General features: G+C 37.0%; 2 protein-coding genes, 1 non-coding gene and 1 pseudogene across 4 annotated transcripts in view; 3 read left to right on the top strand and 1 right to left on the bottom strand.

The window, feature by feature from the left end:
• LOC145559853 (heavy metal-associated isoprenylated plant protein 28-like) overlaps positions 1–63 on the top strand; it is a 1,083-nt gene extending 1,020 nt beyond the window's left edge. The window contains exon 3 of the mRNA XM_081621137.1: positions 1–63. This exon is cut by the window's left edge and continues 473 nt beyond it. The gene's annotated coding sequence lies outside the window, so the exon portion shown is untranslated.
• A 39,168-nt stretch (positions 64–39,231) lies between these two features.
• Positions 39,232–60,088, top strand: LOC145559852 (protein COP1 SUPPRESSOR 2-like). The gene is made up of 7 exons (XM_081621136.1): positions 39,232–39,505; positions 39,701–39,854; positions 40,272–40,469; positions 41,168–41,291; positions 59,175–59,248; positions 59,327–59,484; positions 59,762–60,088. The coding sequence occupies exons 2-7, from the start codon at positions 39,778–39,780 to the stop codon at positions 59,923–59,925; spliced, it is 795 nt and encodes a 264-aa protein (XP_081477262.1). The 5' UTR covers positions 39,232–39,505; positions 39,701–39,777; the 3' UTR covers positions 59,926–60,088.
• A 3,757-nt stretch (positions 60,089–63,845) lies between these two features.
• LOC145557708 (14-3-3 protein 9-like) lies at positions 63,846–64,974 on the top strand (annotated as a pseudogene). The gene is made up of 3 exons (XR_014092315.1): positions 63,846–64,201; positions 64,514–64,820; positions 64,941–64,974. The product of XR_014092315.1 is annotated as a 14-3-3 protein 9-like (transcript).
• Positions 64,975–67,359: 2,385 nt separating this feature from the next.
• Positions 67,360–67,466, bottom strand: LOC145561095 (small nucleolar RNA R71). Its single transcript, XR_014093677.1, has one exon. It is a non-coding gene; the product is annotated as a small nucleolar RNA R71 (small nucleolar RNA).
• Between the last annotated feature and the right edge of the window lie 4,623 nt (positions 67,467–72,089).

Genomic DNA, 72,089 nt, shown 5'->3' with positions numbered 1-72,089 from the left:
TCTGTTTAGTAGAAAGTCGTTTTTCTTACACAAATTTCACTTATAACACCGTGTTTTTCTTTTTTTTTTTTGGAAAATTTTGTCAAGAATAAGTAACGTTTTAATTAACTTAAAATAAGTTGACCTTCAAAAGTACAAGATGAAGCCCGTGCAATGCACGGTTTGTTTGAATTTTTTATAACAAAAATTTAAATTAATGTACTAAAATTGGTTATATATTTAGATAAAATTCCTAATTTTAAAAGATAATATTTTATATTTAATTAATTTAAATTTTTCGCTAATTTTGCTTACATGGCATTTGAATCATTTAATTATAATTTATACTTAAAAAACTCATTTGCCAATTTTGATTACGTGGCATTTGAATTATTTAATTCTAAAAGACTCTTATTTAATTGGCTATTACTAAAACTTATAATCCTACGTGGCACACTAAGAAAATTAGATCTTACATGGCTCTCTAAAAACTCGGGAAAAAACTCCTCTTTATACTATCTCCATTTCATTTTATCTGCAACGATTTGACATAAAGTAGAGAGGAAAAATGTATAGTAGTTGCAAATAATATGAAACAGAGGTAGTCTATATATATTAGATTTTCTTTTAATAGGTCCAATAACCTACAACCTATTAAACAAGTCATTTTTTTTAATTAAAATAAGTTAATTAAGGTTAATTATAATTTCATTGAAAAAACAAAAAAAAATAAAAATCCCAGCCATCTCCTCCCATCATTTCCCCTCAACGTCGGAAACCACCTCTCTCTCTTGGCACCGATAGTCCTGTGCCGGCGATCCTACCCCTCCCTTTCCCCCCACCGGCCACCAACGTCGAAACCCCCATCTCTCTCTTTCCCCTTACTTTATCGCTTCCCCTATCACCCTAAGTCGACCCCCATTCACTTCCGAGAAAATACAAGTTGATATCTGATATCAACTTGTATTGTTAAAATCAGGGGTAATTAATTCGGTCTTTTTGTAAGTTTAATGAGGGGCACGGTGGTCCATGTAAATAATTCAACTCATTTCCCATTATGTCATCCCCCTTCTAAGGGTTCAAAGGAATAGTACATCATCTTCAAGCTTAATAGTCGACCACCACCTGCCACGCGCTTCACCAACCGACCACTAACAACCTTTAGCTTCACTAGCCGACCATCGCACGACCTCCCTTTACCTTCACCAGTCGACCACCGCACATTTTCTAGCACTACTATTCGACCCTAGAAACACCACAGGTACGAGCTAATCCCTTCCCTAAAGGGTTTGTATTGGTCCAATTTTCATAATTTTCTACTAGGGTATCTATTGTTTGACCGGCCGGCCGGCCGCTTTTGATCCGTGAAAGTGGTCGATCTTGGGCATAGCCATGGGAATGGAGGAGAGATAAGGAAGTATTAGCCATGTGAGGGGAGGAGAGAGAAGGAAAAATTGGCCATACCTTCTTCAACCCAAGTTTGGAGCAATTTCATCAACAATTGAATCCACGAAGCTTTCTTCAAGCTCAATTTTCGTCAAATTGAACCCCAAAGTTGTTCCATTGTTAAACCCAAATACCATTGCTCGAAGACACCTACCATTTTGGGTTTAGCATTCCCCTAATTTATGTATTATTTCTTAGGATTTTCTTTAAGTTTGGCGGCGAAGCCGCCGTCCGTCCGATATGCATGGAATAAGGGGGTTGTTGGTAGCGTTCATGGAGTGAAAAATAAGAAATTGTGGTGATGGTGGTGTGCTACTTTTTTTGCCTTGGGAGGAATTATAGTACCGTTACAACTGACACAAAACGGTGTCCTTGTCACCATTCCACTACTAAAACATTACTTTTTAGAAATTCATGCCAACTCTTTACAGCTATGACATGTTATTAACAAACTTGGTTTATATATATCGGATATCAATGGGGACAGCCTTTCCCCTCACCGGCCACCAACAGCGAAACCCCCATCTCTCTCTTTCCCCTTACTTTCTCGCTTCCCCAATCACCCTGAGTCGACCCCCATTCACTTCCTAGCCAGATACCACCGCCCCCAACGGCCCAACCCCTTAATCCAAACCCTTAACCAACCTAGTTAACCTCGTTAAAGCGGTCGGAACGGTTGAGAAATGGACCTGAAATTTAATCAGCTAAAGAAATGTTAACAATAAACCTTTTGTGCGTTGAATTTCCGGTGGCTATAGAGCGAAAGAGGAAAGAGATAAGGGTGGGTGTCGGGGTGCTAGAGAAGTGATAAAAGGGGAAAGGGAGAAATATGGGTATTTGTGGTCGTGGGAAAGGGAGAAGGTAGGGTCGCCAACGTCGGGGCAGGGGTGGTCGTCGTCCGACGACCGGTGGCAGGGGAGCTTCTGGGAAGGGGTTTGAAGTTGGTAGGGAGTGGTTGGGATGTTTTTTATTTGATATTTTTGTTAATTGAAATTTAATTTTTGTAATTAATCAAAAATTAATCTTTAATTTTTTTTTACACATGGCATAATTTACTAAAACAACCGGTTATCTCAAAATTCAAGAGGTCATGATTTGTTTTGAGAAGATAATATATAAAGATCGACTTATTTTAAATTAATTAAAAGGTTGCTTATTTTGAGCTAATCGGATAAAGGTTGGCTTATTCTTAACAATTTTTTAAAAATTGGTATTACTAAAACGAGTAAAGCCACATTTTAATTCTATACAAAAAAGAGTATTGTAGCTAAATTAAAGGATCGGTGTAGTATTAGCTCAAAAAAAAAAGGATCGATGTAAAATAAACTACAAACATATTTTCTCATTTTAATTAACTAGCTAGTTGAATCCGTGCTATGTATTGAAACAAGGTTAGATCGCGTGCCATGCACGATGATATATATATATAACTTTAAGTATTATAATCATAAAATAGTTGAGGAATAATAAAAGTATGTGATATGTTGATTTGGAACTTGCATTTTTTTATTGTAGCATCTGTAAGGAATATTTCAAGCATCCCACGCTTGAGCCCCACTGTGATCATACACTTAAGCATGGTGGCGTCCAAAGGGAAGGAAGCTAGAGAAAAAGAGTCTCTAACAAGTTTTAAGAACTTGTAAACCGTTCACTGGGTGAAGGTTAATCCCCTTCACGATCCATGAGATCGCTAACTCCATAGTGGTCTAGAACCATGACTAGATATTCAGGGATGAAGGTACAAATCCAACCTAAAAGAGATTGAACCTGCCCTAAAAATAGGCCTATACTTTATTCTTCTTGTATTTATGTGCGCTTTCTGACTAACATGCAATCAATAGATTAATCCTAAACCTGTTTAATCTATGACGGTTGAATATTAATGCACAAATAAAACTATTATTGGCGATCACTTGAATTATAATCATATTAGCCTAAACAAGATTATTAATAATCTTATTAAGCGTGATTACAAGTACAAATTCCCTTTAATCCTACAAGAGAGGGCGTGATCAAGCAATAAAAATAATAATATATATCAAGCAACATAATAATTATAATCATCATAATATTCTCAATCTCAATAAAGCATAATAATATTATTAGCAAGATCCTAGGCATGATACTAACAAGATTAATGACTAACCCTAGCATGTCACTAAACAATAAAGATTAAAGCTTTGGTCCTAACACGATACTAACATGATAAAAGGAAAGAAATAGGAAACATCATAAACATACATGATATTAGAAACTTTATTTATTACCCTAAACATGATACTAGGAAGCAATAAAACATCCTAACATGATACTAGGAATTAAAAATAATCAAAGCATGATTTCTATATCAAAATAATAATTAAAGCAATTACTTACTTGGATGCCTCGTATCTCTTTCTAATAACAAAATACACACGTTAGTAACTTCAAGGAAAATAATAAATCAAACAATTAAATTAAATAATTGAAATAGGGATTTGGGACCAAACCCTCAGAAATTATAAAACTTTCACGTGTAGGGCGAAGGCAACTTCGAACTTGGCTAGGTGTGTCTAGTACTAATGTATGTGGAATTTTGTGAGAGGGAAGGTTTAGAAAAAGAATAGAGAGAGAGAATACAGAGAGATGATGGTTGTGAATTTTTGAAAACGGAGAGATATGACCCCTATTTATAGAAAAAATAGTTCGGAAACAAATCAAGTTCTATTCGGAATAAAATACCTCATGTCGCCAACGATAGGAGTTAGCGCCAGACGACAAGCTTAACGCCAGGCGACAGCTATTAACGCCAGGCGACAGACTTGTCGTCTTGTGCTAAGTCAGAAATAAAACGCGCTTTGTACGCGGAATCCTCTTCTTAATATGATTAAACAGCTAATTCCGCGTTGATAAGATTTAAATCATGTTTGTGGTGAATCACTTTTTTTTTTTATTCAAAATAAAACTCTTTAAATATAATTATTAATCCTAATCTCATTAGAATTTAAAAGAACCTTCTAGATTATTCTAGAAGATTAAAATCAATCCTAATAAATTTAGGAATAATAATTAATAGGCCCTCCTCTAGATCATTGGACCACATATAAAATTCATTTCGGCCAAATTTAATTTAAGCCATAACTTCCTGATTGTTCATTGGAATTGGGCTTATAATATATCGTTGGAAAGATCTTTTCGAGCCTAATCCAACTACACTATTATTGGAACCCTTATCATGGACCAAACTAAATTGGGCTGGCTATTTTCATAAATAGAGTGTAAGAAGAAATATTTTCAAAAACAGTAAGAGAGATATTTTAATAAAAACAACCACATCATCAGACTTTTCACACTTTCACTTCCTTTGATAATCAAATGACATGAAATTTATTCATCACTAGGTTTGGTTTTGGGGTGACAGATTTGGGTGTCTACAAAAGCCCCCACTTTGATTGAGTTTGGAGAAACGCAAGTTTTGAAAACAAAAGTCAAAGTAGCGATATGGACGGAGAATGATTCAGAACGTTCTACGATCCTAAATCATTCTTGTAACGCCGATACCTACAAACTAGCATTAATTAAACAGATAAAAGAGTTAAAAAAAAACGCGTATCTTGCACTGTTTAGCACACGTCTCTGAAGTAACCGATTTGTTGCTGCATTATTGTTGGTGACGACCTCCACACTACCTCGTGAACGCCATCTGAAGGTAACAGTGCCTCACTATCTTCATTTGCTTGTGACAATCCTCCACAGTGCCTCGGGAACATCGTCGAAGGTGACTGTACCTCGCCATCTTCAGGGGTTGTGACAGTACCCCGCCATGGCCATGCCTTGCCGCTATAGACAATCTCCTCTCTGCTTCGGGACATCGTCCAAGACTGCTGCTTGTAGCTATCTTCAATTTCATAGTGATAATCTTTTGAGGAAAATTATCAAAGACCACCGCTTGTTGATCCTCAATGCTTTGCTTGAATATTTGCTGTGCAGATGCTTCGCTGAAATTGTTCCTGTGCCAGTACCTCGGCGCATTTTGTGAATGAGCCTGTACCTTGGCGCTTGTGCTTCTTTGTGAACCATTACTTCGATGCTTGCGATGAGCTAATACTCAGGCGTTTAAGCTAAGTGAGACGATCATTTGTCAGGTCGATCACTTACTGCGATTGTAATCGAGTCGACTACTTAATCCTGTCAAATTGCTTATAACGGATAATTGGTGTACCAAGGAACCCGAAATTGCTATATAAGGTCCACATAATCGTTTATGGGGGCCATGCATCCTGTCGCCGCACCAGCGCACGCTGCTACGCTCTGTCGCCAGGCGAAAAGCATTAGCACCTGGCGACAAACTTGTCGTCTGGCGCTGGAGTCAAGTTTTCGAAATAAAACCCCTTTCTTCTCCATTTTCGCTACTGCTGCTATTCGATTGCTCGGTTTTGCTCAGAATTTCAGCTTACTCGTTCTCCTCCATTTCTCAACCAAATTTGCTCTAATTTGTTGCAAGTCAAAGCTTATTTCATCTAGTTTCCTGATCTATGTAAGTTTTTTTCAAACTCACGTCGGTTTTGCTGAATTTTGCATGTTTTGTTCACGAATTTTGGGAAATTCAAAACTCATATTACTTCATTTGCTTTGTTTTTGAATTTTATGCCATGAAATTTCTTGAGTATGCTTGTTTGTTGCCTTAAGAGTTAAGAGTATTTTGAGACTTGTTTGACTCAATTTGGTGAAGAAATGAGCGAATTGCCATTATTGAGCCCTTTGAGTTCGTGAGAACAATACAGCTCGTTCTTCGTATTTTTGCTAGCCATTCTTGTCTAATTTATCACAATATTTGTCATAGTATTGCAAGAAATTAATTGATTGCTGAAAAATTCTATTTCTGCATGTATTGAAATTATGCTCTGTTTTAGTACTATGTACTCTGTTTTGACGAACATAGTATCATGCGGCTAGGTGAACCTTATATATTATAGAATCGTTAATTTACTGTTACTTTGCATAATATAGCATGGCTAGACAACGCGGCTTTGGTTCTCATTCTAGGGAGGCACACCCGGAGGATAATCCAGTTGACACTGGCGTGGGGACCTCTTCTTCTTTAGGGGAGTTCCCAGAGTGGGACGAGAGCACTCTGTATTTTGCGCCCAAATTCCACATCTCGGAGTGTGTTCGGCGCGGGATTCATAGCAGGAGAGTTTGTAGCCAAGGTTCAGACAACGACACCATTGGCGTCTCTGTTCCGAGCTCAGCCACTCAGGCTCTTTATTCTTTTGGGCCTAGTGTTACGTGGTTCGAGCTTTGGTGGATTTCTTCTAGGACACCACCAACACCTTTCATTTCCCCTTGGGTGAGATGACTATTACCCCTACTGACTTCAGTCTCATCACGGGGCTGGAGTTTTGCTCGGTCGCGCTTCCGTTTGATAGCGAGATCATCGTATATTCTCTGGTGGCACTGGAGCTATTGGGCCCATTACTTTTCAGGCTCATAGCGAGGCCGAGCCGACGCATCTCAGATCTCGGTGTATCTGCCGGTCCACACTTACGGCGGTTTTCCAAGATGGTGCGACCACCCCAGAGCAGCGAGTGCACATCTTTACTCTTACCTTGTTGTTAGGGACCTTTTCTCCTGACAGAGGTAGTCGAGTCTTGCTCTATTACCTGCCTACTCTTCACGACCTTCACATGGTCGGTTCTTATGATTGGGCCAGCTTTGCCTATGCGGACTTCCTAGTCGGATTGCGAATTTCTAGTCGTCATGATGCCTTCGAGGGAGATATCGCGCTCTCCAGCTTTTGAAGACTTGTAGAGGTATACTTTATTTCCTTTACTAAAGTTAGCTCTAGATTTGCATTAGCATGTATTGATACTTCTTTATCTTTGTAGATCTGGTTCTACGAGCATTTCCCGTCTCTTGCGCCGGCGAGACCTTCGCCTCGCGAGCTCCCCGTTCCTGCCTGTTGGGGAGGCTGCCTCAATGACCAGGCTACTACCTCTTGTGTTTGAGAGTTGATCATCTCGGTATGTTCCTCGAATACTTGTCTTTTTTCACCTTTTAGTATGACTTCATCTCATGAATATGCGTTTTGTAGGAACCTGCTGTAGAGTTTTGGCCGTGGGCCAATTTAGACATTCCGGCGCTTGCTGCGCAGTACACTGCTCAGCGTTAGTATTTTCAGGGGACTTACGATGTTGTGGTGTAATTAGGCGAGAGAGTGGCTATTCAGCATTCCTCGGAGGCTTTTGTCGTTCCTGCTCGCCTCCTCGTCACATGTTTGACCAGACGAGGTTGAGGACCTTGGTGAGTAGGTCACCAGCGGGCACACATTGGCGAACTCATGCTCGTGCGGAGCTATGCTATAAGGAGATGTTTGTGCCGCTTCTGGCTCCACCACCTGTTTTGCTAGAGAGGGCAGAGGTATTCCTTATTTTTTGTGTTTGTCTTTTAGGTAGCCCCCAAGTATATTCTAATTACTTGGATTTGTTTGCCAGGATGCGCATGCAGAGTTTGTTCCTCCACCCGTATCCATTACCTACCAGGGGATGTATAGTCCGAATGAGGAGATGATTCCTCTGGCTCGTCCGGAGCATTGCTTCATCGAGCGATCGATACCTTGGCACCAAACCTAGGTGAGTAATTTAATTTATTTGTTATTTACTTATCTTTGATTTTTATTGATTTTGTCTCTTGACAGTTCTCTCGCGAGATGGTAACGAGGATGGCAAGGGGTATGGACGTCTTTCGTTATCAGCTGGTGAGACCGAGAGACCGACCCTCCTTTCGTTGTGACGACACTGCTACAGAGGTATTTCTATTATCCTTATTACATGTTTTATTTGCCTATTTTTGCATCTGACTTGATTTATTTTTGCAAGGACAGCATATTCCTTCTCCACATACTCGGACGAGACCCGAGGATAGGAGAGAGAGATCCGGGTCTGGCTCGAGACGTTGTCGTACTTCTTCTGGGGGCCAGGGTGGCCGGTCGGAGATGGTTCCTGCCGAGAGATCAGAGGGTTCAGGCTCTTCGTCTGAGGGTGCACATGTTAGGCCGACAGGCCAAGGAGGTGTGACATCGGCTCCTATAAGGGGTGGTGGGACATACGTGGTTGGCTCGTCATCGCAGCAGTCGCATCAGCCTCAACTGTTGGCAATTTAGCATCAGGGTGAGCCTGGATGGGCTAGCTCCACTTTGTCGAACCCGACTTTCGATGATTCTGGAGCCGGTGAGGGGCATACCCCACGGACTACACTGTTCTTTGACACGTTAGGATTTCCTCCCCATCTGCGTCCTCCAGCACCGTAGTTGTACTTGTATTTATTTTTATTTGACTTTGTAGGACTTTGCTAGTTTGTATCATATGACTTCAATGTTTGGACACATTGTATATACAAACTTTTATCTGCATGTGAGTGTGTGGAAAATTATGACTAATTTTGCGCAAAATTAATTAAGCACAAATTAATCGAAAAAAGTGTTTGAGATAATGTTGGATAAGGCTTTGAGACAAGAGGTCAAAACCGTAAAGTCAATGTATAAAATCGAGTCATAGTCGGCAAAACGTGGTTTGTTATCAGAATAGTGTCCTCAAACAAGTGTATTATTCTGATAGTGGGTTCAGAATTATTAGAAAGCTATTCAGTAAGTTCAAGTGATCGGAATGCCTGGGTGGAGGCCGCTTCCGATCAGTAATATTAATGCATAATTAATATTACAACTTAATCTTGACTGAACCCTTCGGGTCACACCCAAGCAACCAACAAGCTGAAGCGACGAATTAATTCGGAAGGAATTAATGAGTCGACCGAGTAATAAATATTTAGACGTCGGAAATTCAAGCTTAGAGCGTCGAAACCGAGCGTCGAAGTTGAGTCAAAAATAGTAAAAGACGAGACGTGCAAATAGTAATAAATCAACGTATTTCCCAAAATACCCCTAGCATCATAGTGCCCTGAGCAAACCGAGTGCTAGGGGCACAATGCGTAGCATGGTGGCTAGCATGCGCACCAAGCCGAGCCTTGGCTGGCTGGTGCGTGCCAGCACACCAATGCTAGCAGCCAAGTGCACGCACAAGGCAGACCTCGGCACCAAGCCTCGGAAGCAGCCCGCACTTGGAGCGCGCGGCTTGCTGGTCGAGAACAGTAGCAGCCCGCAATACGTGGGTGCAAGGATGGCTGGACCGAGACTAGGGGAAGCAACAAATGAGAAGCCCACTTGGGTGCCTTGGTGCTCAAGTAGGAGTTGACATGTGGCGCAAGGTGAGGGAGAGAGTGAAGAGCAAGTTTGGTCCCCCCCCCCTCCAAGTGGTCCTCACTTGCTCTCTCATGTATAGTTGACACTTGTTGATTTATTACTAGCTTGCTTAAATAATTTTATTTTAGCTTTAAAATAAAATGTGAAAATCTCATTATCCCACATTAGTGCTGAGCAAAACTACCCGAAAAACCGATCTGTAATCGTTCCGAAAATTAGGGTACCCGATCCGATAACCATAACGGTTCGGGTACCTGTTCCGATAATTTGTTATCGGGTATGTTTATGGGTATCATTTTAAAATTAACCGTTACCCGATCCGATCCGATAAGCATTTTTTTAACTTTAATTCCCTACTTAAATATATTAATATAAATCTAAACTTTTACTTTACATCATAATCACTTTATAATATCAATGATGATAAGTAATATTATTAATAATTTGGTCAAGATCATATGGTATTTTTGTTAATTAGTTGTAAATTATATCATAATAACTACATAATTAAGTTTAATAATCATTATTGGATATCTTATTGGGTACTCGATAACCGATCCGAAAATCCGGGTACCCGAAGTCCGGGTACCCGAACTTATCGGTTCCGGTTATGGGTATCACTTTTAGTGATTTTGGTTATTGGGTACCCGAACCGTTAGTACTAATGGTACGGGTACCCGTCCCATGCTCACCCCTATACCACATTGATGGGAGAGACAATCATACTCTCATCATTTCCTATAAATACCCAAGTAGGGGCATTGGAAATGATGCTTGAGTAAGAGTTGGAAAAGGGATCAGTAGTAGTGAAAACCTTTGAATTCAAGAGTTGAAAAAGGTATCACATTTGTGAAAGCCTTTGAGCTCAATTACTCGGGTTTTTCGGTCGGGTCTTGCTAACCTCAAGACATTGGACTGACGAGGGGTGGAAATAGGCCGTTATCTAATCTTCCCTCGGTCAAACTAAATTTATAAACACTTAACAAACCTATATACTAGTATAGAGGCAAGTTAAGGGTCGAACCCAAAGGAACGGTAATGTTCAAGCGCTCTCAATTATGTGCTTAAGCTAGGTCGAAGACAAAGATAAAGAGAGAACACTAACAACTAACAAACAAAGAAACCAAACAAATAAAGCACTACGAATGGGGATCAACAAATAATCATGACAATTGTAGCAACTCGGGAACAATATGCAAATCAATGGTTGTGAAGACAAATGGAAAGCTCAATCAAAAGAGTCAATAAGCTATCTCCTAGAGGTCAAACTATCGCCAACTACGAGAGACTCTAACTAGGAGCATCACTAATCTAGCTCAATCGACAATTGCAATTCCTAAATCAATGGTCCGTATCATTAGAAACTACAATGCAATCTAGCATAATTCTCAAGGCCTAATCGAATTACACACATGCAAACTTCCATTAATCACTTTAATCTCAACAATTAATCAACACAATCCCCAAATTAAGCACAATCAATCAATCATACATGTTTCAACCAATTCCTAGCAAACAAGTACTCTAACATCATCATCAAATCAACTAACAACTATAGAAATCAAGAATCAACAATATATGAAGAACAATTACACTAATAAATAATCAAACATCAAAATCAAATTAAACAAACTTGAATATTAAACAAAGCAATAAAATGAGATAGAGTTAAGAATGCTCATTGATAATAGAGAAGATCACCAACACGATTGTACCATTGAATCTTCAATCTCTCAATCACCATTAAAATTCCTCACTTTCTCTCTGTAAAATCTACTCCTAAACTAACCCTAAAACTAGAGAGAGAAGCTCTCAACTAAGCTAAGAAAAATGATCAAAAATGTGAAATGAAGCTTATTCTAAACTTGCCCCAAAAATCGGGTTTACAAAGGTATTTATAGAGGCGCGAAAATAAAAACCGAGCAAACAAATATCCAAGAAGGCGCGCCCGCGCTGCAGGGGAGGCGCGCCCGTGCTGCAGGGGTTGTGCGCCCGCACATGTTGGTGGGGCGCCCGCGCCCGTGCTTTGCGCGCCCGCGCATCTCTGGATTTCTCCAACTTTCTCGTGGCTTCGTGCATTCCCGCTAAGGTCGCACGATTATGATAATGATGAACACTAAGAGAGGCAAACCCAAAAGCACTTGATTGTGGGTTCAACACCCCATCTTTATGAGAGCACGGCTTGAGAGCGCAAGAGTTAGAACTTGGAGAATCCACTTCCTTGCATCTTGAGCTTTCCAATTGCCATGAGCTTGCTCCAAAAGCATCTCCCACCTTAGTGATTCACCAATATCAAGACCTGAACCTCAACAATACCTACAACCACGAAAATAGAGCAAATAAAGGAGAAAAAAATAGAAAAACTAACAAAATGCATAAAAGCTACAAAATAAGAGAGGAAAGGTAAAACCAATACCAAGTGCATAAAAGTAGGCATTTATTGAGCATGAAATCTAAGAAAAGAGGAAGAAAACAACCTAAATGCTCATCAAATGGGTGCCATTTATGACACCCATCAAATACCCCCAAGCTTACCTTTTGCTCGTCCTCGAGCAAAACAAAACCATGGGAGAAATGATGAGTTTATTCAAACAAACAAAAAGAAGAGAAGAGACAAGAATATACACTAACTCACTTTCGTAGGAATCACGGTCAATTTTAGCAACTAAAGACAAGCCATTTAAACCCCTAGATTGCCCTAGAGGACGAGTAATGCTCTCGTAAAGGTTTCCTAAGAGATTAACCTATAATTCTCGTAATAATACAAACAAGGAAAAACACAAAAAAGAAACCAAAATACAAGAAAAGCAAACAAATGTTCATGAAAGGACTTTTCCAAATGTACAAGCACAAATGAATGCAAATCTTTCTAAACAAGTAAGGGAGTGCACGTTCCAAGATACCCAAGGTTGATTGAAACATAAATATGATAAGCATAGGAACTAGAGAAACGCAATCCACTTTCATCCAAAACGGTCTTACCGCGTTCTCCCTACTAGTCTCATATCTTCCCCTAGTGAACATCTCAAAAGTTCCCCGAAGGAACCGGAAAAAGAGATAATTTTGGGCTACTCGACGTCTTGACAATGCATCCCCTCTCTTTAGGCTTTAACTCATAATGCCCTCCCTCGGTATGTGACTCAACCACTAGGTCGAAAGGACTTTCCCAAAGGTTGTAATGTAAGAGCAAAAAGGGTGAGGGTATGCTTAAAATTTTAAAATTTGGCGGTATTCCTAATTAGTGAAGCAAAGGGTGATCAAACCTTCTCCTCATAACCAAGCAATCGCCAAACAAAAACAAACTAACTCCCCCAAGCTTATTCAAAGCTATAACCACAATCATATATACAAAAAGCGTAAACGCTTCTCCCCCAAGCTTAAAGGAAGCATTGTCCTCAAAAGGGGAAAAGAATCCCATCAAAATATTTTTTTTTCTTATTTTCACTTATTTTGTATTTTCATTTCTTTTAAAGCAATTGTTCATTCCTCTTTAACTTAGGACGGCTTTTACAATTTTTCACTACAAGAAACTAACCTTTTCGTAGCAATTATTTTAACATTTAGTATCGATTTTAATTGCAACAAAAAGCTTTCCCAACGAATGGTCATTCCATACAATATCCCCCGTTGCCTTAGCCTTTAGTAGTGGTTTTCAATATCGCTGGCAATGGCCTCAATAATCGATACAAAAAACGACATCCAATCGTGGTGATTATCGTAGCGATTACAATCGCTATAAATGTTTAACTCATTTTCTTTTAAATAAAAAATAAAAAAAAGCATGCGTATGATCTTTACAAGATTCGAACATACAACCTCAAACTCTTATATTAAATGTTTCACCAATAAGCTATGACATATTTTATGTAATCTTTGTCAAACAATATTTATATATCTAGTGTTGAAAAGGCTTTTCGTGTCGATTTTTAAGATTTAGTGGCGATTGTAAATGACACGATTTCTCAAAATTATATAAATGTGTAAAAATAGTGTGGATATGTATTATTATGTTTTCCATATAGATTTTATATGGGAAAACCATGGCGATTGTAAAATGATACGACTTCCTTAATTATTTCACAAACATACTTACATATTGTAGCGAATGTACAATCGCTACAAAATAATCGCTATGAAAAGACATTTTTCTTGTAGTGTTTGCATTTGCATTGTCCTTGTCTTTTTACTTTGGACGGCTTTTTTCATTTATTCATTTGTCATTATTCACACAAATATCACAACATAAACTTGATTTCAAGAGAACCAAAATCCAAACTCCTCCACCACAAACTCCAACAATAATGATCAATTGCTTCACAAAAACCAAGAACGGAAACGAAATGAAACAAAAGGCTCAAGATCTAAGGATGTTGCTTGAAAAGAAGGGAAAAGACTCAAATTGTTAGCAAGAAGGAAAATGTAAACCCAATGAACTAAAAAGAAAGAAAATTAACCTAGAAAAGAAAAATTACCACCCCGAAAAGATGCCTTTGTCCTCCCTAGATGGCTCGGTCTCGAGTTTGAGAATTACGAGTCAAGATTCTAGATTAGGTTCGCAATAGTCAAGGATCCATGCCGCTCATGCAAATATATGTTGAAGGCTTGAAAAATAATGAACCTCACATAGATGTAGCAAAAACTCACTATTGGTGTCAATTCGACTATAGGAAGCAACTACCAACATGCCACAAATTAAACGAGTAGAATCCGGTTTCATGGTCCCACTAGTTCTAACCAATTACCTTAGCATGCTTTATCCTAGAATCAACCAAGCGTACTCTCAAACCGTGCACACTGTTACCATTTAAGAAGAAAATCATTCAATTATACAAGTCCAAAAGTATTATGTCCAAAGCAAGAACAAAACAAAGATAAATTGCAAATTTGCCTTGATAGAAACAAAAATCTTTTTGGGATTTTTTTTTTCCAAAATAAAGAACATGGAAATGCATATACAAATGTGCAAAGCATATATGAATTAATATCCCATCAAACATGATAGAATACCCTCCCCCAAGCTTGAATGAGACAATACACTCAAACATAAATCATAGAAACCATGGAAGGGGAAAACAAGGAGATCAATCCAACAAACCGACATATATCCAACAAGTCATCATCCACTTGAGAAAGAGCAAGGAAAGATATTACCGGATATTAGGTGGGCGTAAATACCCGCAAATGACCCAATTAAACCTTTCAAAGCTAATTTCCTCAAGAATTGAACCTTGCCTTCCATATGCTAGCAAAAATAGGAGTCAAACTTCCTTGGTTCTTGATCCAAATCGAAGCACCAAAGTATATCAAGTCATGTACTTAGCAAAAGGCACACAAACATTTCCATTAGAGAAAATCTATTCTAAAAAGAAAAGAAAATGAAAGTAATAAAACACAGGTTACTTCCCGAGAAAGTCTTGCTTAAGGTCCAAGCTTGACCGCTCTAGTAAATAATAATTCAATGCACGCAAGAGCTTGTCAAGTGCACTACTACACATTTCGTAAGATAACAAGTAGGCAAATGACGGAAAAAGAATGTGCAACAAGATTGTTGCACGCAAGTGAGGAGGGAGGTGCCAAAAGAAAGAAGAAGAAGGATCAAAAGGAAAAACAAGAAAATAAGAAGAAGAAGGGGGAATAAAATAATGGAAAGAAAAAGAAAAAGGCAAATCCTCCTCACTAAAATATTTTTGGGTGGCAACATCACCCTTTTCCTCAATTAGGGACAAATGAGCCACATACAAATCATCATAGACAAGGGGGTCCCCAATAGGATCTTTGAGATAGGAAGGGAGAAAAATAGGGCAAGAAGGGATGTGGTCAAACTTTTGAGAAAAAGGGGTATGAGAAATGGGAAAAGGGGTAGCTACTCCCTCAACACAAGTTCTCACATCACCAATGAGGGCATGAAAATCAATCATAGATTCCTCAAATGAAGAACTCTCACAATCTACACCTCCCTCAAGCTCAAAAACTCCAAGGGAATCAACCTCATCCTCCTTTGCACCACAATAAACAACCTTTCCTTCAACTATCTCAAAACCTAAGTCCTCAAAACCGTGTATGAGTGGAGGTAGAGTTATCGTAAATTCATCTAAATCCCGATAAGCTTTCTCGATGAACTCATCCAAAAATCTATAAATTTTCATATGACTCTCACAAAACAAATGGAATATTACCTCAAAAGAGTCTATGTATTCATAGATTGAAGGCTCACAAACATACACTTGAGGCTCATTAAGATTGGAAAGAGGATTAGGATTTTCAAATTCAACTCTCTCTTCATTCTCAACTCTTTCACCATCACTCATATGCTCATCGAAGGGATCCTCACACCCTCTTGGTTGCTCAAAATTCACATCATCATCCTCAACACACACATTAGATTGGAATTTTTAACATACAAGCATCAAGGATGACAATTCATTTTCTAACGAACTCTTTTTTTTTTCAATTCTTCATTAAAGAGATCCTCACCCTCTCTAATCATCTCCAATTGGCTCCTTAAAGTTTCCATCATTTGTCTCTATAAGGGCCTAAGATTAGGATTCATCTCTAACTCCCTCAAGGATTCATCAATTTGGCTAAAGGGGACTAGAGACTCATCACAAGAGTTTGGAGAATGAAAAGGCAAAGAGGGTTGATCAATAGTAAAAGAAGAGTTACAACCAAGGGTAGGACCATGCACATTAAAATCATGAGCATTTTCATTAAATAGGGGATTGGGGGCACATTCAATCATATGAGATTTGTCAACTTGAGCATGCACCTCATTATCATGACAAAAGAGGAAATAGAATTGGAAGCATTTGTTCTAGGTTCAACTATGGGATCATGTGACACATCATGGGAAATCATGCTAGCATTAGAAGAATTAACACATCATACATCAAAATTAGAAACATGATAACCCCTATTATATATATCCCTAGCAAACCAAACATAAAAACCCCAAGCATCATCAATTGACAATGCTCTAAATCTACCATTATGCATGCATTCAACTTCATTCCTAGTTTGTTTATTCAAAACAAAATAACAAATCTCACAAGCCTCCCAAAGACTACAACAATGATAGTCAAGAAATCCCTCGAGTCTATTGAAATATTCACAAAAAGGCTCATTGTTGTATTGAGGAAATGAGAAACATGCCATTTTTTTACAAAGCAAACAAATATAAAATAAAAGAAAAGTATATACAAAGACCTAAACTCAAGCAATAAAAAATACTCAAACATAGACACCGTTCCCCGGCAACGGTGCCATTTTTGACAAGGGGTGGAACTAGGTCGTTATCTAATTTTCCCTCGGTCAAACTAAATTTATAAACACTTAACAAACCTATATACTAGTATAGAGGCAAGTCAAGGGTCGAACCCAAAGGAACGGTAATGTTCGAGCGCTCTCAATTATGTGCCTAAGCTAGGTCGAAGACAAAAAAGAGAACATTAACAACTAACAAACAAAGAAATCAAACAAATAAAGCACTAGGAACGGGGATCAACAAATTATCATGACAATTGTAGCAACTTGGGAACAATATGCAAATAAATGGTTGTGAAGACAAATGGAAAGCTCAATCAAAAGAGTCAACAAACTATCTCCTAGAGGTCAAACTAGCGCCAACTACGAGAGACTCTAACTAGGAGCATCACTAATCAAGCTCAATCGACAATTGCAAATCCTAAATCAATGGTTTGTTTCATTAGAAACTACAATGCAATCTAGCATAATTCTCAAGGCCTAATTGAATTACACACATCAAAACTTCCATTAATCACTTTAATCTCAACAATTAATCAACACAATTCCCATATTAAGCATAATCAATCAATCATACAAGTTTCACCTAATTCCTAGCAAACAACTACTCTAACATCATCATCATATCAACTAACCACTAAAGAAATCAAGAATCAACAATATATGAAGAACAATTACACGAATCAACAATCAAACATCAAAATCAAATCAAACAAACTTGAATATTAAACAAAGCAATAAAATTAGATAGAGTTAAGAATGCTCATTGATAATAGAGAAGATCTCCAACACAATTGTTACCATTGAATCTTCAATCTCTCAATCACCAATAAAATTCCTCACTTTCTCTCTCTAAAATCTACTCCTAAACTAACCCTAAAACTAGAGATAAAAGCTCTCAACTACGCTAAGAAAAATGATCAAAAATGTGAAATGAAGCTTATTCTAAACTTGCCCCAAAAATCAGGTTTACAAAGGTATTTATAAAGGCGCGAAAACAAAAACCGAGCAAACAAATACCCAGGAAGGCGCGCCCGCGCTGCAGGGGAGGCGCGCCCGTGCTACAGGGGTGGCGCGCCCGCGCCCACGCATCTCTGGGTTTCTCCAACTTTCTCGCAGCTTCGTGCGTTCGCTAAGGTCGCACGATTATGATGATGATGAATACTAAGAGAGGCAGTCCCAAAAGCACTTGATTGTGGGTTCAACACCCCATCTTCATAAGAGCACGGCTTGAGAGCGCAAGAGCTAGAACTTGGAGAATCCACTTCCTTGCATCTTGAGCTTTCCAATTGCCATGAGCTTACTCCAAAAGCATCTCCCACCTTAGTGATTTACCAATATCAAGACCCGAACCTCGTAAAATACCTACAGCCACGAAAATAGAGCAAATAAAGGAGAAAAGAGTAGAAAAACCAACAAAATGCATAAAAGCTACAAAATAAGAGAGGAAAGGTAAAACCAATACCAAATGCATAATACTAGGCATTTATTGAGCATGAAAGATAAGAAAAGAGGAACAAAACAACCTAAATGCTCATCAAATGGGTGCCATTTATGACACCCATCATGGACCTAGTCGGTGATCGTGTTGTGAGTGGATCATCGTTAGAGGCCTTTGTAATTTCGAGGCTAGCTTTCAAGTAAGAGCCCTAGTGGTTGGGCGAAACACGCTCCAAAGGTAATCTTATTATCTTAATCTTGTTATTAAGTTAATTATGTTTATGGTTTTATTTATTGCGATTGCGGTCTTGTTTTTGGGTTTGTTTCCGCGGTGAGTCAGACTCACCAAACCCCAACAGCGGTATCGGAGCCTCGCTCGTTTATTTTTAAAATCATAATATTTTTCAAGGTGTTTTATGGCTTAATTTTTCTGGTTTTAAGTTGCTAATTAGATTAGTAGCTCATTTTATCCATTTTAACCTTGTATTATAGCTGGCTTCAGCTCTCAAACCCAAATTTTGACCCAAAAATAGTGAATTTTGGGTGGAAAAGGCTTTTTAGAAGTGGTTTTACCTATTTAGGACTCGATTTTTAGCCAAAAAACCGTGAAATGCACTTTTCGAGGGGTTTTTGTTTTTACGAAAAATCTTAAGCCTTTCTAACCTTGAAAATTAATTGCATATTTATGGTGGTTATGTAATTGGTTCAATACATATTTTATATACAATTTTAAACCTCTTTAGGCATGATTACTTGGTTGTAATTTGTGTTTGAAAGCTTGGTTTTATTTTTTCACATAATTGCAAATTAGTTGCATTCAGTGTGAAATTGTTGTTCTTTGAGGCTTCTAAGTACTAAGGATTCAATCTTTAATTATGTTAAGTGATTGAAACTTTGAGTTACTAAATTCCATGAATTTTTGTTGAACTTTGTTGATTTAATCATTTTTTAGTTGATTGGAATCATAAAGTTTGAAACTTGTGATAGAAATTTGTTTATCTTCATATTGGAAGATATAACTTTTCAAGGATTCACAAGTATTAATGTTGAAATCTTTATTGAACTTATGTTCATTTTTCCAACTCCCTTTTATTTTGTCAAAATCTCAAGATTAATTTATATTAATTAAATTAATAGTGAGTAATTGCCCTCTTATTTTTGTTGCACCAAGTTAAACCAATTTTATTAAAGAATGGTTCTTGGAATAATTTTGGTTTTATGCACTTGGGTGAATTTATTTAAGTTGGACTTGTTATATTTTCATTTTTTCCTCAAATTAATTGATTCTAAAATTAATTTAGAATTGATTAAACATGTCACACAAAGTCGGGATTTTTCCCGAGGCATGAGCACCAAATCGAGGCTTAAGAGCCCCAAGCATGCTCTAGGCCAACCGGGTTGCTCACGCAACCATATGGAGCTGCTGAGACTGATGGGCGCCTCGAAGTGGTGCGTGTTTGCGGGGTGGCTGCTGTACGTGCAGCCCTTGGTGCACTATGGCAGCCATGTGGATTGCTGTGGGTAAGCCGCTTAGGGTGCTTGCATTGAGCTTACTTGAGGGTTGTTTTTGTGCATAGCTTGGTACATCTTTAAGGGGAATATGCATAGACATTGCTTGCAAAGCAATGTGGTGCAATGAGATCATGCAACATGGCCATAAGGGGCCACGAATTGGTGTGTGAAAGTTCGCTAATGTGGGCGACGTAACGCCTAGCGACATCATGACCCACTCCCACGTTCCTTGAGCATCATTCGGTTGTGCGAATTGTGAGCACTACATAAAATTTTGGACTACATAAAATTTTGCTTTTTTTTTACGATTTAATTATTTTATTAATTTAATTTGGTTTAATTATTTTAATAAATTTTGGAGGCTAGGCCTCGGTTTGATAAGCGGCATTTGCAAAATTTTATTTTGGCAAATAATTGGGATTTATCGGCTTAATTAATTGGATTAATTATGATGGATGTGGAATTTAGTGGGAGATTCAAATATTAATTGCGCTTATTTACATAATCGGTTAAAACAACTTTGACTAGTTTTAATTAGGCATGTTAATTGGATTAACCACCTATATTAGTTACTAGTTATCGCGTGTTTATGCATTGTACTTGTTTATTGTTGTAAAATGCATGGGCCATTCACAAATAGTGAATGGATGAATGGAATGTATATTCTCTCACAGGTTTTATAAGATGGCAACTAGAGGGGCTCGATTAGGATAGAAAATACGGACTGCGATCCGTGATGTATTTTTGTAAATCTAAATACGGACTGCGTACCGTTGAGTATTTTTGTACCTTAATATTTAGATTAGTCCTAATCGTAGATACTAGTAGTTGCATAATTTTGGTCAAGTCTTGAAGACAGAGGTTCTTGGAAGACCAAGCCACGAAGTTGCAAAAGAAGACCTTTTGAAGACTTGAAGTATTCAAGGGGTCATGCTAGTTGCCAATATGCATCAAAATGCTTATGCTTTACATATTTATGATCATTTATATATGAATTATATCTTAGATGCATGTTTAGGATTTCAAATGTTGCGATGATTAATTAAGTTCACTTAAATCAAGCAACATAGAAACCCTAGGTCCCTAAATATTGAGTGAAATTGTCATTCCAAAACAACACTTATCGACCTATTGAGAGTTGTGATGGGTACGCCAAAGCGAGGCATCACTACTACTCCCTAGACTCATAAGGCATACCGGGTATGCAAGTTGGTTTTAGTTGTACTCAACGATATGAGTGATGGAGTCCTAACATGTCGTGGCAAATTGGATAAATTGTTGAGAGAGCATTAGATGCGACGATTTGTTCAACCAAAAGTGGCTTAGAGCCATTAGCAAAGCGTTGCTTACCGTGGGAGATTGAGTGCTAAGACAAGCCAAAGCATGCTTAGCCACTCTTTGTTTCCTTGGATCTTGGAATTGACTTATTCTTGCCAAATGGGGACAAGTTTAATGCGTGGATAAGACGTTTAATATGATTGAAAATTTTCATGAACACCTTTTAATTTTCAAACATATTATGTTATTTACTTGATAAATGGCTATACTTTGCATTTATATTTGTAGAATTCCAAATCAAACTATATTGTTTTCCATAATTGGTAAAGGAAATCTTTGAGAATGGTTCTCAAAGAAAAGTAAAGCATTTCTAAAATACAATTCTCATAAATGACTTTTATAACAAAGTCTGAAAGGATGGTTGGACATCATGTATTCAAAATACTAGGTAGTTTTGATAAAACATGAAGTATTGAGTTGCAAAATCAAATTGTCAATATTGACAACCAACATATCTTTTCGTTTAATACATATATGAGTATGACTCATTGATGTAGTAATTCAAGCGTGAATTAAAGGAAAATATGGAACTTTGTTTTACGGCGCATTAGATGCTTAATTATGCCTAACAAAGTATAAAAGTCAAATACTCTTAATAAAGAAATGGTTCTTAAAGATTATGAGATAAAGTATGATAAGAAATATAGGAAACGGGGAACAAAGAAAAGGAATGAGATTCCATTTTAACAAAGAATTCGTGTTATTGAAGTTAACTTAGGAACTCATTATCTTCACAAAGTATCGGATACTACTTGAGTGTTCCACTTTGAAAGTGACCTCAAACTATTAAAGATAAGTTAAGTTATCGACTTACACTTACAAGCTTAGAATGAAGCAAGTGGTGCTACATTAGTTGTAAGGTCGTATGCTTTGTTTAAAGACCTTTAAGCTAAGGCTGGAACAAATAAATGGTTATTGTGTTCCATAATCAGCAATTGATCCGTTTACACACGGAAAGACTGACATTCAAAGCAATGAGCAATAGTTTCAAATTTATTTGAATGGCATGGTTGTCTAAACCATGAGTCAAGAATGCTTTATTATAAACAAACATTTTATTAACATGATAAACTGGCAAAGCTCAAAGTCATGGGCATGATTTGCGTTTGGAACATCTTTAGCAATGTCACATCGACAAGAACGTACTTCAAAGCTCTATTATATAGGCTCTTGATAGTTTATCGATTTGGAATCGTTCTAAGACAAGCAAGTATTACTTGTTAAATCCGAAAGCTAAAGAGGATTCATTTACTTCAACGTTTCACAAAGAATTTGAAAGAATATGGCTATATTCATCAAATGTGGACAAACTTGACCTTGAATAGTTCAAGAGTTCAGTGAAGTACAGAATCGACTTGGCAAGATATCAAAACCTCTAGCTTAGATCGAGCGATGTTTGCTTGAGCCAAGCGTGACCATCACAGAGTTATAAAATTGAAATTTTCATAAATAACTCCACAAAGAACATAGTGTGTCTTCACGCAGACCTCGATGCCATTTAAAAATGACTCGAACAATGACGGATCACATCCTTTCCTATAAAGTTCTTAAGATTTACACGAAGGACTAATGTTACACTAAAAAAATGTCAAAGCTAAGAAAGGACGCCATATTCAGTTATGGATAAAATTAACTTCTAAATGTCTTTTCAAGTATATGTCTAAAACTCTTAGCCACAGTGGGAGTTCACTGGCTCAGTGGGAGCTAAGTGACTCAGTGGGAGCTCACCGGCTTAGCAAGAGCTAGGTGGTTGAGTGGGAGCTTAATGGCTCATTAAAGGCTAAGATAGCTCAAGTGGGAGCAAACTATTTGTTTTTACAACGAACTTTTACCCAAAGACAATATACATGTCTCTTTGTAAGCATTCAAGTGAGACCACGGGCATTACCTCCACAACCTAATTGAGAACATAGTGTTTGTTGCTCTAAGTGGTGTCTTTATGGAAAGTAACACATTTCCAAAACGACAAGTGGGAGGAAAATGAACTCGATGACAATCGAGCTTAGCAACAAACTAGAACTGAAAATCTCCGAAGACCTTAGAAGGGCTTCGTGAGAATACTTGATCAAGAAAGGACTTTACAAGTGCCTTAAAAGATGGAAACCGGCACTTTACAAAAATTTTGAAAGTTGGAGTAAGATCAAGAAAATCAAAGGGCTTTGGAAGCACCTTGAAACTCAGTGTTTGATGCAATTACCCCGTATAGGTATAGAATTCACCAAAGGCTTGGATTGAATCCTATAAATTTTCTATTAAGTTAGAAATAAACCTAAGACTTACAAGCATACTATTTACTATTAGCTTAGATAGTAAGGGAATAATTTCTTTTAAAATATCTATGAAAACCCTAAATTCTAAATAATGGTTAGAGGCCATAAAATCCGAAATAGACTCCATGTTTGAAAATCATGTTTTAAAACTTGATTAATTTGCATAAAGGGTGAAAGACCCATCGATTGCAAATAAGTTTTCAAGGAGAAAACTAAAAAATGTGGAAATGTATATGTACACATAGCTAGATTGGTTGAAAATGATACAATTAAATTCACGGAGTTGATTTTAATAAAAACCTATTCACCAATCGGAATGCTAAATTCTTTTCATGATTGTTCTAGCAAAATTGCACATATGAAATATGACAAAATAAATACCAAAACCGCCTTCCTAAAATAGGATTTTGGAAGTGACTATGAAAATATTCTAAGGGTTTTGAAAATCTTAATAATGCTAGATTTGAAAGCAAGCTCAAGGAATCCATTATAGGATTCAAGGAAGCATTGTATATAGGAAGTGGAACATGTTTTCTCATGAAGTTAATAAGAGGATTGACTTATGGAGAAACATTGAAATTCTTATGAATAAGAAGTTTAGTGGGAGCAAAAGTAAATTATATAAAGGTCCAACGAAAAGTTTACGAACTCTATTGTGAAATAACTATCAAATGCTAAATACTTAGATTTGAAAGTATTTTTGACAATGGACCAAGAAAAAGACGATACTTAGTACATATAGGGTATTAAGATGTATTGTATAGACTTAATAACATGTTTGAACATGTAAAGGAATTTACCGTGTTAAACATGAATTGAAAGACTTTCGACCCGTATGTATAAAACTAAGTAAATGTTTGAACTAAGTATGAGCTAGGCTAAATACTAAGTCAAACAAGAAAGACTCTAGTAGAGACTTTTAACCATATCACATAGCAAACAATTTAAGCAAGACTTAGTGAAACTGAATGAGCTAAAATGTCACATGGATGGAATAAGATTGAGAATTACCCTGCAACTTAATCCATCATGTACGCTATGATTTGGAATCGTTGTAGGACTTACTTGCTTAGAGCATGTGAAGTATGTATGTAGTACAATTCAACCTGAATCTATGTAATAAGTCGTTAGATTATAGCCAAAAACATCCAAAGTACTTGGATAAGTAACATGATTAGTTCTTGACTTGTGGAAAAAATACAATTTGAGAATTGATGTTGCAAGCACAAACCTTAACAAGGATTAGATCCTTAACAAGTAAGCCATTTATAAGCACGAGCTAATAATGAGTCGTGGCTTGAGAATGGTAACATGGATGTGCATCCATGTGTAATGTGTGGGAATTTAAGGAAAGTTTCCATGATCACAAATGATTAGGGTATTCTTAATCATTGTGAGCCGTTTAGAGTGAAACCCAAGCAAAGCATCATCAGTAAGTCTACTAAAATATATGTTGAGAATATTGTTGCCTTAAAGGCAATAATAAAGAAGGTGTTCTATGGAAAGTTCGTTGTTGAACGTTAATGATTGTAGGTTGTCAAGTTGAAGATCTCAATCATGAAAATGAGTGGGAGTCATCACGTGGATAATAAATCATAAATCACATATAATCCATGACACTCTCAAATTTTATCATTTTATTATGAAAGTGATCAGTAATGAAGATGCTAAGATTAGCAAAGTAATTATAACTAAACCTATGCAATAAGTGAACGACAACATTCACAATTGCATGAAAGAAATCAAGCATATTAGATATGGGTGTGATTTCTATAGATGTTTTATAAAGAGTGATACTCTTAAAACATTTGGAAAAACCATTTATCATAAGATGAACCATTCAGGTTTTGGAGTAATTAAAAATTTCATGCAATTTTATCACTCCGTTTGCTATTTCATTATGGTTTAGGATTAAATAATGAGTCCATTCGATTTTGAGAATATTCAAAATAGGGTATCAAGACCAGTCTTGATAAGTAAACACCTATAAAGTGAACGTAGAATATTATAATCGAAAATTATCCCTAATCGAGGTCATTTAAACAATGGACGATTAATGACCATTTGAGATTAGTGTGTAGTTTGATTTATAGCACCGTTTCTTATGCTACAAGGACATGATCGTCATGAATCATTTGCACAGGTATTGGTTTAGAACCATACTGGATCGACCTATGAGAATACTTTAAGAGATGAAAAATCGTCATAAGTATACTTCTCATTATTGCTATCAGAACCTTTTTCCTCGACCATGATTATTGTGAGATTTCTTGTTTGAGTACTAGTCCGCTTTGATTATTATCAAACGTTTGCCATAATAGAGGATTATAACGGCATCACTCAGGCGGCTAGGTCCTCTTAGTAAGAGAAGCTACATTACAAGACTGGAAATGTCCCCCTACTAAAATAGGGTAGATGTCTTTGTTGTTTACAAGGCCTCTCGTAGAGCGAGACTGTAAAATTGCATGGACTCGAAATCGAGAAACACTTCTGGACGTAATAAGGATGACAAATAAATCTTACCTTATAGTTCATGAAGAGGCATTAAGCGACATAGGAAAAGGGATATACACTAAAAGCACACTTGTCCGGAAGGACAAGTGGGAGATTGAAAGGAATAGTGTCCTTCGAACAAGTGTATTATTCTGATAGTGGGTTCTGAATTATTAGAAAGCTAATATATTCAGTAAGGTCAACTGATCAGAATGCTTGGGTGGAGGCCGCTTCCGATCAGTAACATTAATGCATAATTAATACTGCAGCTTAATCTTTATTGAATCCTTCGGGTCACACCCAAGGAACCAACAAGCCGAAGCGACGAATTAATTCGGAAGGAATTAATGACTCGATCGAGTAATAAATATTTAGATGTCGAAAATTCGAGCTTAGAGCGTCGGAAGTCGAGTCGAAAATAATAAAAGACGAGACGTGCAAATAGTAATAAATCTACGTATTTCTCAAAATACCCCTAGCATCGGAGTGCCCCGAGCAAACCGAGTGCTAGGGGCACAATGCGTAGCATGGTGGCTAGCATGCGCACCAAGCCGAGCCTTGGATGGTTGGTGCGTGCTAGCGCACCAATGCTAGCCGCCAAGTGCACGCACAAGGCACACCTTAGCACCAAGCATCGGCAGCAGCCCAAACCTGGAGTGGGCGGCTTGCTGACCGAGAATAGCAGCAGCCCGCAATACGTGGGTGCAGGGATGGCTGGGCCGAGACTAGGGGAAGCAATAAATGAGAAGCCCACTTGGGTGCCTTAGTGCCCAAGTGGGAGTTGACATGTGGCGCAAGGTGAGGGAGAGAGTGGGGGAGCAAGTTTTGTCCCCCCCTCTCCAAGTGGTCCTCACTTGCTCTCTCATGTATAGTTGACACTTGTTGATTTTTTACTAGCTTGCTTAAATAATTTTATTTTAGCTTTAAAATAAAATGTGAAAATATCATTATCCCACATTGATGGGAGAGACCATCATACTCTCATCATTTCGTATAAATACCCAAGTAGGGGCATTGGAAATGATGCTTGAGTAAGAGTTGGAAAAGGGATCACAAGTAGTGAAAACCTTTGAACTCAAGAGTTCAAAAAGGTATCACATTTGTGAAAGCCTTTGAACTCAATTACTCGGGTTTTTCGGTCGGGTCTTGCTAACCCCACAACATTGGACCTAGTCGGTGATCGTGTTGCGGGTGGAACATCGTTGGAGGCCTTCGTAATTTCGAGGCTAGCTTTCAAGTAAGAGCCCTAGTGGTTGGGCGAAGCACGCTCCAAAGGTAATCTTATTATCTTAATCTTGTCATTAAGTTAAATATGTTTATGGTTTTATTTATTGCGATTGCGGTCTTGTTTTTGGGTTTGTTTCAGCGCTGAGTCGGACTCACCAAACCCCAACACGAAATACACCCAAATTTTCCCAAATTATCGCAGAAAAATTAGCCCTGAAATTTTATGTCTGTCGCCAGACGCTACTGTTTTTCGCCTAGCACTACATCCTGCCTCCAGACGTTACAGTTTGTCGGCCGACGCTGATATCGGTTGTTGGACGACATATTTTCTATGATGCATTGGTCTTGAATTGAATTTTTTGCGCCGATCGTCCTGAGTTGACTTGTCGATGATGGGATGCGAGATTTGTAAAAATTAAAGTGGCCGCACCCTATAAGGGTTGCCTACGTATCCTTTCCTAAGGAATCAGGCCAAACGTAGCTCTTTTAAGTATCCTACTTAAGTAATTATGGGTAGTATTTCTTAAGTTGGTCAAGATTTATCATGTTTGAGAACTCATTGCCATCCATATCAGTTAGTTTTGCAGCACCTCCTGATAGGATAGTTTTGACAATATATGGTCCAGACCAATTAGGCCTGAACTTGCCTCTTGAATCAAATACATTTTTCCTTAATGCTTTTAACACCAAGTCTCCTACTTTGATGTTTCTTGTCTTGACTTTCTTGTTAAAGCGTCTAGCCATACGCGTTTGATAGCATTGAGTATGATGTAGAGCCTCTAGTCGCTTTTCATCGAGTAGAATTAGCTCTTCATATCTTGCTCTGGTCCATTCAACTTCATCGAGTTTACTTTCCAACGCGATGCGTAGGGAAGGTATTTCTGTCTCTACAGGTTGTACGACATCCATTCCATAGACTAAGGAAAATGGCGTATTTCCTGTTGACGAGCGAATTGACGTGCGATAACCCCACATAGAAAAGTGGAGTTTGTTAGGCCAATTCTTGTAATTTTCTGTCATCTTCTCAATGAAAGTCTTTAAATTTTGTTTAGTTGCCTCAACTGCACCATTTTCCCGAGGTCTGTATGGAGAAGAGTGATGATGTTTAATGTCATACTTTTGTAAAAATACTTCACATTCTGCTTGAAAGTGAGTTCCATTATCACTTATCATTTCACGTGGGACTCCATATCGACAAATAATGTTTCTTTCGATAAAGAGTGCTACATGCTTTGCAGTGAGTTTTGCATATGATGTTGCTTCAACCCATTTAGTGAAGTGGTCAATTGCTACTAAGATTCATTCACGACCTCCTGTTCCGGGAGGAGTAATTTTTCCAATAATATTTATTCCCCATGTTGAGAATGGCCATGGTGATGTATAGGTGTAGAGGTGAGATGGAGGAACATGTTGTAAGTCAGCGTATATTTGGCATTTAGGGCATCTTTTGACATATTGATGACAGTCCCTATTCATGGTAGTCCAAAAATACCCTTTGCGCATTATCTTTTGAATTAGCATTTTGCCATTTACATGTGTTCCACATACTCCTTCATGGACTATTCTCATAGCCCTTTGGGCTTCCTTTTTGCTTACACATAGAAGAGCTTGACTTTTAGGTACCCTTTTATGTAACTCGTCGTTTATGAGCACATATTGAGAAGCCAAAAGTCTTAAGGCTTGTTTTGCTCTTTTGTCAGCATGGAATGGGTATTCTCCTTTGGTGACATAGTTGAGGATGTCTGTATACCAAGGTTCTTCTTCTTCTTCTTCTTGGACCACTTCATCATCCTCTATAGCTTGAATATATAAACCGGTTTATGCCTTTTTTCTATCTTTAAAGGCATTTGCTCAATTTCTGTAGGAATTCTAACCATTGAGGCTAGTCTTGCCAAGGCATCAGCAAATTGATTTTCTTCTCTAGGTAGATATGTGTACTCTTTCTTTTCTAGTTATTTTGTGAGAGTTTCCAAGTATGTTCAGTAAGGGGCCAAGCTTCATATTCTGCAGCATTGTTGGTAACGTCGAAATCTAGCTTTATGGAGATTGAAATATGTTCTTCTTTAGGTGATATCAATAATACCCCTACGCCACATCCCTTTTGATTTGAGGCTCCGTCAAAGTATAGAGTCCAAGTATCATCTTCTGTGACCATCAAGTCCTCGTCTGGAAAGTCATTCTCATATATTAGTGTCGAATCTTTTATTGGGAAGTCCGCTAAGAAGTCTGAGACCACGGGTCCTTTAATAGCCTTTTGGGGCATGAATCTTACATCAAATTGGGATAAGTTGACTACCCATCTTGATATTCACCCAATTAGCGTAGATTTTTCGAAAAGATACTTAAGTGGATCCATCTGAGATACTACAAAGATTATGTAAATGAGCATGTAATGTCTTACTCAAGTGGCACAATTTCTCAAGTGGTGTATAGCGTATTTCATACTCGAGCATCTTTTTACTTAGATAGTAGATGGCATTCTCTTTTCCTTCTACTTCTTGTGTGAGCATAGCCCCCATTGTCTCTTTAATGAATGTTAGGTACAACTTAAGAGGGATTCCTGGGAGTGCTGGTGCTAATACAGGAGGATTAGCGAGATAGGCTTTGATCTTTTCAAAGGCTTTTTGGCACTCTTCGTCTCATATTATTGGCACATTCTTCTTGAGCTTCTCGAATATTGGTTCACATATTGTTGTTAATTTGGATATGAACCTACTTATGTATTGCAACCGGCCAATGAATCCCCGAATTTACTTTTCGGTTTTAGGCGGTGGCATTAACATGATTGCCTTGATCTTGGTTGGGTGTATCTCTATTCCTCTAGAGCTGATGACATATCCCAAGAGTTTTCATGAGGCACACTGAGATAGGTTCAGCCTCATGTTGTATTTTCTTAACTTTTCAAAGAATTTTCTTAGAGCTACCAAATTCCCTGGGCGATCCTTTGATTTCACAATCATGTCATCTACATAGACTTTGACTTCCTTGTGCATCATGTCATGGAGTAAAGCAGTTGCTGCTCGTTGGTAAGTGGCACCCACGTTTTTCAACCAGAATGGAATCACCGTGTAACAGTAAGTGCCCCAAGGTGTTATAAATGTTGTCTTCTCCATGTCTTCTTCTTCCATGAGAATCTGGATATACCCCGCGTATCCGTCCAAAAACGAGAGAAGTGCGTGATTCGATGTATTATCTACTAGAATATCAATGTGTGGTAAAGGGAAGTCGTCCTTTGTACTTGCCTTATTTAGATCTTGATAGTCAACACACATTCTTACTCTTCCATCCTTCTTGGAACTGGGACCACATTTGCAATCCATTCTGGGTATTTGGATACCCTGATAAAACCTGCAGTTATCTGTTTTTTTTACTTCTTCTTTTAGTTTAAGAGCTACGTCGGGTTTCATTTGACGTAACTTTTGTTTTACAAGTTTCATTCCTGGAATTAGTGGTATTTTGTGTTGAGCTATTTCTCTATTTATTTCTGGCATATCTTCATATGACCAAGCGATCAATAAACTCTTTTAGTAGATTAATTAAATCGGTTCTTTCATCTTTATTAAGTGTTAGTATGATTTTAACTTCTCTTTTAATGGTTGGATCTTTAAAGATATATCAATCGTTTCAGTGTGTTCAATTACCGGTGTTCTATTTTATAGTTTTTCCATTGCTTTAATTATTTATTTGTCATTTTCATTGTTAGTTAAGCAATGATCGTCATGTTGGGTTAAAGAGTGACACGAGAAGTAAGCAAATGAAGACATATTTTTAAACTCAGAAACCATTACATCAAATAGAGATATGTCCGCTGGGGCTTGACTACTAACTATTCTAGGAGAAGGTGCTAAAATAGAAGAATTAGGGGAAGGTGCTATAACTAGAGATTTAGAAGACTCGATAGGGGAAGAATCTGACTCGGACTCTGACTTAGACGATTCTTCAAACATTGATCCTTGTCCTGTTGTTATAGAGATCTTTCTTCCACTTGGAATAGTCACCTTCACGATCTTACGCTATCCTTGAACTAATCCCTCTGCTGGAGTGATAAGCTTAGAATGATCAAATTATCACTTTGTAGTACCGTTTGAATGAGCAAGGAATTATCTTCAATATATGTTGGCTCATTCTTCTCGTGCCCAAAGAGAAGTCCATGACATTAAAGTCAAAGCATGGAGGTGCTTTCTTCTTATGGATAAGAGTTGGGATATCATGTAGAAAGTTGCAATCCAAGAAGATTTTAAACCCATGTTGTCTTATCCTATTCTTGACAAAGGGTACAAGAAATTCATGACGTGGATAATCCCCTCCCTCTCTCATGAATTGCCAATTGAAGGTGAGAGGATAATAATCCATTGGGATTGCTTTCTTTTGGGTACAAGCATTCCTACGTGCGTTGGCTTTTTCCCAGACTTGCTTAAGGCCTTTTAGTGTCGGTTCAAAACCAAGTCCAAAAGTGTCCAATTTAGGGAGGCCAGGTAGTCTCATTTGCTTTGCTATCCCTTTCTTCTTTCCAAGAGTCATTCCAGGAAAGTGTCCCTGTTTTCTGAGGATAGCATTTACTGTCATGTTAGAGTGGAGGTCGCAGTGAAGAGGGGTCCTTTCATCCTCCTCGATTAAGGAGACCTCTTTGTTAAAACCCCACAAATCTTCGTCATCTTCATCATGCTCTACATTTATGATTGGATTCTCGTTGGCCTTGATTCTTATTGGAGAAGCATCAATTGTAATAGGGATTCCTCCAACTATAGCATTAACTTGTTGATGAAGGGATGAAGGAACGACCTTAAGGTCATGAAGCCAAGGGCGTCCCAACAATAAGTTGAAAGATGCTTTAATGTCTACCACTTGAAAAGTAGTAGCATGTTCTATAACTCCTGCCGTTAAATTCATGGTGATTGTTCCAAGGGCTTGGCAGCGAGTATTTTCATAGGCTCTTATTCCCTGTGTAGATGGAGACAATTCTTCATCCCTTATTCGTAACATTCTCGCAGTTCAAAGTGGACAAACATTAATTGCTGATCCATTATCTACAAGAGTCATTGGGACATTCATTCTCTTGCAGATTACTGTGAGATTTAAGGCTTTGTTGTATTTTTCACCCTTTGGAGGTAGGTCCTTGTCAGAAAAGGTGATCAAATTGATGGGACTAGGAACATCACTCGTGAGGAAGTTAGCCAACCCCTCAGGAGTGGTTTCAAAATCATTTTCTATCTTAGCTAGAGCATCCATTACTGCTACCCTATGTTGACGGGATGTAGCTAGTAGTTTCCATACATTCATCTCCACCTTAGTCTTTTTGAGTTGTTTGACAACATCATTGTCTTCTATGATAGGTATGGGAACTTGTTGAGTAGTAAGAATAGGTTGTTGTGCGGTAATGGGAGGTTGCATTCTCCTAGGTCTTGTGAGAACATCTATGGGTGAATCTTCTTCATCCCAAATATCGTCCACATGATATATTGTGGAGAGTGGGGTTTCCTCCATGTCTTCCTCATCATCACTTTCCTAAATTCCATTGATGGTAGCATCTTTCTCTTGAGGAATTTGGACTAACTTTTTATTATCAATCAGTTTTTGAATTAAATCCTTGAATTGAAAACAATGTTCTATAGTGTGTCCCCCTGATTGATGATATGGACAGCAGAATCTGTCTGTCCTCTTTAGTAATTCAAATGGTCTCGGTTCGAGAGGTTTTATCTTGCCACTCTTGGAGAGCATTTTGGACATATTTGCTATGTGGTCCCAATTGGAGTATAAGATTTATTGCTCCTTTTGGGTGTTTTGATTATTTGAAGAGAAAATGGCTTATTTTTAGTAGTCTCTATAGGTGTCACCTCTTTATTGACATGCTTACTTTGTTTTAACTTTGTGCATTCAAGAAATTTTCTACACATGTATATTGTTTTCCCCATTGTTTCTATGAAGAGCAAAACGTCTTCTCTAGTGGCCTGTTGTTGATTTGGGGCCAAATCACTCATGGCATCAAAAAAGATTTCCTCTTCTTCTTCAATGGCATGAGTTTCTTGGACTTGTTTGATTAGAGATGAGGGGTCAACATAATTTTCTTCATCAGAAATAGCCAAGAGTCAGAAAGTGGTGCACTGTTAATACTTGGCTTCTTGCTTGTAGGAGGCGTTGGGAGTTTATTGCTATCAATCAAGTCTTGGATATCTTCCTTTAGCTTCTAGCAATTCTCAGTAAGATGGCCCCTACCTTGATGGTATTTGCAGTGTGCATTGGGATTCCAATTAGTTGTTCTCCTTTCGACTAGTGGATCTCCAAATGGTCCAATAGGAGTTATAAGACCTTTTGCATGAAGACGGTCAAATGCGGTGTCATAACTCATACCAATAGGAGTAAAAAAGTTTCTCCTAAATGGTTTATTTTGTCCTTGATTATTCATGGTAAGGACTTAATTCAGATTAAAGGTGCTAACATTATTTGAGTGGGTGGTTTTGGAAGAAGAAGGATTTTCGTTCTTCTTTCCTTTCCAGCCACTGTTGGAGTTATTGTTAACAGCTTTTTGCTTCGCAAGGTCGTCTTCAATATTAATTCCAATGTCAAAAACGGCCTTGAAAGTATTCAAGTTGCTTTGGTACTTAAGATGTTTGGAATACTTTTCCTGGAGATTCTTTATGAACAATCTCACTGACTCTTTTTCAGTAGGCACCTCAATCATCTTAGCGGAAGTTTCCCTCCACTTATTAAATAAAGAAGTAAAACATTCATTCTCATTTTTCTTAAGTATCTCAAGCTCCCTATGATCGGTTTCAACTTGAATATTACATTTATATACATATATATATCAATGAAAGCGTTTACAATAGTATCCCAAGTAGAGGTTTTCTCTTTGTCAAGAGAAAAGAACCATTGTTGACAAACAGTTTTGAGAGATAGAGAAAATAGTGAATGAAAGACTTTCCTATAAATCCCCTTTATATTCATTATGGTCTCGAAAACCCTTAGATGGAAATAAGGATTGTCTGTTGCCTTGAACCTAGGGATGTCATTGGCATTGAACTTCTTTGGAGGAAGCTCCTTGTCCATTGAGACCCCTTGTGAGCTAATGCCCTAGAATCTATAGTCATTGGAGAGTTTGCTCAAGCTTTCTTGCATGAGCTCCATTTGTTGTTGCTTCACAGGGTCATTAATTTGAAGGGCCATAGCCTTCATCAATTCAGTTATGTTGGCCATGTCCTTCCTAAGTTTGTTGACTTCTTCTTGAGTTGTCATTATCTTCTTAGCTTTTCTTTTCCGACTAATTGGTTTGTCAAAAAGTAGTACTTGAACGAAGGTGTTGTCCTTGACTAATCGCCCTTCCTTTCTTGACCAAACGCTGTAAATTAAACCATTTATTTGTTTTAATGACTTGACTTAAATTGAATTTGACTTTATTGGTTTTATAAAAAGCAAAAATAGGTGAATATTTTGGGAATCAGGTAAGGGTTCAAACAAGGTTTCAAACAAGTATGGTTTAATTAGAGGATTAATATCCGACTTACCCCCTAAAAAATGACAGAAAACACGCGCATACAAGACTCTCTAGACATGGTCAAAGTGTGACATACATATTGGGTGTGTGCTTTAATAGTGAGTGCGAGTGACATGCTTTGACTCTTGTGTGAGACCATGGGACTATGTGCTTAGACTTAACTAAAAACATGACTACTGTCATTTATAAACTGATTAAACCGTTAGGCAAACTGATTAATTAGACTCGTCATGAGGACTCGAGCAAAAACATGGACTGTCGCCGGAGCAACAGGATTGTCGCCAAACGCTAAGGAACATCACCAGACGACAACATTGTCGCTTGGCGCTAATCACTAGTGCGTGGCTCTACAACCCAAAATTTTGCACCATTGCTGGAACATTGGTCTGGGACTATTTCCAGTATTTTACTCTAAAGGGACAATCCTAAAGTTGTACTAAGTAAAGTTCGATCAATTTATTTAGATTTTAATCATTTATATCAATTAATTAATTTAGCAAAGTCCTTTAGTCATTAATTAGTTCATTTAGACTCATTCACAAGTCAAACAAACAGTTAGTGGAAACACATATAAGTTATGCACAAGCAAATAATGCACAAGCAGTCAAATAGTCACGATATGATGCAATGAGTTTGAAACCTAACCATGGCTTTAGTTCTCTAAAGTTCAAGGATATGGGTTAGTTAAAGAGGGTCCATGGTTATGAGTCTGGATGCACCGTGCGGAAGCCTTACCTTTGGAAGGGTTGGCGCGAGTGGATGGGACCCCGCGAGTTAAACTCGCTTCCACGGTTTGGTGAATTCAACAAACTCGGATGTACCCTTCGTTGCCAGGAGCGTTTGATTGGGTAGATGGAGCGTGAATTCCTAGAGGGTTATGGGCATATGTAGAACACATATGGGTTTTGGAAAAAAGGGAAAAACTCAATCAGGAAGTAAAACTGAGCAAACAGTACTAAAAACTAGTCGAAACAAGAAGGTAGATTTCTGGCTCGGTATTGGAAGAATTCGGCGCGAGACAAAAGTGCCTGTCTCCAGATGATGGCACCGTCGCTAGATGAAAATTACTGTCTCCGAGTGACAAAGCTATCTCTTGGCGATGGCGCTCTTTTCTCAGCGCTAATTCCTACATGCCTTGACAGCTTTCTGTTCTTGAAATTTCCAGTTTTTCGCAGCGTTATCTTGATTTTAGTTGTGAAAGATATTTCCCTAATTTCCTACGTGTAAAATCCTATGTTTTTAACGCATTACGGATGGTCTTTCCAATGCAGACCTTTTTATGCATATGCCAATAATGCTAATCAAAATTACGCACATGTAATACTTAGAACTTTTCGAGTCTCATCCACGCACTCATTCTAAATTATTGCCAAAATAAATTTTAGGAATTAAAATAGAAATCCTCCCCAGTGGAGTCGCCAAATAGGGAATATTTCAAGCATCTCACACTTGAGCCCCACTATGATCATACACTTAAGCATGGTGGCGTCCAAAGGGAAGGAAATTAGAGCAAAAAAGTCTCCAACAAGTTTTAGGAACTTGTAAACCGTTCACATGGTGAAGGTTAAACCCCTTCACGATCCATGAGATCGCTAACTCCATAGTGGTCTTGAACCATGACTAGATATTTGGGGATGAAGGTACAAATCCAACCTAAAAGAGATTGAACCTACCCTGAATCTACTTTATTCTTCTCGTATTCATGTGCGCTTTCTGACTAACAAGCAATCAATAGATCAATCCTAAACCTGTTTAATCTATGTTGGTTGAATATTAATGCACAAACAAAACTATTATTGGTGATCACTTGAATTATAATCATATTAGCCTAAACAAGATTATTAATTATCTTATAATTAAGCGTGATTACAAGTACAAATTCCCTTTAATCCAACAAGAGAGGGCGTGATCAAGCAATAAAAACAAAAATATATATCAGACAACGTAATAATTATAATCATCATAATATTCTCAATCTCAATAAAGCATAATAATATTATTAGCAAGATCCTGGCATGATACTAACAAGATTAATGACAAACCCTAGCATGTCACTAAACAATAAAGATTAAAGCTTTGGTCCTAACACGATACTAACATGATAGAAGGAAAGAAATAGGAAACATCATAAACATACATGATATTAGAAACTTTAGTTATTACCCTAAACATGATACTAGGAAACAATAAAAATCCTAACATGATACTAGGAATTAAAAATCATTAAAGCATGATTTCTATATCAAAATAATAATTAAAGCAATTACTTACTTGGATGCCTCGTATCTCTTTCTAATAACAATATACACACGTTAGTAACTTCAAGGAAAATAATAAATCAAACAATTAAATTAAATAATTGAAATAGGGATTTGGGACCAAACCCTCAGTAATTATAAAACTTTCACGTGTAGGGCGAAGGCAACTTTGAATTAGCTAGGTGTGTCTAGAACTAATGTATGTGGAATTTTATGAGAGGGAAGGTTTAGAAAAAGAATAGAGAGAGAGAAAGCTTCTAGCTTTTAGAGAGTGAATAGAAAGAGATGATGGTTGTGAATTTTTTAAAACGGGGAGATACAACCCCTATTTATAGAAAAAATAGTCTGGAAACAAATCAAGTTCTATTCGGAATAAAATACCTCATGTCGCCAACGACAGGAGTTAGCGCTAGACGACAAGCTTAATGCCAGGCGACAGCTATTAGCGCTAAGCGATAGACTTGTCGTCTTGTGCTAAGTCAGAAACAAAGCGCGCTTTGTACGCGAAGTCCTCTTCTTAATATGATTAAGCAGCTAATTTCGCGTAGATCAGATTAAAATCATGTTTGCGATAAATCACTTTTTTTTATTCAAAATAAAACTCTTTAGGGGGCGTTTGGTTCGCAGAGTGGTATAGGTTTGGAATCACAAATAGGGTTAAGGTGATATCGGGTTGGAATTTGATATTTAATACCATGTGTTTGGTTCAATTCTAGAATGAAATATCATCTCCTTAATTTCATATATTTGATACCTAAGGGAATGGAATGAGCCAAACCCACCTTCCCCCCCAAGGTTTCTAAACCCCATACCTCATGGGTTTGAGGTATGGGTTTAAAAATCATATTTTTGACAACCAAACATATGGTATGGGTTTTGGTAATTCTAAACCCATACCTAATACCTATAATCTGTGAACCAAACAACCCCTTAAAATATAATTATTAATCTTAATCTTATTAAAATTTAAAAGAACTTTCTAGATTATTCTAGAAGATTAAAATCAATCATAATAACATTAGATCATTAATAGGAATGATAATTAATAGGCCCTCCTCTAGATCATTGGGCCACATATAAAATTCATTCGGGCCAAATTTAATTTTAGCCATAACTTCCTCATTGTTCATGGTAATTGGGCTTATAATATATCGTTGGAAAACTCTTTTCGAGCACAATCCAACTACACTATTATTCACTATTACAAAATTGGCCAAAGAGATCATATCAAAATAGCCAAAGAGACTATTTTAGGGGTAGTCTCTAGCTCACAAGTCTTTTTGGCCTAAGAGACTTGTTTAAAAACTGAGACCACTCCTTTAAGATAGATGGTCTCACTTTTTGAAAATCTGAGATCACTTATTTAAAATAGATGGTCTTAGTTTTCCAAAAATTTAGACCATCTATTTCAAATAGATGGTCTCACTTTTTCAAAAACTGAGACCACCTATTTCAAATAAATGGTCTTTTTTTTTTTTAAAAAAAAAAAAAATTATTTGTATTTTAATATATACTCCGTATATGATTTCAATTAAACAAAAACACAATTTATTTATACGAAAATTAGCCTCGTAATTTATACAAAACGAATCCCAAAAACTCATTAATACGAATTATTTGAGTACAATCAATATTCTATCCAAATTTACTCAAAACTCATACTCCGTACTAAAAAAACTCATTAACGCTAAATATGTTGTTTAGTACGAAGTATATTATTTGAGTATAAAATCTTCTAGAATACTGATTAAGTAAGTACGAAGTATATGTTGTTATATATATTTGCAAAATATTTGTTTCTTAAATACAAATTGTTTTAAAAAAATAAAATAAAATAAAAAATTTAAGTACATATCAGGACATGACACGTATCATTGGTGGTGTGTCTTTTAATATATTGTTACTAGATTAGCACTCGTGCGATGCACGAATTAGAATACAAAATTCAATACAATATAAAATAATTAATTAACAAAATGTGGGTTTTTGGAAAGAGAAATATCACTAATATGCTTTTGGTTAATTGATGTTCACACTTTAATTTATTTATTAAAAGTTATTTTCCTAATATTGAATTTGGAAGGAAAAAAATTTGATAAAATTGATGTCAAGCAATTTTGGAGGGAAAAATTTTATGAGCAATTGACATTTGTACCATGGTGATGTAAGCGGTTTTTATTTTAGTGATTGAATGATGATTGATTGCTTAACAAAACGAATAATTGTTCACAAATCAGCTTATCTTAAAGTAGTTTTACATAAAATTTCCTTATTTTGCCGACTAATGCCTAACTTGCGCAGCATTTAGCCCGGACTCTGGACGAGTCTCGTAATTCAATGCTCCTTTTCCCGGCCTATTCTTGTTAACGACGCACACCCAGCAATTTCATCAGTACGCACAGCACTCCTGCCGGCGACAAATCCACCATTGATGCCTTCCTATATTACTCAATTCCTACGCTCTCAATCTTCTCTGCCAACCATTTTCCTTCTCTGTTTCTACTCCTTCATCTTCTTCCTCTGCTGCATTCTCTTTCTCACGTCTGTAAATTAGGTATTTCTCCTCTCTCAATTTCTCTATTTTATGGTAAATTTCAGATTCAAATTAGGGTTTTCTATGCTCCAATTCTTAGCTTTGTATTTTTAATTGTTTTGTTCACTTCAATTCAAATATTAGAGTCGATTTTAGATTTTTCACTGCTTCCAAATCAATACTTCTAGACAAATTCATCTCAATTTTTTGTTTCAGTATTCAAATCGGTGATCAAGGCAAGTGCGCTAGTTTCCGCAATAATTCCTGGTGTAAAGTTGTTGTGATTTATTAACATGCCAAAGAATTTCCGGAAAAGGAAAGTTGAGGATGAAGCGGCAGACAATGTTTCAGATGACGAGGAGGATATAAGGTGCTACTATTCATCATTCCGTATCTTGCTTCTACTGTATATATTTTGCATTTGTTGGTTAATTACTTTGTATGTTTGCGCATTTTGAAACATTATGTGAATGTTAAAGGTTAGAAATTAGAATATGATTATGTTTGTAGGAGTAAGTGCAGTGTTAATTTCATCTTATGATGTCCCCAACATTTCGGATTACTTGCGTATGCATTCACATTGTTGGTTTGAGTGGGAAGTTAGATGATAAGAATTGTAAGAATGAAAACAATGTTAATTACAATTCGTTCCGTTTTGTTGGGTAGCATTTATATGTTATTTTGTATTGCTGTAGTAAGTCACTATGGGCAGGAGGGAGTATTTCTCTTCAAGCATGTTGCCGTTTCTCTATTCTAAGGTTTGACTTGCAAGTGTTGATTTGAGTAGGTTGGCATTAGAGGAGGTGAAATTGCTACAAAAGCAGAGGGAGAGGAGATCTGGAATTCCTGCTAATTCGATACCACAGACATCTAATGAAGCAACAAAGATAGGCGAAAAAGTCGAGGCTGATGGAGATAAAGAAGAGTTAGTTTTGCAGGATACGTTTGCACAAGAAACTGCTGTCATGATTGAAGACCCCAATATGTATGTTACCTGTCTCGTCTCTTTTCCCACTTCATTTAATTCAGACTGCTTTTTAGATTTGAGCATGCAAGTACACGTTAGAGTTTTTTTTTTTTTTGACAAAAGTACACGTTAGAGTTAGTGTTCCTTTTCATGTAAGTATGTACTTTGACATCTTTGTTTTTCTAACATGCTTGCATTCATTTGTTTTGTATGTCAATATTTGATTGTTATTAGTTTTGCAATTTTGGAGTTTGTAGATATAAGTTATAAAACCTTGATAAAACAAAACCTTTACGGTGTGTTTGGATTGAAGGAAATGGAGGGAAAGGAAGGGAAGAGAAATGGAAGGATGGAGTATTCTTTCATTTGGATAGTAAATGAGGAAGGGAGGGAATTGGAGGGGAGAGAAATGGAAGGATTAAATTGTAGGAAATTGATCCCTCCAATAATGGAGAGATTTGGAAGGAAAACTCATCCTTCTTCCCTCCCTTCCTCATTTGCTATCCAAATGAAAGATACTCCATCTCTCCATTTCTCTTCCCTTCCCTTCCTTTCCCTCCATTTCCTTCAATCCAAACACACTGTTAACCTTGATTAAAGGTATACAACCTCGATTTAATGCTTGTCTTTATGGGGAGCATATCTCCCAGGTTCTCAATAGTCTACATATATTTTAAAAAGACACATTCTCAGCCTTGCCTACTGTCAAACAACAGGTTAAAGTATATTGACCAAGAGTTAGCCAAGAAAAGAGGCAAGGAACTTGCTGCAATAGAACAATCTGAGAGTGAATTGACTCTTGCTGAAGAAGAGTTATACAAGATTCCGGATCATTTAAAAGTACGTGAACTTCTTATCTGTATTCTGAGTTGTGGCTAATAAAATATTTTGGTGGCCTTCCCTTGCAATTTATCATCTTTCCTATTGCATCATCTGCTTTCATATTTTGTCTGTTTAGGATTTATTAACTGGTTGTTACAGCTTGTACTCTTAATGTATCTTTGCAATTGGTTTCATTTACCTTCTTGTTCTTTATTTTTTAACATATAATATCTTCTCTTTGTTGTAACTTGTAAGGTATTAAATTTTCTTGCTTAGAAACACAATAAAAGTGGTCTATCCTATCGTGTTCTTTGTTAATCTGATGTGGATGTTTTTTTTTTTTTGCTGTACACGCCCCGACAATTTATGATAAGCACATGAAATTTATGATAACCTCTATGTATTGTTGGCTTGTTGCATGGACATGTAAATTGAAAAATGATGCAGTATGTATTAGTATGTGTTCATTGGTATCTCATTCAGAGTTGTAAGCTTATTATGGTAGTCAAAGTTTAGGATTCTATTATTTGAAACTATGACAAATATCTGTACAAATATTTTCTTGTTCCAGTTTTGTAATTACTTACTATGATGTACTATATGTAGATCAGATAATGCTGTCAACTCAAAGATTATGGGGTATCTTTAATTAATCTTAACGTTACTCACAATTCTAAGTTAAAAAGAAAGAAATTTCACAGGAGGATGTGCTCTTTTCACCTTATCTTTGTTTTTATAACAAAACAAAAGTTCACTTAAAATTTAAGTGGCTTAAATAAGCAAAAATAAGGTTTAATAAGTTTTGACTAGGGTATAAAGTAACGTTGAATAAGTTTGGATAAGTTCACATGTAAGCAACAATAAGTTAAAAAGAATTGACCTTCATTGTTGAGGATGATGGGAAAACTTAAAAAGGATTCGGGGAGATTTTTTTAAAGTTTACTTGCATAGCCTAAAGTTGGAAGTAAAGTAGATGTGAATTATTGCAGATTTGAAGTATTGGGAGTTGGGAGTAGGAACAAGAGAGTTTTGATGAATGAGTTGGGGTTTATGTGCATAACAATTAATTAATTTAAATGCTCCATTAAAGCAAAAGAAAAAGAGACAGATTTGAAAGTTTGAATTAAGAGAGTTTTAATGAATGAGTTTGGGGTTTATGTGCAATTAATTAATTAATGTTAGTTTTTGTTGTTGGCTGGTTGTTGCTCCTAATATATATATAAAAAATCTTAATGTTAATTTTCATGTGTAATTGTAATCTCTAATTTGATATTCTGCAGTTTTGCGCGCGTGTTACACTGCTAGACGACTGTATTGCTTGTATGCTTGAGAATAATTATTACAAATGTGCTTTTAGCGGGTCTGGTCATGGGTCGTATTGTTAATTACCCGAAAAAGCGGGTACTCGCTATTAGGGACGTTTGTGGCTTCATGTGTTGTAATAGCGGGTACTCGCTATTAGGGACGTTTATGGCTTCATGTGTTGAGAATAATTTCAAAGAATCAAGTGTGACTTTGATTCTTGCTTTAGCACGCTCATTTGATGGGGAAAACTCATTTAATTTCAATAGTGATGCTACCGTTTGATTTTGTGTTGAGGAGGTTGCTCTTGTCCTTGGTATTGAAAATACAGGTTCTCACTATGGTTCTCTTGATAATGCCAAGTCTCTTGACTCTCTTCTCGAATATATGAAGTATCTTAAGATTGAGTCTGATGAGAAAGAGGGTGAGATGAAAGAGTGTAAGGAGAAAGAGAGTGAGAAGAAAGAGTGTGAGGAGAAGGAGAGTGATGAGAGAAAAAAAAAATTAAAAGAACTAATAGGTTAAGGGCTTGGTTGAAGGAAAAAGAAAATTGAAACTGAAAATGATAAAGGAAAAATTGCGGAAAATAATACAACCTTTGGCCCGTTCTTTTTTAATAATAGAACCTTTCGAGTATTTTATAATAATATAACCTTTGGGGGATGTCAATTTTAAACAAGACATTACCTGTTGGTAACCTGTTTTTGAAGGTTACCGTGACACGTGTCATTGTGTTATTGGTTTTTTCAATTTAATTAATAAAAAAATTAATTATTATTATTATAAAAGAAATGTAAAAAAAAAAAAAACAAGCAACCACCCACCCACCTCCCCTCCCCCAAACTCACGCAACACCCTCACGACGACAAAGGTATGGCCGGTGACCAGCATCCTCACCTCACCGTCGGCCGACCAACTTCCCCCTTAACCTCGACCTTCCCCTTTCCTCCATCGCGACATAGGCCAAACCCTAACCTCCTTTCCTTCCCAACCACCACAAAAACCATCCTAATCCACGCAGCTGCCACCACAAAACCCCCCGAAACACCACAAAAATCACCCATTCCCTATCCCAGACCCCGATAACCACCTCCCTCCCCTTTCGTTGCTCGAAAATCGCCCCCCTCCACTTCCCTTGTATCGAAAAAACATCCCCACCGAGCCTTGCATCAGTGTGTCGTTCGCGTCGCGGTGAGGCTCATGTGTCGGGGAAGGGATGAGAATCGGTGATTGCGGGCTGTAGAGGTGCGAATTGGTGGTTGTTGTTTCGTGTGCCGCTGAAGATAAGGTGTTGGCCGCGGCGGAGCTGTTCGCGGTAAGTCGGGGAAAGGGAAAGGGAAAGGGAAAGGAGTGGTACGACGTACGGTGGTGGAGCTGGGCGCCGGCCGTACGCCGATAAAGTCGTTGCGTGTGGGGGAGGGGGAAAGGAGGTGGCTCGAAGGTGGGAGATATGGTGGCTGGTTGGGTTGGGGAGAGGAGGGGGATGAGTGGGTTTTTTTTTTTTTTAATTTGCTAAAATAATATAAAGTGCAATTAATGTCTTAATTAGGAATTAATTTAATTTTAAACACTTTTGTTAAAAATAAAAAATTAAAGTAATTAAATTTTTTTAAAAATTAATATTCAGACCAATTACATGATAACACGTGTCATGGGTAACCGGTTTTAAAGGTTACAAGTTTTTTGTCTTGTTTAAAATTGACACCCTCCAAAGGTTATATTATTAAGACTTAATCAAAAGGTTGTATTATTAAAAAAGAACCGCCTAAAGGTTGTATTATTTTCCGCAATTTTTCCAATGATAAAATAGTATTTAGGAAGTTATTGAGCCTTAATGGCGAGTTTGAATGAGGGTTGATCACTTTTGACTAAATCTGGCAAAAATCGACCCGCACCGAAATCCGATGCCAACCCAACCCGCAAACAGTGGGTTTTGACAAAAAAAAATAATGACCCGAAACTGTTTTGAACCCTTTAAAGACAACCCCTTTTAACCCGACCCAACGTGCTATCAACCCGACCCGACCCAACCCAAAAATCAGTGTTATTGTATCAAACATATCATATTATGGTAAATTTTAAACAAAAACACTTCCAACCATTATAACTTTTGATTTAACATTATTTTAATTGGACCACAACATTAATTATTTGCCTTAAATTGACTATTGATGACGGTATTTCTTATCATTTGTAATTTTTAGAACGTTTAAAGTACATTTTGGTACTAAAATATGAAAAATCATAGGGTGTTATAATAGATCTCAACCCGCTGGTGAACCCGACCCGAACCCGCCTGCTACAACCCGAACCTGAAACTGTTTTACACTAACCTGACCCCACTTGACAACTTTTGACGGTTCATTTTAATTAGATTGAATTGCTAATTTAAATTATTACTAAAGAATTAGATCAAGCAAGCTAATTTGATGATTAAGCAATAAGGCCAAAAGCATACACATTCCACTTGAAGTTTCCATCTCTTAATAATATACCTTTTTAGAATATTTCCCAAACTTGTTAGCATTGATTCTTCTAATTTAAACAATAAATTGGCCTGCACAATCACTATCACTCATGCCTGTTAAAATGTGAAGGCCTTCCTTATTTTACTGACTCTCACCAAAATATATATAGTTAAGTTTGTTGTCATATGAATTGGCAATGTAAATTAATAGTTATGCATGTCAAATCAAGTTGGCATGTATCAAATATAACTATGCCAATGTAACTAATCATTCTATATAAATCATTGTAAACTCAAAAAAAATATATGACATTATCAATAAAATCTTTTATAAACCCATTATACATATTTATATTTTTTATATATATTATGCACAATTAGCACTATATCCTAACAGTTGTATCAAGAGCTAGTACGATCTAGAAGGCTCTAGCACGATTTCCGCGAAGTTAGAAATAATTCATAAAATATAATATTATTTTCCAAAAAAAAAAATGGCATTTACAAGCATGATAAACCAACAAGAAGTTCCATTATTCAATGGTAGCAACTACGAATATTGGAGCATTCGAATGAAAACTGTCTTACGTGCGTTTGGCATATGGGAAGTTGTTGAATCTGGTATACCAACAACTAAACCAAATGAAGGAGAATCTAGTGTAGGAGGAGTTGATTGGCAAAAGAAGGATGCCGAAGCATTAGCCAAAATTCACCTCGCTACTACAGACTTAGTTTTTTCTCGAATAATGAATGCTACCTCAGCAAAACAAGCATGGGATACTTTGAAAAGCGAATTTCAAGGGACCCAGAGAATGAAAATTGTCAAATTACAATCTCTTCAACTTTAGTTTGATAATTTGCAAATGAAAAAAGATGAAAGTATAAAAGATTACTATGCAAGAGTAATAGAATTTGTGAATCACTTAAAAGCCACGGCCAAGATATAACTGATCAACGAGTTGTGCAAAAAATGTTATGAACTTTATCAAAAAAGTTTAATCTCATTGCACAAATAATTGAAGAGTCAAAAGATATTACAACATTATCTCTTGCGGATTTTCTTGTTTCTTTACAAATACATGAATAAAAGATGAATATTAGGGATAATGAAATAGAAGGTCCGGAGGGAGCTTTCCAATCAAGGCATAATCCCTCATCATCGAAACCTCATAATAATTCAAGAAGAAATTTCAAGAACAAGAATTCAAACAACAATACTGAGAGAAATCAACAAGGTAATTTTCCTCCTTGCAAAATTTGCAAGAAAACAAATCACGAAAAAAAGAATTGTTGGAACAAGGGAAAATCGCAATGTAATTATTGCAAGAAACTTGGTCATACTGAAAATGTTTGCAGGTTTAAGAAACAACAAGCAAGCGTTTCAAAGACAATTGATGAAGAAGGTTATCTATTCTATGCTAATCAAAATAATACTATAAAAAAGATGATTGGATTATAGATAGTGGATGCACAAATCATATGACAAAGCAATCTGATATATTCACCAACATTGACACATCTATTAAAATCCCTATCAAAATGGGTAATGGATCAATGGTGAAGTCCGAAGGCAAAGGCACAATTGCCGTTGAGACAAAATAAGGGACAAAGTTCATTAAAGATGTTCTTTATGTCCTTAACTTGAATCAAAATTTGCTAAGTGTTCCTCAAATGGTTCAAAATGGATATTCTATTTATATCAAGGATGAATCATGTGCCATATTGGATCCAAAAAAAAATCAAGTTGCTAATGTTAAAATGCAACATAAATGTTTTCCTTTAAATTGGCAATATGAAGGAAAAGAGAAGGCAATGCAACATGGCTATGGCACAAACGCTTTAGTCATAGTAACTTTCAGAATCTAAAACTTCTTTCACAAAAAAAATATGGTGAAGGGGATACCAACTATGTCAAACATAATCGGTGTTTGCAGTGGTTGTCAATTGGGAAAAATGACAAGACAACCATTTCCCAAGGGACTTGCAAGAAGAGCAACAAAGAAATTACAGCTCGTACATACAGATGTATGTGGTCCAATGAAAACTTCTTCTCTTGATGATATCAAATATTTCATCTTATTTATTGATGATTATTTTAGAATGACATGGGTTTACTTCATGAAAGATCGTTCCGAGGTCTTTAAAACATTCCACAAATTCAAGAATTATGTTGAGAAAGAAAGTTCTTCTCAAATCATGAATCTCAGCACATCAGAGTTTAACAAATTTTGTGATAATGAAGGCATACATCATCAACTCACTGTTCCATACACACCACAACAAAATGGTGTGACTAAACTGAACCGTTATGGAGATGGCAAGATTAAAGCTCAAGGATAAGGCAATGCCTAACAAGTTTTGGCAGAAGCAGTTTATACATCCGTGTATCTTCAAAATCGACTCTCAACAAAAGCAATAGAAGGTCGAACACCAATTGAAGCATGGTCTGGATATAAACCATCTTAAGTCATTTAAGGGTATTTGGATGCATATGTTATGTTCTTATACCTGATAAAGCGTCACAAACTTGATGATAAAGCTGTAAAAGGAATTTTCCTTGGTTCAATCTAAAGGATATAGAGTATATAACCCATATACTCATAAAGTACAAGTTAGCACGGATGTAATCTTTGCGAAGGTGCATCATGGAATTGGGAGGAAGATGACATTGATAAAAGATGTGTGACACTACCATTACAACAACAACAGCCACCTAACCTCAAATATCAATTCCAGATAATAAGACGGGTCAACACTCGAAAATAATGAGCCAATTTCTCATGGTTTTGAGTATGGTAGCTCTATAGAATCACCTCCAAGGAGGACACGCAAAATCTCTGAAAGAATTCCATATCTTGATCTTGAAGAATGTGAGTTTTGTTGTCTCACAACTCATGAACCAGTAAATTATGAGCAAGCTTCCCAATACGAAGAATGGAGAACTGCTATGAAAGAAGAAATTCGCATGATTGAGAAAAATCAAACATGGGAATTGCAAGATAAGCCACCTAACAAAGATGTCATTGGTGTAAAGTTGACATTCAAAACGAAACTCAATCCAAATGGCTCAATTTAAAAGCATAAAGCCAGATTGGTAGTAAAAGGATATTCACAACAATTCGGCATCGGTTACAATGAGACATTTGCTCCGGTTTCAAGACAAGATACAGTTAGAGTAATTCTTGCTCTAGCCACACAACGAAAATGGAAAATTTATCAACTTGATGTCAAGTCAGCTTTTTTAAATGGATTTCTTGAGGAAGAAATTTATATTGAACAAAGGTTTTGTAGTGAAAGGTAAAGAAGATAAAGTACTGAGGCTAAAGATTTACTATTAGCACAATATACTCAGCTTCTGCGATAGTAAATCTGCTATTGCTGTTGCTAAGAATCCAGTGCTTCATCGAAAGACTAAACATATAAAAATAAAATATCACTGTGCCGATATATTCACAGAAGCTCTTTCGAAAACAACTTTCGAGCACTTCAGAGAAAAGCTTGGGATTCAAAGGAAGTTTTTCAAGGAGGAGTGTTAAAATGTGAAGGCGTTCCTTATTTTACTCACTCTCACCAAAATATATATAGTTAAGTTTGTTGTCATATGAATTGGCAATGTAAATTAATAGTTATTCATGTAAAATCAAGTTGGCATATATCAAATATAACTATGCCAATGTAACTAATCTTTCTATATAAATCATTGTAAACTCAAAAAAAATATATAACATTATCAATAAAATCTTTTATAAACCCATTATATATATTTATATTTTTATATATATTATGCACTATTAGCACTATATCCTAACAATGCCATATCCTTTTGAAAATTCTGTGCTATAGAATAAAATGCATTATAGAAAGAAAATAATAATCAAAATTCAGATCTAAGACAGATTATTAGTAGGTTTGTGGTAAATTTCCTATTTTCTTTAATAATAAGGATAAAATAAAATAAATTGGGTATAACTAATTGTTACTCTAAAATTACTCAATAACCTAACCTTTTTCAATTTTTATTTATATTATAGTGATTATTCTAAAAACTTTTGTGTTTACATGTATTTACATTTGCCTAACTAATATAAATGATTTACACGTGCTTAAACAATAAAAATCAAATTAACAAGTGAATTTCAAAAAATACCTCCACGACAGGAGCAGCATTATCAAAAACATGTTGGTGGCCTTTTCCTTCTCCAAGAAATTTTTTTGTAGAGTTCAGCAGTAACAAGGTGGTCAAACACGGCTTTTGTCCAATTAATTACCGTCTTGTTCACCTCTAAATCATCCGCCACCTAAAAATTATATGGCTATACAAATTGATAATGAGTAGAGGGGATTACAGTTGGTCAATGATGTAAAGGCTTAATAACTTCCTAAATACTATTTTATCATTTTCAGTTTCAATTTTCTTTTCCTTCAACCTAGGAGTCCTCACTTCTTTTAATTTTTTTATTCACATCACTCTCTTTCTCCTCACACTCTTTCTCTTTACACTCTTTCTCTTTACACTCTTTCTCATCAGACTCAATCTTAAGATACTTCAGATACTCGGGAAGAGAGTCAAGAGACTTGGCATTATCAAGAGAAGCATAGTCGGTCCCTGTATTTTCAATGCCAAGGACAAGAACAACTCTTCAACACAAAATTGAACGGTAGCATCATTATTGAAATTAAATGAGTTTTTCCATTAAATGAGCGTGCTAAAGCAAGAATCAAAGTCGCACTTGATTCTTTGGAGTTATTAATTTTTACAAGTTCGTAGAAAATGGAAGATTCCATCAAGTTTATTTTTAGAGGTTAATTTGAGGAAGAAGTCATGATAGTAACCTAAAATCGGAAAAGTAGGCTATCAATTTAATTTCTGTGAGAGGTCATAAAAATCCAAAAAAATTCAATTACAATACATGAAGCCTCAAACGTCCCTAATAGTGGGTACCCGCTTTTTTGGGTGATTAATAATACGGCCCACTAAAAGCACATTTGTAATAGTTATTCTCAAGCATAAAAGCAATACAATCTAACATGCAGAATTGCAAATTAGAGATTACAATTACACATGAAAATTAACATTAAGATTTTTTTTTTATATATATATAAGTAGCAACAACCAGCTAACAATAAAAACTAACATTAATAAATTAATTAATTGCACATAAACCCCAACTCATTCATCAAAACTCTCTTAATTCAAACTTTCAAATCTGTCTCTGTTTCTTTCGCTTTAATAGAAGCATTTTAATTAATTGCTTGTTATGCACATAAACCCCAACTCATTCATCAAAACTCTCTTGTTCCTACTCTCAACTCCCAATACTTCAAATCTGCAATAATTCACATCTACTTTACTTCCAACTTTAGGCTATGCAAGTAAACTTTAAAAAATCTCCCTGAATCCTTTTTAAGTTAAACCATCATCCTCAACAATGATTAGATTAACTTACTGGACATCTTAGGTCAATTCTTTTCAACTTATTGTTGCTTACATGTGAACTTATCCGAACTTATTCAACATTACTTTATACCCTAGTCAAAACTTATTAAACCTTATTTTTGCTTATTTAAGCCACTTAAATTTTAAGTGAACTTTTGTTTTGTTATAAAACAAAGATATGGCGAAAAGAGCACATCCTCCGGTGAAATTTCTTTCTTTTTAACTTAGAATTGTGAGTAACTCTGAATGAGATGCCATGAACACATACTAATTCATACCGCATCATTTTTCAATTTACATGTCCTTGCAACAAGCCAACAATACATAGAGGTTAATAGTCATCTAGTAAAAATTTCTGTACAAAACCAAGAAAAACCAAGATCAAATAAAATGAACCAAACCAACCACATGAAAACATTATGTGCATCTCAGTTAGCCCTTTCTAAAAACATAGCAACCTAGATGTTTCAGCAAGTATTAATCACTGTCTTTTTGCTGATCATGATTTATCATAACCCATCATCCTTAGTTTAAATTCTTATTTTTAAATCCATCTCCATCCTTATCAACCCCTTTAATCATAAGATTACACTCCTTAAGACTGCAATCAGCAAAACCTAACCTCTTTAGTACCTGATGCAACCCCTCTTAATCCATTCCTTTCCATTACATTTAGGATAGGAAAAATTGATTCTAATAATCCCACCTTTGGCCGGTTCGCTGATAATAATCCCACCTATTGATTATTATTCAATAATCCCACCTTTTGGTGTCATATTCTTCTAATGGTCCCTAACCTGTTGGTAACCGGTTAGATAGGTTAACATGACACATGTCCTTTCGTGATTCGTCCAAATATATAATTTTTATTTATAAAAAAAATTAAAACTTAATTCCCCTTTCCTCTTTCCTTTCTTTCCCATTAATCCATTATCCTCCATTAATGCTGGTGAAACCTTCATAAAAAAATAAAATAAAATAAAATAAAAACCAAACACTCCGCCACCTCCTCCACTGAAATCGGGCATCCATACGTAAAACCCGACCCACGAAACCCCCCCTCCCTCATTGACCCACCCAAAAAAGCCCCACCCATGTTGACGGCCGACCATCTCCACCTACAAACTAACCTCCCCTACCTACGAAAAACCTTACATCGACCAGCCACCCACGAAAGACGAAACTCCTACCCAAGGCCGACTAGCCACCCAGCCTACGAAACCCTCACCCCCCGAAATCCCTTCCCCCGTGAAATTGATTTTATTGCTTGAAACCCGACGACCGACGCCTATAAGTAATGAATTTCCTTGAGATATAAGTACACTGCTACCATTGTTGTAGGAAGAGAGAGAAATTAAGGAGGGATTGGAAGGGGAGGGGAGGAGAGAGAATTAGGGCTAATTGACTATGGAGATGATGGAGATAAAAGAGTAAAAAAAATTACCTATTCTTCAGGTTAAAGGTCACTAAGGACCATTAAAAGATGACCCCTAAAGGTGGGATTATTAGATAAGAATTAATAGGTGGGATTATTATCTGTAAACCGGATAAAGGTGGGATTATTAGAATCAATTTTTCCTTTAGGATAACCATACCAAACACCCCCTAAAGTTACCGATTGAACAATTACTTGAGAAAACCAAATCATATATAAAAAAAATACAAGTAAAAAAAACCACTATTGATTACAAAATACAGAAATCAAAAGAAAAAAACGAGGCCATAAAATCAACAAGTTACCAAGTCATCGTCATTGGGTGCTCAAATCTGTATCTTTCTCTCTCTCTCTCTCTTTTTTTTTTTTTTTTTTTTTTCCCACATAAATATTACTTACTTCCTCCATTCTTTTATTATTGCACCATAAGGGTTTGACACAAATTTTTTGGTAGTGGAAAAAAGAATGAGAGAGAAAGGTAGAAATACCAAGTTGCCCATGTTATTGTATACACAATATAAAAAGTAATGGTTGAAAAGCAAGGGTATATTGGGTATTTATAGTGTAAACATAAATATTTCTTTTCCTAAAATGGATATGGTGCAATATATGTGAAACTTCCTTAAAAGGCAAGTGGTGCAATATTAAAAAAACAGAGGAAGTATATATTTTTTTAAATATTTTTTATAAGGAACATATATAAATTTTATATATAATATGGATAAATTTTGTGTCCTCGTGCCCGAGTCCAAATCTCGAATAGAGTCCCATGTCCTAAATTTTTGGAATTGCCTTACCAGACACTAGGATCTGCCCCCATATCCATACTTGGCACTATTAGGCGAGTCCTTGTAACATAGCTCAGTGATCACTTTGCTTGTGGGAGTAAAAGAAAAAGAGGAAGGAATATGTGAATTGGGGAGGAATAAAATAATCCACAGCAATTGCCCTTTGAACTACATTTTACGTTTACTTTATTGTCCTTTTGGTTGCTACTCTGAACTATGCATTACTCTTTTTTTATCCATTTGGGGGGAGGGGGAGGGGTTAAAGTAGAAGCTTTACCCTACCCATTAACCACTTGTTCATGGCTCCCTCATCCAATCATCCTCTTAGGCTCCTACCCTCCTTTCTCAAATCAACGACCAATTAAAGCCTCAGATAACCAATAACAATAGAGCAATATTTCACTATTTCATGCCTAGTGTCGGCTAAATCAATCATCTTTCTAGTGTCTAATGAATTAATCATCTTTCAAGTGCACATTTTCTTAATGTTCATTTGATTGATTTTTAATAAGCTTTCAAAGTGGCAAATTTTGTTTAGTAATTAATCCTCCGTCTTATGTGGAGATTATGATTTTGACAATGAGATAGGTCTACTGGTCTTGTGATGATTGGTGGGGGGAGGAAGGTAGGGCTAGACCAACTAGTTTTTGTGTACCAATAAACCATTTATCTTAAGTTTGGGTAGTTGTCACCTTTACTTTCAAGTTTATCCTCTTATTACCTAATATTATGATTAATGTTTCTCTAAGATGAAATCTGTTTGTGTTAGATGTTTTCATGTTACTTGGCTTTTTTCAACCCAACATATTTTCAGATTAGTTTCAGTTAGGACTACTCCTAATAAATTTACCACAGAAATAAACTCATATTTCAGGTGAAAAAAATCAAATTCTTAGGGGGCGTTTAGTATGGGGTATTTAGGAAATGGTAAGGGAATCAACCACCTTTTGCTGGTGTTTGTACTCCAATTATGTCATTCCTTTTCCCCTCTCAGTTTAGGCCATGCTTGGATTGGTAGTAATATATTAAAGGGGTAATAAAAGTCAAACTTGAAAAAAAAAAATTAATTAGAGGTGTTGTAGGAGTTAAGATGTTTACAAATGAAATAGGGTAGTTGTGCCATGAGGAAAAGAGTGAGATGGTGGAACTATTACCCTCCTAATCAAGGTGATAGTTACACACCTTCCCCCTAGTGTAACTATTACCCCCAATTGGGGATAATAGTTCTTCTTTCATCATCTCATACCAAACAATCACTATATCATTTTCCTTACAATCACACCATCACTATCTCCTCCTTCCCTATTCACTTTCATTTTCCTTACTTTGGTCTTGTTTGGCAAAACTAGCGCTAAAAGGGGCAAGTAGCTGTTAAAGTAGCGAGTAACCTTCAATTAGTAGTGGGTAGAGGTTAGTTGTTAATGTACCGGTTAATAGTATGAGTGTTTGGTAAAAATAGCTGTTGAAATATTAAATACAATAAAAATACAATATTTATAAAGTAAACAAAATATGTCAAAAGCTACCGGCTACCTTCAAATGCTAATATTATTAACATTTGACAAAAGCTACCTCTACCGCTAGTTGCTACATGAATCGCTAACTTACTAAACACTACCACCTAAAAACTACTCCACCCCTGAAAATACAACCCACCCTCATAAACTTAACCTACCCAAAAACCCACCCTTACCACCGATTAGCGATTACACCCCAAAACCAACCAAAAAGCCACCCTAACCACACCCTTAACACCCGAAACCCCCATAACCTAGCTTAGATTTAGAAAAAAAAAAAAAAGTTTAAAAGAAAAAGAGAGTGAGAAAAGTAAGGTGGGCGGCGACGGCAACAAGGGGAGGGGTGGTGAAGAAGTCGGTGATTTTAGGAGGGAGGGGCACCGGAAGAACCGAATAATTAATGGGGCAATGATATTGGTATGGTGGTTTTCTGATTTAGAGTGTTGTTGTGGTTGAAAGGAAGGGAAATTGTTGTTTATAACAAACAATTACATTAATCTGAGTGTTTTTGTTTCCATTCTCCTTGTTTCCCTTTCTTATGCTCATTCCCATTTCCTTTGTTAACCCCAAAGGCCCCTTAATGTTTGTTTCTTACATTAACTGATGATGGAAGTCATGGAATGATGATAATGTGTTGTTATTCAATTTCCAATTTGATGAATACTTTCTTCATCATACATATATGGGATTGTAAAAGCACCTATTTTAAGTCTCCTTAGGTTGTTGTAGTTGGAGCTAATCTTGATAGAATTTATAGGTGATTGTAGGCTTGTAGCTTATACTCCTTTGTTATTTCTATGGATCTAGCTCATTTTCCCATTGAAATTATCTTGAAGTATAATACTGCATCCTACTAGAAAGTTAGCCGGTCATTCTTTTTTTTTGTCAAAAATCAAGATCTCCACTTTTTCAAATGAAAAATATAGGAATTGTGTCGGGACTTATGCAGAAAAAGAGAGTTTAATTATCTATAGGTGTGTTGCGTATCTGACGAAAATAATCTAATAAGACCACTATTATGTAAATAGGCAAGTAAGGATCGAATCCCAAGAGACTATGGTTTGACGGATTAACCAGACTCAAGTAAATGCTAAGCAAGTAACTAAAATAATACTGGAATTAACAACTAAAGAACTAATCAAAACAATTCAATCTAAGTAATAAAATAAATCAAATGCTAAAAACATCCAAGATCAAGCATCACCACGAATACAATTAATGCAATAATCGCTCTACCCCTAACACATAATACAATCAACGAGAGGAAAAGTAATCCCTGGAAAGTACCAAAGGTCTCTCGTTTTATCAATGGCTTCCCTAATCACAATCAAGCCTACTCTCGTGGAATCATGCAAATTAGAGACATTAAGCACATTACTCTAACTTCCTAATCATCCATGCAACTACTCTCGTGATGAACTTCAAACTCTTAATTGATCTATTCAAATCCGTTAAAACCCAACTCTCGTTGCGATTAAAACAAAGGAATAATGACAATACTAATTATCTCTAATCTAGTATTGGCATAAGCACAATCAATTAAGCATGTCAATTGTAATTATCATTAAAGAATTTAAAGAAATAATTCATACATCAATCATATTCGGGTTTCGCTAGATCTTAGAATAAGAAAACTACTCACTCATGATAATAAAAAGAACAAGAATTAAAGAAAACATAATTAATAATAAAAAAATTTTAAAGAGAGTAAGAAAATACCAAATCTTGAATTGTAATGGAAAATAAGTAATACATAGAAAACTAGGTCTAAGAGTTCATAAAATAAATTTAAGGAAATAAAGAAGTATTTATACTCAAGTAGAAAAACCTAGACAAAAGATAGAAATTTTCATAAATTCTAAAATAAGCGTCCACGGACATGCCAAAATAAGGCACGTCCGTACGTGCCTGACCGCACGCGTATAAATCTTTTTCGATAGGGCACGTACGTGCCCGCATATAGGCACGTACAACAGCTCCATGAAATCTTCCGCAACAGCTCGGATGTGCCCCCTTCCAAAGTTGAGGCAGTAGCTTCACAAACTTTTTCATCAACCCGTGCCTGCAATCCATGCCCGCACAAAGGCATGGACGCCTTACTCGGGCACGGACGTGCCTCCATCGAGCACGGACATGCTTGACTTTTTTCTTCTTTTCTCAGCTTCTTTACTTCCTCTACTAAGCATGTCCATGCCTTATCCAACATGGAGGTGCTTGACTTGAATACTGCTCCAAATGAAAACATTATAAAATATCCAAATTAGCTCTGTTAATCCTAGCCATAAAAGCACAAAATCATTGCAACTAAACCTTATCATGCCAATATGAACCAAAATCAACTAAACTAGACTCAAAAACTAAATAAAAAGACTTTAAAAATACGCATAATACATGATATATCAATTAATTTATTGCCCGTGTAATTAAAGGGAAAGGAGAAGAGAGAACCTGTTATTCTTGTATTTGAGAGCCAAAACCCAACTTCCCCTTGGCCTCCTACCACCAACACCCTTCCCAAACTGACCATTGTCCCTGCCACAAAAGCACCACTCTACCCTGTGGTCACAACCACACCACTTTCATTGGCCTACATTAACCCCCAACACACCCCCACTCCATAATGAACCTTGCCATTCCCACTACCATCGGGCTCACTTAGACCCTTACTCATAACCATCGCCGCCAGCTTTTAGAAATCAGCTAATAGGAAATAAATTATTCAACAAGTAACAACAAACAAAAATAAACAAACCTAGATCTGAAATTTACAGTAATAGCAAACTTCTGCCACTGGATACCTAAGGTGCTTCACCTAGGTTGCTTGGGTCTCTACCGGCGTTGTGGGTTGCTTGGATTTTCAACGGATGAAATTTTCATGACCTTTTGATGAATGGAAAAATTGAAGGGGTTTAATGGTGGAAAATTGAAGGATAGCCCTACAAAGGCAATGCCTTTTAAGTTTAATCTTAGGAGCAATGATGCTAAAGATTAAAAACTAATTGGGAACTTGATAAAGTTTGTTCAAGCAAAAGCTGAACAATCTACTTTTATTTTATACATGTCCCGGTTTAATTGTTGACACATGACTAATATATAGGAAATATAAAACTAACTTGCTTGCCTTGCCAACAAACTAAATAAGAAAGCCTTAATAATAATAATTAATGAATCTTGATGGCCCACTAACTAACCATATGAAGTATAACTTTGAAAGCCCAACATCCCATAACTAATACTAATACAAGATAAAAAAAAATAAAAAAAAAAATAAAAATAATACTTACATGTAAAACCTTGGCCCCACTTTAAAAGTAAGGCAAAACCAAGAGAATACATAAATAAAGTAATAAAGATCGATACTTATAAGAATAGGTCTTGATTCACTTCATTGTGTGTGCATGAGAGAAAGAGAGGAGTGAGAAAATTTATGTTACATGGACTTGGGAACGGGTGTCGAACACGGATACATGTCCAAGTTTCTGATCCGACAAGTTCCAAAATTTTAGGACCCGTAGACTTTGTCTAATATGTGGACACGGGTACGGGGACACTTCAATACGTTACTTAAATTTATGTAAATAATTTATACATTAAAAAAGCTTTAAAATTTTCATTACGTCCACCCTTATGTTTTTATTTTAATTCTTTCCTTGGTAAATTCTCCCAATATTACAGTCTTCTTCTCCCCATCTTCTCTATAGTAATGGTGGTCTTTGAACAAGATGTGTTTTTCTTTCAAGTTTCTCTTTTTTCCTCTCCACTTCTAATGGAAATGTCCGAGTGCACAATAAAGGGTTGGGCACGTGTCTTGTGTATTCACGGACACTTAGCAATTTTAGCTGTGTCAGTTGTGGTTTGACGTTCAATTTTGGAGATAGCTTTGGTGGTGTTTAGGTTTCTTTGTGAAAGTCCCATGGGAGGAGAGAGAATGAAACAGGTGTTGGCCTGGTGGGTTAAAGATGAAATAATGGGCGATGGTGTTTTTGGTAATTAAAATTAAAATGGTTGGAGGTTGAAGATGTAGAAATCAGCTAGGTTGCACAGAAACAGATACGGGTAGAAAAACGAGTACGGATACGGGGATGAAAAATGGCAATTACAGCTACTTTACCTTTCACCAATTGAAATGTTAGATAATTTAATAATTTAGTTTAAACAAAAAAAAAAAAAAAAAAAAAACCATATTCTTCCTCATTAAGGTTTCAGTAATGGCTGCTTGGAGATCGCCGACCACTAGTGCCCTCTGCAAGTGGTCGCCTCCAAGGAATTGTGGGTCGCAATATTGTAGGTGGCTTCTTCAATTTTTAGGGATTTCAAGAAATCAAAATCAGGTAAGTAAAATTGGGGTGTTTTTAAAAAAAAAAGTGGGTTGGACTTCTATTGGGGACGTCGGAAATGGATGTGATCCGTCCCCGAAACGTTTATGAAGGTGCTCCAAGCCATCACCAAATTTTCTTCCCGTACCACTTTTCAAGGGTACGCCTTGGGGACGTATCCAGGACGTACCCGTACTGTGCCCGTCCCCGGTACGGAAACGGCAGGAGGTTGGTGTACCCGTGCATCATTGGAAATCAGTGGTTGTGGATTGATAAGATAAGTCAGTAGGTTTGTTTGATAAGTTGGGTAATTCAATGCGTGTGGTTATATATATTGATTGAAGTGGTAACTTGATGTTTAGTTAGATGGCAATGGGTATTTATAGCAGGATAATCTTGGTTATCTACGGCTATTAAATGAGGTAATTTTAGATGTATTGCATGACTTGCATCTGCTTCCAAACTTTACTTGTAGGACAGTTTCATTTTGTAAAACAGAAGATGTATTATGTGTGCTCCTGCAAACGTTTGATTGAATGGAATTGTGATTTCAATGTTTTCACAACCATTGTCATTTAGCAGAGAAAATTAATGAGAAATCTGTAACAATCTCATTTCATCTCAATTCTGCGTGGTTAGGTGAAAAAGAGAAATTCGGAAGAAAGCTCTACTCAGTGGACCACTGGTATTGCAGAAATACAGCTTCCTATCGAGTATGTTAACTCTATTCTCCAAATACCTTGTCCATCTGGAAAACATCATCTTATGTGTGATTCATTTTCTAATTGCAGGTTTAAGTTGAAAAATATTGAGGAAACTGAAGCAGCCAAAAAGCTTCTGCATGAAAAGAGATATACAGGTCAGACCAAGAAAGAACCAACCAATTCTTTGAATCACAATGCTGATTATTTCCAGCGTGGGAAAGATTATGCTGAAAAACTTAGGAGAGGTTTGTCACCACCACTTCTGTTATTGATAATCTGTCAGTGGTTTATTTTCTTGTTTCTTGGATTTAAGGTTTTCACACTGTAGAGTTAATTCAGTGGGTTTTTTTTTTCCCTGTAACTCTGTTGAAAAGTAATAGAGCTTTTTTAAAAACAATAAATTTTTTTGCCTTGGTTGAGACAGGAGCCAAAAGCCCTTTCCTTGAAATGTTCTAGTATAATTGCTGTCAGTATTTAGTTTGAAAGAACTTTTCTAAGCTAAACTGGCTGGATTTTTTGCAGATCATCCAGAGCTGTACAAGGATAGAGGAACAGAGGATAGTGGAGCGGGTTCAAGGCCCAGTGACAGTGGTGCAGAACCAGCTGGGAGAAGGCTTGCAGCAACAGATGAGCTTATGCTTGAACGCTTCAGGAAACGAGAACGACAACGTGGAATGAGAAGATGAGATTAGCTAGCACGGCCAAATTCGTTGATTTAGTAGATCAGCGAGTGTTGTGTAACTTGTAGTGTAAGGATCATCTCAAGTTTTCTTTGATCTTCTTTTTTGGGCCAATTATTTGTAACATATGAGATATGACCTTTTTGCTAGTTTGTAATTTTTATTGCCATTTCAAGCTTATGAAATCATGATAGACAATAAGAAACCACACTTATAATTATCTGCTAACAATATCAACGACTAATATCTCCCTTTGCAAATAAGAGCCATATAAACATTGCTTTAGAATACTCCAACCTTTTGTTGATTGTCTGAAAATAATCCAATCTTTAGATTATTCCAGAATAATCCGATCTTAAAGGGGTATTATCTCATAACAAACATTAATAACCGATTACCTAGAATCCTAGATTATTGTTCTTTTTTTTTTTTTTTTTCTTTTTAAGTTGAAACAATTTCTTATTTTTATTCCCTAAAATAAAACCCATCACTACCAACACCACCCCCATTACCTTCCCATGCCATCATCAAGCATCACCGTTGCCACCTTACTAAACTAACCACTTCACCACCCTTCCTACCGCCCATAGCACCCTCCAAACACCAAAGCCACATTCCAACCACCACCATAACCAATATCCGAGCCGCATCTATTGAAGTGTACTGTGAGGTTTTGACAACAACCTACACCTTTTTGTCCACTCCATCACAAAAACCACCTCCACTTACACCTTTTGACCACCACCAACACCATTTGACCATTCCATAAAAAAAAAAAACTTTAATTCTCTTTTCAAGGATATGAAATAGCGCGATTAACCTTGAACCTAGCCCTCTCTCTCTCTCTCTCTCTCTCTTCATAATTTCTTTTTCCACCATTAATATTTCTCAAAGTTCCTTGAAATTAAGTAACAAAAAATGTATTATAGAAATCTAGTAAAAGATGATAAAGAAACCGTTATCATCGATAAGTTATCCAGTGAAAATAGGCTTTTCGGTGGAGCTGTGGAGGATGAGATTTGGGATTTAGACGGACATGGAGGAAAGAGATGATTTTCTGGTGGAGATCAAGGAACGGAAGAGTAAAAGGAGAAGGTAATATTGTACTATCAGTTTACCATTGGAGGGGAGGAGAGAGAAAATAGGGAAAGTTTTTTTGTTTAAAAAAAATATTAATTAGTAAATTCAAAAGGATAAAAGTAAAAATATAATTAAAATTAAAATAAATAAAAAAATTAAACCAATAAGAAAGTGACACATGGATTGGCAACCGATTAAAATGGGTTGGTGACATGCTGAGGTTGCTACGAGCTGAGTAAATGGGTATCAAGGGTTAGGTTATTCAAGAATAATCGAATTGTTAGATAAGCAAACGGGTATTATTAAGCCTGAAGTTCCTTCAAGGTAGACTTATCTTTCTTAGCAAAATTTTAAAATGAGCCCTTATTTTCTTCCTTCTTTCTTGAAATCTTTGTGGTCGCGGAACTAGTAGTTAGAGACAATGTCTCCTTAGTTGAATTTTTTGAGGACTTGTTACTTTATAGCACTCTTTTTCTTTCACTTCCCCAATCTAAAGATATCCCTTTATTCTTTTTGATATAATTGATTGAAATATTTAAACTTTATACCCTATAGGATATAACGAACATAAATCTCAATTTATCCCGTTAATCGTTTCTCAACGATAGAGATTTCAATCATGCATTATTTACACTCCAAATTTGGAGCATGCTAATGTTGATGTAATCAATGACATGCTATTTTGTCCATTCACCCCTACCACCTAAGGTAGCTAGCAAATTTGCATCCAACTAGCCCTACAAACCAACACAAGTTTTTCAGGTGCATTTAGTCCTTACTCTTATGCATCGCAGGAAACTTCCTAGAACGTCACTCATGACCTCCCTTGCCAGGCGATTGACCTCAGTATGTGGTCGTAAGGTTACTCTGATATACCATTTGTAACACCCCAACCACCTAGGGTAGTAGGGTAGCTACCAAGTGCTCGTCAAGGATTGACATTATCCCTACAAAACCAACAAAATTTCTTCCGGTGCATTTTGTCCTCACTCATGCACACCATGACAACTTTGTAGGTCACTCATCCTAAGATTACTACCAACCAAGCACGTGTAATTATGGAATAATATCTTAGCATTTGGGCTCTTTAAATGAAATATGCATCTTGTTGGTGTAAGTTGTACACCAAATCCGGTTTCAAAAGCAAAGATGAGGCATCACACTAGGTGATTTAAGTTAGCTTAGTCATGCTAACCATCCACAAGCTCAGTGCCAAAGAACTGACTCAAAATTTCCATTTCCCATTTGATGCAAACTGTGAATGGATATAAATTGGCATACCAATAATAAGCGGTTTCCTTGAGAGAGCAATCATTGTTTAACAACCAATTCACATGTGTTACCATCGTTATTGAAAATCTCTATAAAATGAGCAACATCATGTTTTATTTTACCTTAACTATTAAACAATTGAAATTAGTTGGTATTCGAATGGCGTTCTCAAATCATCGATTCTCTTAAGGTAAGACATATAACATCGATTATCATGTGTATATCCTTTTCCAAGCCGAATCTTGAATGTCTCGGCTATTAAAGCATGAGCTTGTTGACCATTTATTAAAACATGAGAATTATTTGGCTTACCTCCCTTCAAGCTAATTCGATCCTTCAAAATATTGTCATCACTTTCAATTTAAAAATGGTTCAACAATGTGTTGCGTGCTTGCTAAAATTCTTTGCAACTTTTTTGTACTTCCTTCGTTGCTCAAATATTGCAACAATTAACTTTATAAAAAAAATTAATAGATTAATTACCATATTTGCATATGATTTCTTTCTACCTCTCTTCTCACCACACGAGTCTCAACATTTACTTTTCTCAATTCCTTTTCTCATCTTGAATTCCTTGTTTAGCATTGAATATGCATATCTTCATGTGCATATGTCAATTTTGAAATGAAAGATAATTTTCTCGAAGCTTAAGATAATATGCACATTCTATTAACATAAAATGCACGTGATTAATGAAAACGATGCACATTTAGTTTAAAAATATGCACAAAAGTGATTCGTTTCTATTTCATTATGACCATTGTTTAAACATGAATGGTTATGTCCTTCTCATGTTAAGCATCCTTCTGATTTTGACACAATTTACATTAATCACCCTTATTTGAAGTTGAGGTTAACTTGCAAGATTTTGACTTAGACACCATTTTGTGGGTTTGACACATTGTAGATGCATATGTTTAATCCGGTTCGAGTTAAACCGAGCCAAAGTATAAAATCTCTTGCCAAACCCACAAAATATATAGTGTCAAGTCAAATCTGGCTTTTCTTGCATTGTCATATTTTGAAAACTAAAAAATACTCGTATATTTTTACAGCTGTCCAAACTACTACTCCCTCCGCTAAACATTCAAAGTAAGGACCTGTTCACATTTACTTAATTTCAGTTTAGTTTAGTTCAACTCCAATCAATTCAATTCAGCTCCGTTAGCTCCAATCAGTTCAGTTCAGTTCAGCTCCTAATTTCTCTCTCTCATAAAATACTCAGTTCAGTTCAGCTCCAATCAGTTCATTTCAATTCAGTTCAGCTCCAATTAGTTCAGTTCAACTCAATTCAGCTCAGTTCTATAAATGTGAAAAAGCCCTAATTCATCGATATACATGACAAGCCAAAAGTGCATCAATCATTATTGCATATACGCCTTCACTACTAACAAGAGTTGACTCAAATGGTAAGCAACTTTGTGTAGCTTAAGGGAGGCTTCAAGTTCCAGCCTATCGGAGAACTGGATGGGTGTCTTAAAATACTTATACGCCTTCACCTTCTACGAGGAGTATTAACGATGTCAATTACTATGAAACGGACGATTAAAAAGAAACGAAAAAGTTGCTTTTAAAGGGTTGAAAAAAGAGAAATGAAATTAATTTAAAAAAGAAAGGTACCCCGCCTAAACCCCAAAAAGATTCCGTGTCACTATCGTGTGAGCCCTTAACATCTCCCCACCACCACCAGCACCATTCTACCATTCTCCCCTTCTCTCTCCTATATCTTCCTCAACCTCCACTTTCTCTCTCCTCCTCCATTGTCGTTTTAGAGAGAGAAAGCTTCATCTCCACTTTTTACTCGTACCAGAGAACAATCATCAACTTGCTCATTTCTCAGATCTGCTCTTTTCAATGGCGTCTACTAAAGAACGTGAGAATTTTGTCTAATACATCGCCAAGCTTGCTGAGCAAGCTGAACGCTACGATGGTGATGATTTCTTCCTATTTTTTTTTTTTAATTTTTTTTTTCTGGAATTGTGTTGTAAAATGAAATCTAATTTTTGTAATTTTTTTTGTAGTTTACTGTACTTTGACTTTTATTGTGAATTTGAAAAATTTAGGGATTCTTGATCTACTTGTTGTTTGAATCAATACTGTTGATTTTCCGATTTTTCGGTATTAATTTGGTGGATTTTGCGTTAGATTGAGCAGAATTTGAATTTAGATTGATTAATTGGAGTTAATTTCAATTTTTGAGGTGATGGAATTTGATGAATTGTGGGTTAATGAATTGTTGCAGAAATGGTGGAAGCGATGAAGAATCTTGCGAAGCTTGATGTTGAGTTGACTGTAGAAGACAGGAATTTACTTTCAGTAGGATATAAGAATGTTGTTGGAGCACGGAGAGCTTCGTGGCGGATACTGTCGTCCATCGAGCAGAAGGAAGAGGGCAAAGGGAATGAACAGAATGTGAAGAGAATCAAGGAATATAGGCAGAAGGTGGAATTAGAACTTACAAACATTTGTAGTGATATTATGACTGTTATCAATGAGCATCTCATTCCTTCCGCAACTGCTGGCGAATCGACCGTCTTTTATTATAAGATGTGAGGGTCTTTTTTGGGTTTTATGTTGATGGAGGATCTTTTTTATGTATAATGTATGAATGTGTGTTTATGAATTTTGATGATTAATGGCGTGTTTTCGATGGTTTAATGTTATTGCAGGAAAGGTGATTACTATAGGTATCTGACAGGGTAAAGTCGTATCCCCTAATCAAAAGTAAATACCTAAATCCTCTAACTAAAGTAGATAGGGAAGTAGGGTCGATCTCCAAAGGGAAACAAGTCTTTTTACTCCTAATTAATTATTATAATCTAAATTATCTAAGTAACCAATATTTATGTTTGAGTATGAAACTAAACTACAAAGAATAGGAATAGGGAGAAAACAATATATAAAAGGATCTAGGGCATAGGTTCACCAATAAATAATACTCCAGGGTAAAACATAGTAATCAATCATTGACATTGCATAAATAACATGATTAACAGGCTCTCGCAATTTATTAATCAACATAGATCTAACAGGCTCTCGCAATTTACTAGATCTAAGTTCTTATTGAAAATAGCCTTTAATATCAAATTAACATCTGCTCGATTCATCAATTTAATATTGCTATACTTTTACAAGCCGCAATTGTAAAACGTTAAAACAATTCAATAAGAAATTATCATGCAATATCAATAATCAATAATAGTCAATCATCAATGCATCAATTAACCAGATTGTAAAGGGCTCTCGCTACGTATTACAATCACACAATTAATTTACCGGTATTAAATCTCATCTCTCGAATCTTGACTTAACCATTTATAAATTAACTTGCCTATTGAAACTAGACCTAAACATTAATTCTCATCTCTCGATTCTTGAATTAATATTGTCAAACTCACGCATAAAAGATAGGCCTAATCTAGTCACAGAGCATTAAATCAATCAATAGGAAATTAATCTAACATTGATAATCAACAACAATAATTTACCCCTTCATATTATTTATTAGATCCCCATAAACCCTAGAAATTAAACTACTCACACATATTAAAAACTAAACTAATCAAAGTAATAAAATAAATCATGGTGAAAGGAATAAAATAAATGACTAAGATTAAGGGAAGAGAAATCGTTACCAAAATAAATCTGGAATTAATGAAGGAATTAAGAACAAAAGTTTAGAGAGAATTTAAGAGAGAGAAAGGTACTAAGTAGAGAGAGAAAGTCTAAGAAAGAAGGTTAAGAGAAGAGGAAGAGAAAAAGAAGTCCTAAAAACGTATTACGGAGGAGTATTTATACTCCGTACAAAAATCCTAAGCTAAAACAAATTAATACTATGTTAATCGTCAACTAATAAAACACGCGCCCGATCGGGCGAGGCACCGCCCGATCAGGCGCGCCTTTTTTACTCTAACACTAATATCGCGCCCGGCCGGGCGCGCCTCCGGGAGCTAGCCACTTTGGCCGGGCGCCAGACTAAGCTTCTCCCGCCCGGCCGGGCGCGCCTCCGGGCGCCAGCCACTTTGGCCGGGCGGCTCATTTGGGCCACTATTTGGACTTCGATTGGGCTCCAATTCTTCGGGCCAATCTGGGTTTCCTCTTTGGGTCTTGAATACTCGGTCCAAATGCCCCGGTATCACCTATACCGAGCCCTTAATCACCGGTTCGATGACTCTAACCGGCCCTGGGCTAAAAAATCTGGTCGTGCTTCTCTCATGCTCGTGATTGCTCCAAAATATCTCGGGAAAATACTCCAAAAGCATAAATCCCTGCAAAAGTCAACCAAATCTACGAAAACACTAGAAAGCACCAATTAGTAATAAAAGTGGCTCTAAAGAGCCAAAAACACTACTAATTATGACCAAGGGACAGGGGTAAAATAATAAAAAATAAAATTTGGCGCCGTTGCCGGGGAAACGGTTTTATTTTTATTTCTGATTGTTTTTGTAGTCTAGATTATTTCCCTTTTTGTCTCAGAGAGCGTTAGTTCTCTGAGACAAATCTCATATTTGCTTGTAGTTTTTGTTTATGCCAAGGTGTTCCAGATCAGGTTACATCCCATTCGATCCTGAGATCGAACGTTCCTTCCATAGACAGAAAAACTTCTACAAGCAAATCCTAGCGGATTCTGGTGATAATAACAATAATCACCGCGATCCTCCAACTGATTCCTGCGATTTAGAGGCATCATCAGACGCAGAATCAGAGATGACGGCTCCAAAGAAGCTTAGTGATTATTCACAACCAAAGCTTACGGATTTTCCACATCTCACCCCTACTCCGGCTCTTGATGGGGTTCAATTTGAAATTAAACCTCAATTTATAACGATGATAGAGAGGAAGCAATTCAGTGGAGCCAAGGGTGAAGACCTGAATCTTCACATTGCCGACTATTGTCAATATTGTAACACCATCAGGCAAGCCGGGGTCACTCAAGACCAAATCAAGGAGATTCTCTTTCCCTTCTCTTTAACTAGAAAAGCTAAATTGTGGTTTAATGGCTTAAATAGAACTACACTTGGTATAACTGACTGGGAAAATCTTGTTTTGAATTTCTATAACAAGTACTATCCTGCAGAGAGAACAGCAGTACTACGGAGTGCGATTCAGAACTTTGCCCAAGAAGCCGATGAGTCTTTATATGAGGCTTGGGAGAGGTTCAAGGACTTACAAAGAGAATGCCCTTACCATAATTTAGCACAATGGCAGTTAATCCAAGCCTTTTATAACGGCATTGGAAATTCTTCTAGAGTAATTTTAGACTCTGCAGCTAGTGGGAGATTTATGAACCTCAATGTTGATGATGCAGGTCAGGTTATTGAAGATATGGCGATACACAATTCCCAATATGGGAATCCCAGAGGATTTGCTAACAAGGGGAAGCATAGTGTCGACTCTGTATCCTTTTTGCAAGCTCAACTGACCTCTATTTGTCAAAAATTAGATAATCTGAGCACTGCTAATGTAGCCAATGTTTCTGCGATTAATAATAATTCTAATGAGGCTTTCTGTGAAAATTGTGGTATTGTAGGTCATTGGGAGCAGGATTGCAGGAGTTCCGTGGAGCAAGTTAATGCCTTCCAAGCTTATAGGCAGAATAACCCATACTCCAACACTTACAATCCTGGGTATCGGAATCATCCATACCTTTCCTACCGGAGCACTAATGTTCAAAATCCACCACCACAAGAACCACAGGTGCCACAACAACAGCAGCAGAAATATTATCATCCCAATGCTAGCCAGAAGAATCAACCACAACAACCCCCCTCATCTTCCGACCCTTCTTTGGCGGAAATTAGAGCAATGTTGGTCAATATGCAAAAGCACATGGAGAGCAGAGATGCGACAATTGATCAAATTCTAGCGCATAATAAAATTGTAGATAATCAAATTGCGCAACTCTCCGCTACTCTACAAGCTCGCCAACAGGGAGCCCTGCCGGCACAGCCGACTAGGCCTACGGATCAAGCATTTGCAATTACTCTACGGAGTGGTTCAAACTATGAAGGGCCCTCTATGCCCAGAGTTGATGAACCTGTTTTATTAAATAATGCTAATCTTGATTCCATTAAACCAAACGATGTAGTTGATAGCCCTGCAGGGCTAAAGGATAATACTAACATATCTAATTCTACATTGCAGGGTACAACTCCAGAGAAGGTGGCTAATCCAGACAAGAATAAGAATGCTCCAAAGCCAATCATCAAACTTCCTTTCCCCAATCGTCAATTGAAGAAAAACTTGGATAAGCAGTTTGGTAAGTTCCTGGAGGTGGTAAAAGATTTGAAGGTAACAGTCCCCTTTACTGAATTAATCACACAAATCCCCTCATATGCAAAATTTATGAAAGAAATATTGACGAGAAAAAGGTCTATTAGTGAGGTAGAGACAGTAGCTTTCACTGCAGAGTGTAGTGCCGTACTTCAAAATAAGTCTCCACCTAAATTAAAAGATCCGGGTAGTTTTTCTATCCCTTGTCATATTGGCAATCTCTTGATTGATAATGCATTATGTGATTTGGGTGCTAGTGTTAGCATCATGCCATTATCTGTGTGTTCTAAGTTGAATATGGGTAAGTTAAAAGCTACCAATATAACTCTACAAATGGCCGACCGTTCTTTCAAATACCCCTTAGGTGTTTTAGAGGATGTCCCCGTTAGAGTAGGTAAATTTTATATACCTGTGGATTTTGTTGTTCTTGATATGGCTGAGGACATGCAGACCCCAATTATTTTGGGTAGACCATTCCTTAACACTGCAGGAGCAGTCATAGATGTAAGAAGTGGTAAGTTAACACTATCAATAGGGGACGATAAAGTTGTTTTTAATCTGAATAATGGAGTTTTTAATGCCCCTAAAAGCTCAATGACTGAGAGAAATGTTTCAGTGTTAATGTGGTCGTAAACCATTCTAATAAGCCACAAGCTCTTGAAAAAGATCCCTTGGAGGCGGTATCTTGTGTTGCATCCTTTTCAGATGAGATAGACAAATGGCAGAAGGAAGTCGATGCAATAGAAAGAGCACTCTACAATGTTGGTCTTGGTTTCGAGGATGAACAAGTGGAACCGATCGAGCAAGTTGTGCGAATTGAGCCTACGGTAAGTGTTCCGCCAGATCGAGTTGCAAGTGTTGAACGCAATGACAATTTGAAGCAACATTCGATCGAAGAAGGGGTTTTAGTGCGTAGCATTGAAGAATCCCCAATCCAGGTCAAGGAGGATCCACCAGATAAGGCGACTTGGCGTCCCACAGGTTATGTCAGGAAGCCGCATCGCAGCCTAAACATCGCTAGACCGGGTGAGAAACCACCCGATCAAGCGTTAGGCCAAGGGTCCTAGAAATTGTACTTGGTAAGAAGGTCGTGCGGGACCTAGATAAACCAGCGCTTTGCGGGAGGCAACCCGTATTTCTAATTTTTTTTTTAGTCTAATTTCTCTTTTCTTTTTCTTACGAGAGGAGAGATGAGGGAATTTAATGAGTTTTATGAGTGTTTGTACAGGTTTGAAGGGAAAGAGTTAGCCAATTTTTGGAGAAAAGAAGATAATTAACGTCCCCCGATTAGTCTCGGGCCCGACCGGGCGAAGCCCGCCCGATCGGGCGCGAGAACAAGGTTTAAAAATAAGAAAATTCGCCCGACCGGGCGCGAAACTTGACGTTTACGGACTTAATTGTCCGCCCGATCGGGCAAGCCTCGCCCGACCGGGCGCGAGAAGGGAAGAATTTTGGCCTAAAATTCGCCCGATCGAGCGACTGGCGCCCGACCGGGCGCGAGAGTAAGGCGGAAAATAATAGTCAGATCGCCCGACCGGGCGAGTGGCGCCCGACCGGGCGCGAGAGGTAACAGAATTAAAGAACATGAGATCGCCCAACCGGGCGACATCCGCCCGACCGGGCGCGAGCTTCAACATTCAGCCCAATTAGATCGCCCGGCCGGGCGACCTGGGACCCAACCGGGCGCAAGATCAGCCGCTCGTTTTCTTCTCCCTTTTCTTCTTTCTTTCTCCATTTCTTCCTTCTTCCATTACTTTCTCTCTCTAAAAACTCAAATTTTCTCTAACTTCTCTCTAAGATTTCTCCTCCATTACCAACCCAAATTCAAAACTCTTTACATATTCGTGATCCTCTCTTCACCCTCTTCACTCTCATACAAAATTTTTTCAGTTTTAATTCAATAAATTTTCGACCCATTTCTTCTACATGGCTTCAAAGAGGGCAAGATCCATTTTTGGTAGGAGCTCCAGCTCGAGGGAGGAGTACGACCCAGACTTGCAGCTCCCGTATTGGCCGACGATCCGGATCGTGAGCCGGGAACAAAAAGAACAATTGGAGCATTTGGTCGTTCGTGAGGTAATTCCTTCTCGGTGGTTACACCGCCCTACCCTAGAATCATATGGTTTGTTTGATTATGTTAAACGATTTTTGAATGATATTTGCATGAGAAAATTTGTTGACTTTTTCCATTTTTCCCCTTCCCAGTCCAGACTTGACCGCCTTTCCCCCGGGGCAACTTTCTTACACCTACGATGCTTTAGTTGCCAACGCTAGGGGGCAGGCTCCACCACCACCAGTTCCACCACCCCAGCCTTAGCCCGAGGTGGCTTTCTCTCCACCTCGTATGTCCCATTCCGTCCCTCATGTTGACTCTGACCCAGTTTGGGATTTTTAGAGTATAGGTCAGGCCCTAGGACGTATTGAGCATTCACAGACTGACCTTAGGAGGATGGTAGGCTCTATTGACCAGAGGTTAGGATACCTAGAGAGGAACCAGGGTAGAGCTCTCTACCCTATGTACGATGATTATGCTCGTCGGGGCAACATTCCCGACGACGCTATTCACCCTGACTGGTTTCAGCCTCCACCCCAGGGATACGATAGGGATCCCACTGCCCGTGGTATTTACACTGAATATTCTTCCTTTTTCGGGTACGGGCAGGACATTCCTTTCGGGGCACCGGCGGGGGGGAGTTTTCACGCTGATTATTTTGGTGGTAGCTCTTTTGGTGCAGGTGGTGCAGGTGGCAGTGGAGGTGCGGGCTTCGGCTCGATGGACGAGGATGATGAGGACTAGCTATGCTGGGCTAGTTTCCGAGCCAATGAGGACATTGTCTGATTCTGGCTTGGGGGAGATTTTGGTTTGGTATTTTTCCTTTTCTCTTTTCTTTTATTTTTGGTGTGTTTTATTAGGTTAGTTTTCTTGCTTTCTAGGTTAGATTTCTTGCTTTCCTAGTGTAGTTTTTATTGCTTTCTTTATATATAAAAATACAAAAAAAATTGAAAAATTAAAAAATACAAAAATACGTTCCAATGAATTATAAATTATGCTTCCCTGTGCCCCATACTTGAGAAAATTTGTTTTGATTCTTGGTATTTGATGATAAGCATTGTGGATTAGTTGATCATGATTTGATGTTTGATTGTCTTGAAACCTTAACATGCGTCAATTTTGTCCAACTACTTGTGAATATAGTGCTTGACTAGTTGACTTGGTTAGGAATGTGTGATAGTTCCATAGTTCCTGGTATGTCAATGAATTTGAGTATTGGTTTGCTACTATTAGTAATATTTATATGTTTCATTATTATGCACATTGTGGAGGATGAAGGCATTTGTTCTTTTAGGTAGCCTCCAGATGATTGTAGTTACATTTGTTCCCTTCTTGCTACCCATGTTGTTGCCTTGACCTTTTTGTTGTTTATTAGCCACATTACAAGCCTATTTTGCCCCATTGGTTACTAGTCCCAAGCTTGGCTTGGGGGAGCTATTAGTGAGTGAGGTGAGGGAGTTTGTAGTGTACTTATTATTTGCACAATTTGGGT

Source organism: Chenopodium album, chromosome 9 (genome assembly GCF_948465745.1).
Source record: "Chenopodium album chromosome 9, dcCheAlbu1.1, whole genome shotgun sequence".
NCBI lineage: Eukaryota > Viridiplantae > Streptophyta > Magnoliopsida > Caryophyllales > Amaranthaceae > Chenopodium > Chenopodium album.
The sequence above is the reverse complement of the archived record's forward strand: the minus strand, read 5'-3'. Positions and strand labels throughout refer to the sequence as shown.

Bases quoted from the DNA above. Each gene is read 5' to 3' on its own strand.
- LOC145559852 (XM_081621136.1), top strand. From the start codon at position 39,778: ATGCCAAAGAATTTCCGGAAAAGGAAAGTTGAGGATGAAGCGGCAGAC. The intron at 39,855-40,271 runs GTGCTACTATTC...TGATTTGAGTAG, and splicing joins GATGACGAGGAGGATATAAG to GTTGGCATTAGAGGAGGTGA. The intron at 59,485-59,761 runs GTTTGTCACCAC...GATTTTTTGCAG, and splicing joins TGCTGAAAAACTTAGGAGAG to ATCATCCAGAGCTGTACAAG.